This window comes from Nicotiana tomentosiformis, chromosome 6 (genome assembly GCF_000390325.3).
Source record: "Nicotiana tomentosiformis chromosome 6, ASM39032v3, whole genome shotgun sequence".
NCBI lineage: Eukaryota > Viridiplantae > Streptophyta > Magnoliopsida > Solanales > Solanaceae > Nicotiana > Nicotiana tomentosiformis.
Window position 1 is genome coordinate 141,021,816 of NC_090817.1, and position 70,676 is coordinate 141,092,491.

At 35.4% G+C, this 70,676-nt stretch overlaps 6 protein-coding genes, 1 long non-coding RNA gene and 1 other non-coding gene across 15 annotated transcripts; 4 read left to right on the top strand and 4 right to left on the bottom strand.

Annotated features, from left to right (window-relative positions):
* Window positions 1-12,687: 12,687 nt before the first annotated feature.
* LOC104098768 (protein LATERAL BRANCHING OXIDOREDUCTASE 1-like) lies at window positions 12,688-15,036 on the top strand. Its single transcript, XM_009605584.3, has 4 exons — window positions 12,688-13,111; window positions 13,909-14,156; window positions 14,232-14,559; window positions 14,643-15,036. The coding sequence occupies exons 1-4, from the start codon at window positions 12,866-12,868 to the stop codon at window positions 14,895-14,897; spliced, it is 1,077 nt and encodes a 358-aa protein (XP_009603879.1). The 5' UTR covers window positions 12,688-12,865; the 3' UTR covers window positions 14,898-15,036.
* Window positions 15,037-16,558: 1,522 nt separating this feature from the next.
* LOC138893425 (uncharacterized) lies at window positions 16,559-17,947 on the top strand. Its single transcript, XR_011408910.1, has 2 exons — window positions 16,559-16,672; window positions 17,680-17,947. It is a non-coding gene; the product is annotated as an uncharacterized lncRNA (long non-coding RNA).
* A 552-nt stretch (window positions 17,948-18,499) lies between these two features.
* LOC104098766 (probable serine/threonine-protein kinase WNK4) lies at window positions 18,500-23,434 on the bottom strand. Of its 4 annotated transcripts, none has more exons than XM_009605582.4 (7): window positions 23,158-23,432; window positions 22,339-22,486; window positions 21,307-21,530; window positions 20,871-21,028; window positions 20,466-20,778; window positions 19,967-20,305; window positions 18,500-19,183 (listed from the first exon to the last, which is right to left on the bottom strand). In XM_009605582.4, exons 2-7 carry the CDS (start codon window positions 22,479-22,481, stop codon window positions 18,669-18,671), a joined length of 1,692 nt encoding a protein of 563 aa, XP_009603877.1. In that variant the 5' UTR covers window positions 22,482-22,486; window positions 23,158-23,432; the 3' UTR covers window positions 18,500-18,668. The 4 variants fall into 4 exon arrangements, with proteins under 4 accessions (XP_009603877.1, XP_009603875.1, XP_009603876.1 ...); XM_009605580.4 differs by having other exon boundaries at window positions 22,339-22,604; XM_009605581.4 differs by having other exon boundaries at window positions 20,024-20,305; window positions 22,339-22,604; window positions 23,158-23,431.
* Window positions 23,435-34,049: 10,615 nt separating this feature from the next.
* Window positions 34,050-41,594, bottom strand: LOC104098765 (uncharacterized). 3 transcript variants are annotated; one of them, XM_009605577.4, is made up of 9 exons: window positions 40,855-41,594; window positions 38,689-38,874; window positions 38,224-38,316; window positions 37,405-37,587; window positions 37,218-37,317; window positions 36,800-36,985; window positions 35,167-36,284; window positions 34,578-34,969; window positions 34,050-34,476 (listed from the first exon to the last, which is right to left on the bottom strand). In XM_009605577.4, exons 1-9 carry the CDS (start codon window positions 41,071-41,073, stop codon window positions 34,407-34,409), a joined length of 2,547 nt encoding a protein of 848 aa, XP_009603872.1. In that variant the 5' UTR covers window positions 41,074-41,594; the 3' UTR covers window positions 34,050-34,406. The 3 variants fall into 3 exon arrangements, with proteins under 3 accessions (XP_009603872.1, XP_070034012.1, XP_009603874.1); XM_070177911.1 differs by lacking the exon at window positions 40,855-41,594 and having other exon boundaries at window positions 38,617-38,735; XM_009605579.4 differs by lacking the exons at window positions 38,224-38,316; window positions 38,689-38,874; window positions 40,855-41,594 and adding an exon at window positions 38,037-38,157.
* A 9,179-nt stretch (window positions 41,595-50,773) lies between these two features.
* LOC104098764 (small ribosomal subunit protein eS26x-like) lies at window positions 50,774-52,582 on the bottom strand. The gene is made up of 5 exons (XM_009605576.4): window positions 52,439-52,582; window positions 52,260-52,352; window positions 51,420-51,504; window positions 51,148-51,281; window positions 50,774-51,049 (listed from the first exon to the last, which is right to left on the bottom strand). The coding sequence occupies exons 1-5, from the start codon at window positions 52,439-52,441 to the stop codon at window positions 50,981-50,983; spliced, it is 384 nt and encodes a 127-aa protein (XP_009603871.1). The 5' UTR covers window positions 52,442-52,582; the 3' UTR covers window positions 50,774-50,980.
* A 376-nt stretch (window positions 52,583-52,958) lies between these two features.
* TRNAG-GCC (transfer RNA glycine (anticodon GCC)) lies at window positions 52,959-53,029 on the top strand. The gene has a single exon. It is a non-coding gene; the product is annotated as a tRNA-Gly (tRNA).
* Window positions 53,030-53,157: 128 nt separating this feature from the next.
* LOC104098763 (UDP-xylose transporter 3) lies at window positions 53,158-59,205 on the bottom strand. The gene is made up of 9 exons (XM_009605575.4): window positions 59,064-59,205; window positions 58,657-58,693; window positions 58,404-58,556; window positions 57,319-57,503; window positions 56,635-56,702; window positions 54,894-55,026; window positions 54,504-54,665; window positions 54,154-54,426; window positions 53,158-53,647 (listed from the first exon to the last, which is right to left on the bottom strand). The coding sequence occupies exons 3-9, from the start codon at window positions 58,522-58,524 to the stop codon at window positions 53,531-53,533; spliced, it is 1,059 nt and encodes a 352-aa protein (XP_009603870.1). The 5' UTR covers window positions 58,525-58,556; window positions 58,657-58,693; window positions 59,064-59,205; the 3' UTR covers window positions 53,158-53,530.
* Window positions 59,206-60,697: 1,492 nt separating this feature from the next.
* On the top strand, window positions 60,698-64,559 carry LOC104098761 (uncharacterized). 3 transcript variants are annotated; one of them, XR_011408911.1, is made up of 6 exons: window positions 60,698-61,634; window positions 62,021-62,472; window positions 63,073-63,260; window positions 63,342-63,408; window positions 63,488-63,582; window positions 63,990-64,559. XR_011408911.1 is itself a non-coding variant. In XM_009605572.4 (5 exons), the coding sequence occupies exons 1-5, from the start codon at window positions 60,977-60,979 to the stop codon at window positions 63,524-63,526; spliced, it is 1,404 nt and encodes a 467-aa protein (XP_009603867.1). In that variant the 5' UTR covers window positions 60,698-60,976; the 3' UTR covers window positions 63,527-63,728. The 3 variants fall into 3 exon arrangements, 1 of the variants encoding a protein (XP_009603867.1); XR_011408912.1 differs by having other exon boundaries at window positions 64,003-64,559; XM_009605572.4 differs by lacking the exon at window positions 63,990-64,559 and having other exon boundaries at window positions 63,488-63,728.
* The last annotated feature ends 6,117 nt before the right edge of the window (window positions 64,560-70,676 follow it).

The window sequence follows — 70,676 nt, forward strand, 5'->3', positions numbered from 1 at the left end:
CAAGTTCGAAAGCTGAGGTCAGAGAATATTGCTTCCGTAAAGGTTCAGTGGAGGGGTCATCCGGTCGAGGAGGCGACTTGGGAGGTCGAGAATGATTTACGCAGCTGTTATCCACACTTATTCACCAGCTCAAGTACTTTTTCTAACTCCGTTCGAGGACGAACATTTGTTTTAGAAGTGGAGAATGTGATGACCCAAAATATCATCTTTAAATTTAATGATTAATTATGTGATCTAAGCACTATTTACCATTACTCGACTTGCGTGTGCAGTCCGTAAAAAATTTTCGAAAAGTTTTTAGGTGAAAAATGAATTAAAATGTGAATTAGAGCTTTAAAACTCAATTGAGTTGACTTTGGTCAACATTTTGAGCAAACAGACTCGGATTAGTATTTTGATAGTTTTGGTAGGTCTGTATCGTGATTTGGGACTTAGGCGTATGCCCGGAATCAAATTCCGAGGTCCCTAGCCCGAGATATGGAATTTTGATAAAAAATTAAAAGTTTAAGTTCAAATAGTGATCGGATGTCAAATTATGTGCACACGACCCCGGAATAGAATTTTGATGATTCCAACAGCTCCGTATGGTGATTTTGGACTTAAAAGTGTGATCGGAATTTTATTTGGAAGTCCGTAGTAGAATTAGGCTTGAAATGCCAAAAGTTAAATTTTTGGGAAGTTTGACCGGGGAGTTGACTTTTTGATATCGAGGTCGAAATCCAATTCCGAAAATTTTCATAGCTCAGTTATGTCATTTATGATTTGTGTGCAAAATTTGAAGTCATTCCGAATTGATTTGATGTGTTTCGACACAAGATATAGAATTTAAAAGTTCAAAGTTCATTGATTTTGATTTGAGGTGCGATTCGTCGTTTTGATGTTGATTGATGTAGTTTGAAGCCTCTACTAAGTTCGTATAGTATTTTGGGATATGTTGGAATAATTGGTTAAGGTCCCGAGGGTCTCGGGTGGATTTCGGAAGGTAAACAGAATGGATTTCGGACAAAGAGTGCTGGAAATTTCTGTTGCAGAAATTTTGTGCGTGGAGCCAACTTTGGAAACTTATATCTCCCAATTCATAAGGAATCAGAACATTTTAAAAACATGAAAGTTGTAGTCGTTTGATTATAGTTTCCAGAAAGTTAAACCATTCATTATTTGGACATTTGTACAGAAAATTATGATGGATTGAATGAAAGCTGGTAGAGCAGTTTCGCCAGAAATTTTGCCAGAAATTTCTGATGCGTGGAGCCAAATTTAAAAGCTTATATCTCGCAATTCATAAGGAATAAGAACATTTTCAAAACATGAAAGTTGTAGTCGTTTGATTATAATTTCCAGAAAGTTAAACTATTCATTATTTGGACATTTGTACAAAAAGTTATGACGGATTGAATGAAGGCTAGTAGAGCAGTTTTGCCAGAAATTTCTGATGCGTGGAGCCGACTTTGGAAGCTTATATCTCGTAATTCATAAGGAATCAGAACATTTTCAAAACATTAAAGTTGTAGTCGTTGGATTATAGTTTCCAGAAAGTTAAACCATTTATCATTTTGACATTTGTACATGAAGTTATGATCAATTGAAGGAAGGCTGGTAGAGCAATTTCTGGTGGACTTTTAGTGACGAAAAATGGACTTTTAGTGACGGAAAATGGACTTTTAGTTACGGATTGGCAGAAACTTAAGGACCAAAAATGGTTATTTCATTCATTTCGTTTTGGATTTTTGGAGCACGGTTCTTGGGCGATTTTCACGGGAATACATTGGGGTGAGTGTTCCTTATCCTATATTGATTATATTTCATGATTCCATACTCATTTACATCATGAATCCATGAATTTATGGAAGAAAAATTAAGATTTTTGCAAAACCTTCCAAAAACGAAAATTTAAGATTTGGAGGTCGAGTTGTTATCGGATTTTGGTAAAATTGGTATGGGTGGACTCGTAATTGAATGGGTTGTCGGATTTTATAAAGTTTCGCTGGATTCCGAGATGTGGGCCCCACGGACAAATTTTGAGCTAATTTCGGATTTTAATAAAAATGTAATATTTTCTTATGAAATTGATAACTATAATTTTTGTTGACTGTATCGAATTAATTATGACTAGATACGAGTCGATCGGAGCCGAAAAATCGAGGAAAAAGTATAATACTTGATTAAATTGGAGCAAGTCGAGGTAAGTGACTTGTCTAACCTTGTGTGGGAGAAATTTCCCATAGGATTAGTATTGATGTAATTATTGAAATATGTTGAAAGTCGTGTGCACGAGGTGACGAGTGTGTACACGGTCTAAATTGCGAAAGATTATATTTTTAAATTGTGTAGATCACTGTTGCGCATTTATTAAATTATTTTATCTTGTTATATTCTTCACCGTTGATCTGAGATATATACTTCAAATTTGTTTGATCTTTTCTTACTAATTGTTTTACCTATTTAGTTGAAACTTGGTTTCTTTTATTCTGTGCATTATTTGAAGGTTGATTTTCTTTAAATTAAATATTATTAATATGAAGTATTTGACATTTTTAAACTTGATATTGAAGCAACGTAGTAAAGATTTTGAAATATTATTTTCCTAAATTATTTACTCCTGAATATTTTTATACTCATTGTGAGGGAGCCGTGAGCTCTTTGTTGTGGAAAAATATTATTGTTGAATTATTTTGACATGAGCTGTGAGCTCTTTATTGTGAAAAAATATTATTGATGAATTATTTTGACATGAGCAGTGAGCTCTTTATTGTGGTAAACTATTATTGATGATTTATTTTGGCATGAGCCGTGAGCTCTTTATTGTGGAAAAATATTATTTTTGAATTATTTTGGCAAGTTAAATTATTTGAGCACTTGAGGTGTAAATTGTGATATATTGTGAAATTGATACGCATGCGGTGGTATAAGGTCTGAGTGTTGAAACGCATGCGGTGAGATAAGGGTGGCTTGATACGCGTGGCTAGTAGGGGTGACTACTAGAAGTCATGCGGTGTGATAAGGGTGGCTAAAACGCGGGATGCTATTTTGGAAAAAAAAAAGGTTTTTTTTAAATAAATTGTGAAGGCTCCCGCGGTGATATAAGGAAATGAGATATTGTGAAATTATTTATCACTTGGGACTACGAGGCGGTACCTCGGTAGTGACCTTGTTGATATTGATTTATGGCCATAGTTGCTTTCGATTAATTGTTGTGATTTTCATAAAGTTGAAGGAAATTCTATTTTGATTGCACGAGATATTATTTGCAATTATTTGGTGTCATTAAATGTGACATACTATTTGATTCATTTCCAATGTCATTATTATATTCCAATAGGGTCTCACCTGACCTCGTCACTACTCTACCGAGGTTAGGTTTGGCACTTACTGGGTACCGCTGTAGTGTATTCATACTACATTTCTGCACATCTTTTTGTGCAGATCCAGGTATATTTTTACCAGCCTAGACGTCAGTGAGTTACCTGCGCACGGAGACTTCGAGGTATATCTGCCAGCGTCCGCAGACTCCGGAGTCCCCTTCTATCATTTTATATTGCTTCCTTATATTTTATTTAGACCTTGACATATAGAGATATTGAGAATAAATTCTTAGAAGCTTGTGACTTATTTCTACCGGGTTTTGGGAGTTGAAATTGTTTGAATTGTAGTTTATTTATTTCAGATATTTATTATTATTCTGCATTGATAGGCTTACCTAGTCTTAGAGACTAGGTGCCATCACGACATCCTACGGAGGGAATTTGGGGTCGTGACAGTATTGAAACGAATGCGGTGTGATAAGGGTGGCTTGATACGCGTGGCTAGTAGGGGAAACTACTAGAAGTCATGTGGTGTGATAAGGGTAGCTAAAATACGGGATGTTATTTCAGGAATAATGATTTATTTAAAATTAATTATGAAGGCTCCCGCAGTGGTATAAGAAAAATGAGAGATTGTGAATTTATTTATGATTTGGGACTACGAGGAGGTACCTCGGAAGTGCCCTTGTTGATATTGATTTATGGCCGCAGTTGCCTTTGATTATTGTTGTAATTTTCTTAAAGTTGAAAAGAATTCTGTTTTGTTTCCACGAGGTATTAATTGCCATTATTTGGTGTAATTAAATGGTGACAGACTACTTGACTCATTTCCATTGTCATTTTATCTTATTATATTGTTAAACATTTTACCATGCCATTATTTATTTTTCAGTAGGGCCTGGCCAAACCTCGTCACTACTCTACCGAGGTTAGGCTTGGCACTTATTGGTACCATTGTGGTGTACTCATACTCCGCTTCTGCACATCTTTTTGTGCAGATTCAGGTACATCTTACCAGCCTAGACATCAGTGAGTTACCTGTGTACGGAGACTTCGAGGTATATATGCCAGCGTCCGCAGACTCCGCAGTCCCCTTCTATCATTATCATGTTGCTTCTTTATTTTCTTAAAACCTTAATATATAGAGACATTGAGGATAAATTCTTAGAAGCTTGTGACTTATTTTTATCGGATTTTGGGAGTTGTAATTATTTGAATTGTAGTTTATTTATTTCAAATATCTATTATTATTCCGGATTGATAGGCTTACCTAGTCTTAGAGACTAGGTGCCATCACGATCTCCTACGGAGGAAATTTGGGGTCATGACATTTTTCTTCAATATTAAATAATAATTTAAAATTTTTAGGATCGGCAACATCGTTTATGAAAGAGAAATTGGGTTAGATTCAAAATATACTAACATATTATTATCTCATAAAATAAAATATCTATAATTAAAATAATATATAACTAACTTAACTGATCTGTTTATCTTTGCAAGCTCTGAAAATATTCAATTACTACGTCTATGTACTCACATTTATTTTTGTCACTTAAATGGCTGTTATTTTAACGTTATTTTCTATTTTGCATAATTAATTTTTTCTTATATATAAGTTTTAGTTTACTGACGTTATATACACGTGCAACGCACGTACCCTAAGACTAGTTCCTTAAATTGTGGATTATGTTTAAAAATTTGAAGACTACTAAACGTATATGATCTATAAAAAAATGTTGTAATTGTAAATGAATGTGCTCTTTTTGGAATAAAGAAAAAGTAATGATCTTTACTTAAATATTATTTAATAAGTAACTGACAACGTAAAAACCTCAATAGGATATGGGGCAAGATACACATTTGCCCTGACGGCCAAATTAATTACATCCACTAACCAAATATACATATGTATATTATATATTAATATATAAAATATCTATTTTACTGGCCATTATTTTTTGGAGCGGCTACACTATGTAGTTTTCTTTGACATGATATTTCACAAGCTAAAAATTACGATAGATAGACTTTTTTCAAAGGGAAAATGACCAAATTTACCCCCTAAAGTATCGAAATAGAGTAAATTTACCCTTCGTTTGCAAAGTAACCTATTGTTACCCCTAGTATTACTCAAATGGCCAAATTTTCAGCCACAATACTGAAAAATTTTTGGTAATCCGCCAGAATTTGTGATAAAATCATGACGATCCCCATAACTGCTGCGTACTTTAAAATTCTGGCGAGCGAATTTTAAAATTCTAGCAGGTCTTTTCCCCCAAACTTCTATTGAGGTTAAAAAAATCAATAGTGACACCAAAGTTTCTTATTTCTTTCATTCTCCCTTTCACAAGAAGCACATGCCAAATGAATATACATCAACTAATTGTATTTTTTAACCAAAAAAAATAACTAATTGTATTTTCAAAAATAACTAACCCTAATACATTTGTTGCACTTCAGACCTCTTTGTCATTAAGTGCAATTTTTGTACTTTATATTTAGTTGGCCGTAAGTGTATTGCACCCGATAAGTCTGAAATTGATCCTAAATTGGGTAGACTTGTAAATAAATTTTTATGCAAAGTGAGTATAACTTTAATGGTGACCCCAAAACTGAGTATAGATGCAAATGCCCATTTGAATAGTCGGTCAAGTTTGTGATGATCACGATTCATACAAGAGGGTGTGCACCTTCAATTTCTTTTTTCTGAAGTTTAGACCTAGAATAAATTATCATAAAATTGACTATGATTCTAAATTTTATTGCTTAAAACCAAGTCTTACCATAATTCTATTATTCAAGCATCACCAACAATAAGTGGAGAGGTTTTTTTTTTTGTGTGGGCCGGGGAGGGGGGGGGGGGGGGGGGGCATTAGTTCAAATTGCCATTGTTTGAGTTGTGTACATTCTACCAAGTCATATCTGTGGTGTACATACATCTGTATATGGAAGTTTTAAAATTTTAGTCAAACCTATAATTAAGTTAGTATATATACCTTCTTAACGTGTAGGATTAATTAACATGTATTTTTTTTGTTTACTACTTGGTATATATTCCCACAACATTTATTTATTTACTAGTCAATTTATCCGCGCTTCGCGCGGTCATGAAAAATCGTATCAAATTTATGAACTAATCTTTTTTCTAATATTCAAATCCAAATAGATTAGACTTCAAAGATAATTTATCCTTTTCTTTATACTCAGTTCTATATCTTTCTTTAATTTTGCATCACATGACAAAATTGAAGAAACAATGACTCGGACAATTGTAAAGTTTCTTAGCCTAATCGTATGAAAAGTTTCAAATTGAAGCAAGCAATGACTCTGAAAATTGTAAGTAAAAATTATATTTTCACGTGGCTTAGCCTCTCATATAATAAAATCATATGTCAAAAATTATAGCATTGATGATCCCATACAATTCTGGAGTCACAATCTTCAAACTGATAGAAATAATTTTCAATTAGAGTATATTAAAATATTCAAATCACATAATATTAAATTTGAAATATTTTTCAATATTGTCATAATATTATCAAATAGGAATCTAGGCATTAAGAGAGTGTCAAGTCACCTTAACTATAATCAACTAATTTATATAATACATAGATATAGATATAGAATACTAAATGAAAATTAGGAAAGTATTGCTTTCAAAATATTGAACAAAAATATTCAACACAATATTTTAATTCTCTATGTATTTTAATAAAACATGTTAATTTTTATGATATTATAATAGTTTCAAGAATACCAAATATTGAAAATCCAACACAAATTTTAGTTTTAGTTTTATTTTATGATGTCTTCTTCGTGCTCTACTTCCTTTGTTTTTTAGAAAAATGTAAAACATCTTTGTCTGCTAGTTGGTAGTCAAAAACTTGTGTTTGGAATTTTTGTTTTTGGTATATAATACTTGTGTATTTTTCTAATATTATACTAATTCAAATTTACTGAGAAATCATCACAAGGTATCTCTATGTGAAACATTTGAAGTCTCAAGAATATTGATACTCCGTATTTTTCTTGGCCAATTTAACTTATAACATTAACAATATAATAATGGCACTTAATTTGAAGATAAACGGTGCTAAATAAATTTAACAAAATCTTCTCATAGATTGTTTTCTGAATTTAGAAATTTAATGCCACATATAACAACAATATATCAACATTTCATACAACTGAATAAAAGAAAGAACCAATTACGTTCTAAAATAGAACTATAGTAACGTGAAAATAGATTATTGTACCATGGTAACTAAGAAAAGAAAGCAACAAATACTTCATCTAAAATGAAATACATGAGCACAATTGTGAACGTAAATGATCTAACACAAATTAAAGTAATCTTGAGCAAGCGAATTGCTAAAGTCCACAACGTCTAAACGTAGGAGTCCACAATGATTGCTGCATTCTTTGGGGAGATAATAGAATTGGTCAAATATGAGGCTGCATAACTACCTTCTCATGTCCTGATCCTTACTCCACTACTTCATGACTGAGTCCCTCCCTCACGATAATGTTTCATGTGCATCGCCGCAAGTTATAGCAGCCTAAACTCCCAATGCAACAATGACACACACAAACATACAGTGAGATTATATTCCTTTGTGTTAATGTGTTAATTGCTTTTGCCGTTTCCGATTCTTCTAATTATAAAAGCTAATTACTCCCTTACCATTAATTAGGAAGTTATATGGAGGAGTGGGGATTTGTTTGGTCACCAAGTATTAAGAAGCCGTTTCTGATTGCTCATTATTTAATCCTTAATACAAACTTTTGGGCTTTCTAATATAATTTGAATTTGAAAGAAAATAATGAGAGGAAAGAAGCAAAAAAAGGAAAAAAAAGATAAATATGATTCTTGGCCCAAGAAAGGTGTGCCAAATCATCTCTATATATATATATATATATATATATATATATATATATATATCACTCGTAATTTCTCAAGATTGAAGTCCCCCATCTCCTACAGTATTCTTTCTCAATTTTGTTTTCTCTACCAAAAAATCATCAAATAAAGCTAAGGGTGGCAAGTGGGCCGGGCCCGGCCCTAAGTGGGCCGGTCCTAAACGATCCCGGGTTTCACGGGCTTATTGCTGGAACCGGCTCGGGACCGGGACCACGAACTAACGGTCCCGGATTAAGTGGGCCGGTCCCGGGCCCAAACGGGCCCAACAGAAACTTTCTAATTTTAATTTTATTTTTATAGAAGTTAGAGAAAAAAAAATAATAAAGATATATAAGCTATATTCGATTTATATACTATATATACATCTTAAAATATACTATATATACATCTTAAGATATATATATATATATATATATATATATATATATATATACACACACTATACTATATATACATAGTATATAAGTCATATTCGATAGTATACATCTTAAGATATACTATATATACATCTTAAGATATATATATATATATATACACACACTATACTATATATACATCTTATATATACACACACTATACTATATATACATAGTATATAAGTCATATTCGATAGTATACATCTTAAGATATATATAATATATATATATAGTAAGATGTATATATATTATAGTATAGTATAGTATATTATATATAGTATATCTTAAGATGTATATATAGTATAGTATATATAGTATATCTTAAGATGTATATATAGTATATCGAATATAGTTTATATATCTTAAGTTGTATATATATATATACTATACTATACTATACTAATATATACTATACTATACTATACTATGCTATACTATACTATATATACATAGTATATAAGTCATATTCGATAGTATACATCTTAAGATATACTATATATACATGTATATCTACTATACTATACTATATATATATATCTAGTATATCTAGTATACTTAGTATATCTTAAGTTGTATATATAGTATATTATATACTATACTATATATATATAATATACTATACTATATTTTACTATATGTATAGCTTAAGATATATAAAAAGACAAAAATATTGTAAAGAGATATTCAAATCAATGCGTTATATTTTTATTATAGCATTAAAAATCATGGCAATATCTTTCTTAGTCTTCCTCCCCCTATGGAATGAGCACAACAAGGTGCTAATACCACCATTGAGAAGAAAAAGAAACTAATCAAGATGTGCCAAAATACAAGTTACATATTAATTTACATGGTATCTCTTATAAATTTCATAAATCCTTCAAGGTCCGGAGGAATTTCTGTTGGTGGTAGCGAAAATGAAGCTTGGTCATCACCGCTTCCAGGCGAAGCATCATCCTCCGCAAGTTCAGCTAGCATTTCTTCGTAAGTTTCGTCTACCTCTGGTTGTGATTCACCAAGTCCAAAATTTCTTCTTTCCGAACGGATCCAATCTCTGAAAAGTACTGATTTTTCCAAGCTCTCCCTCATAGACGCTCTATAATCACCGAGTTGAAGTCTTGCTTGACTGAAAGCGCTCTCTGATGCCACTGTTGAAGCTTGAATAGTTAAAATATCTCGGGTCATCCTTGAAAGAATCGGAAAGTGTTTTTCTTTGTCCTTCCACCATTCCAAAATATTAAAGGAGCCGTCGGGATTCACTTCCTCAATTCCCTGTGACAAATAAACTTCAAGCTCATTTAGTTGTGAAAAATCACTAGTACTAGAACCTTGAGAACCCCTGAACCCTGCCCAAGCACTAAGTGCTCTTACTCCCGCAGTTCTTTTAGATGATTGAGAACTAGAAGAAGAAGGAGTTGGAACATTTGGTCTAGCATGATCTAATGCAACTTGATAAGCATTATAAATAGTTTGAACATTTATTTTAATTGAGGCTATTGCGTTCGGAAGTTTAGACAACTCCTCATCTTCAAGTGCTAAACCATTATAAACAGTTTCATACCAAAATTGAGGACCTCCTAATTTCATAGTAGGATTTAACAATGCAGCAATACCATAAATAGGGGGAATAGGGAAAAAATATTTTTTAAATTTTTTTCTCATGGAATCAATAACAAGTTGATAAATTTCCCCACCCTCTGAAAAATGATCAAACAAATTTGTAAGTTCTGCAATATAAACTAAACAGTTAGAAATAGTAGGATAATATTGCCCAGAAAATTCATTTGTAGCAATATGGAATTTTTCTAAAAAATCTACAAACATTTTAACATTAGCCCAATCCGCATTTGTAAGGTGCTCATCATCATCACTTACATGAGCATTAAACGTTGAGTTTATGGGGTTTCTATTTTCATGTGCAACAACTAAACTTTCATACATGTAATTCCATCTAGTTGGACAAGGTTTAGGAACCTTTCTTTCTCTTAGGCCAAATTCATCGCATCTTTTAAAATATTCTCTAAGTCTACTTCTACGGTTTGAATAAAAAAGTCAATTAAGAGCCATTTTAACCTTTTCAATTTCAATATTTAAAATTCGCATACCATCACCCACAATTAAATGGTAAATATGACAAATACATCTAACATGAAAAATATTACTAAATACAGGACTTAGTATAGTGGTAAGCAAAGCTACATCATTTGTGTTACTAGTAGCATTATCCATTGAAACTGACATTATTTTATCACTAATGCAAAAATATCTACAAATATCCGCAATCGTGCTAGAAATAAACTGCCCTGTGTGACGTGAATTAATTATTCTATAAGCAATAATGCGCTTTTGTATTATCCAATGCTCATCAATCCAATGACTGGTAACAGTAAGGTAATCACAGTCATTACCACTTCTACCAATATCAGTTGTAATAGCAAGACGACAATTTATATGAGTAAATAAATAGCGCAAATATTGTTCATATTCATGTTTATATTTATAAATATCACTCTTTACAGTTGTGCGAGGAAAACCTTTATAAGTAGGATTATAAATTTTTTTAATATAATGCACAAAGTGGGGGTTAGAAGGAAAACTATAGGGTAAGCACATAACAGTGACCATTTTTGCCAATTCTTCCCGATCTTTTTTTGGATCATAATATAAAATACCACCGGTAACAGTGTTAATTCCCGTTGAAATTGATTTGACCCGGTACTAAGGTCAGCCTGACTAGGTGCACTTGTCCCCTCAGCCAAAGCTTTCATACGAAAATATCTAGCTTTATCTTGAGGGTGTAGCAATATGTGTCTAGTCAAACTCTCCCCCCACCCCTGACTTCCAACAACTTCCAACATATTGAAAAACTAACTCTTTGCCACAAGTTTTATACTTAGCCCTATTTTTTTCTTAGTTGAGTAAAAAATTGCCAAACAAGAGATGTTTCTGCCCGTTTAGAAGGTTGTCTAGAAAAAGTAGGGGCACTAATAGGATAGTCAGACGGGGCATCATCTAGATTATTATTAGTAAGGTTAACTTCAGGAGCAGGACTAGTGGGTGTATCATCATCTGTTTGTGTTTCATCAAAATCTATTTCTTCATCATCATTTTCATCAATAGTTGGATTACCATAAAGAGCATTCATATATTCATGGTTTAATTGTTCACCGGGTGCAATATTATGGCAAAATTGACTCTCGATAAATTGTAATAAACTATTATCGCTATCAAGAATAGGAGGTGTAGGACGGGTAACATGTTTGGGTCGGGGAGCCGGGGGAAGTGGAGGAGGAACATATTGGCCACTAGATTCACCACTCTTCGATTTTCCCTTATTTTTACTAAACATATTTTTTAAGGAATAAGCCATCTTAATTAATCAAGCAAAGTAAATAAAACAAACAAAATTATAATATTAAAACTTAAGAGTTGGAACGAGTTTACCGAATTGACGAACAACTTGTTGGAAATTGGTTATGGTTGAAAACTTCAATTCACCAACTTCACAATTGTAACAATAAAGTAAGCAATAGTAGCAATTATAGAAGTAAATTAGAGAGAGATTTGATGATTTTGTAAGAAAAATGAAATAATGATGGGGTATTTATAGTTGAAAATAGGGAAAAAGTGTAATTATAAAAAGTTTGGGATTAAAACAAAATTGGGGGGGTTAAATGGCTATTTCATAAATAGCCAACGACTATTTTTTTTTTTTTTTTTTTTAAAAAAAAAAAATTTAAAAATAGCTGTTGGGACCGTTTGACCCGCTAAGGGACCGGGACGGTCCCGAGCCCTGGCGGGCCAACGGGCCCAAATCATAAAACCGGCCTACGAGATCGGACCAAACGATCCTGACACGTTTGGCCCGCAGTCCCGAGCCTAGACCGGCCCACTTGCCGGCCTTAGTTTCAGATGTACGAATAATAATTAGAGTATACCAAAAGAAGGCCGCAAATCTTGCCAGCACTGCTCTTCTCTTTCTTTATCAGAAGAATCACTGTCAATTTCACTTGTTCCAATTAAAGTAAGGAAACCGAGAAAATAGTGCAGTATTAAACTATCCATTTTATGACTAACTGTATTTTCCAGCTACTAAAAAAAGTCCACCTCTAGTTTATGTGTTTTTTTCTTGGGAATTACATCAACTGTTAAAACAAAACAAAAAAAGCAAAGCAAACAACAAGATCTGCAACTAGCCTAGATTTTTGCTTCTTACAGAAACCATGGCTGAAACTCTCCCTCCTGCTGCAAAGGTAGAAACAGTTTTCAAGTCAGTTCAAGAACTGGCAAACAGCAAACAAATTCCAGAAAAGTATATTCATACACAAGGCTCAATCAATACATTTCCTCCACTGCTGGATTTACCAGAAGTTGATCTTAGTCTTATCATTTCATCACCCCATTCCCCCGCCCGAGAAAAAGAGCTCAACAAACTTCAATCCGGTCTCAAGTCTTGTGGCTGCTTTCAGGTCTGACTTTGACTACTTAAGTATTTATTATTTGATCTATATTTTTGACATAGGAAGTCCAACGCGAGCATTACTTAGATATGACAATCCATTAAAAAAAACACCAATACTAAGATTGGCTAGAACAAGGTGATTATCATGACGTAGGTTTGTCTCTGGTCTAGATCAACTGAGGCTAGAACAAGGTGATTATCTTGGCGTAGATCTGTCTCTAGCCTAGATCAACCTAAGTTAAATGAAGTATTTATTGTTCTGCTTAAGAAATCATTATTTAGGAGCATTACCAAAGTGTTCCAAAGGTGAAATTATCTTGACGTAGGTCTGTCTCTGGCCTGAAATGTGGAACCATATATCAAAATCGAGTGTCTTTTGGATTTTTGATTTTATTTCATTAAGTTCAACTAATTGCAGTGTTAGCAATGTTGTCACAGTTGACCACAATAATTTTTTGTTCAAAAGCATTTTGTAATCTTGGAAATGGTTTTTTTTCATTGGCTTGTGATTGACAGAAAGGAAAGTAGAACTCAAACTTCAGAGGATCCCAAAAGAAAAGTGAATGAAAATGTGGAAAACCAAATTATGGTAAAAGTCACTGCATCTAAGAATAGGAAAATAACAAGAGTGTCGCAAGAGGATGATATCAAAGTAGTAAAAGAAGAAGAAGAAGATATGAATGTCAATGAAAAGAGGGGGTACTTAACTCATTCTATTTGTAAGCTATCTATATGCTCTCTGCACTCTTGGTTGTACTATCCGTTTAAGAGTAACATATACATGGGGTAATATTTGAAATTCAGGTCATAAATCATGGAATAGCAGATTCATTTCTTGACAAAGTGCGCGATATTAGCAAACAGTTCTTTGCACTTCCAACTGAAGAGAAGCTTAAATATGCCAGAACAATGGATGACATTGAAGGATACGGAAATGATTCAGTTCTTTCAGAAAAGCAAACACTTGATTGGACCGACAGATTGTATCTAAATGTGATGCCGCAAGACATAAGGAAACTCCAATATTGGCCCCAAAAACCTGAATGTTTTAGGTATATGTTCTCTCCTTTTTACTCCGAAATGAAGAAATTAGAAGCATAGGGCTAAAAAGATTACCTTACTTGCAGGGAAGTTTTTGAAGAATATATCAAGAATATGAAGTTGTTGAGTGAGTCCCTCCTAAAGGCCATAGCGACGTCATTGCACTTGGAGGAGAACTGCTTTTTGGACCAGTGTGGAGAACGAGGAATGATGGTTGCACGATTCAACTTCTATCCTCCATGCCCGAGGCCTGATATTGTACTCGGAGTCAAACCACATGCCGATGGATCAGCCATTACTCTCCTGTTGCAAGACAAAGATGTTGAAGGGCTTCAGGTTCTAAAAGATGATCAATGGTGTAGAGTGCCCGTTGTCCCAGATGGTATCCTCATTAATGTTGGAGATCAAGTTGAGGTATATCCATCTTTAGGACAGAGTTGTCAAATCTCAAATATTGTACGTCATGTAAAATTCTCAGAATTGTTGTTTCCTTGCAGATTATGAGCAATGGAATCTTTAAGAGCCCCGTGCACAGGGTGGTGACGAACACAGAAAGAGAAAGAAACACTCTTGCTGTTTTCATTATGCCAGATGTAAATGTTGAGATTGGACCAGTGGAAAAGCTTATCAATGAGGAAAGGCCAAGACTGTACAAGAACATTAAGAATTATGGTGAACTCTTCTTCCAAAACTATCAGCGCGGGAGAAGACCTATAGAAGCAGCAATGATATGCCAAGAACTCGATAGTTGATAACAAAAGCTAAGAGAGCATCAATTTCAGTTCCTTCTTTCTCGATTTGTATTTTAATTCGTAATTTTTTCAAGATTGTCTCATGTAACTTCTGTTTAGTACCACTTTCTTTCAATAATAGAAGTATGAGTTTAAGTTATATACACCAGAAGTATAGGAACCTTTTACACTATCAGGTCACCCAAAAGATATTTGCATGTAAGACTCCTTAAAATATGAGATTTGTAATCTTTAAAACAAGATAGGTTATTTGCTATAGCATGTAAGGCGACCTGATGGTGTAAAATGTTCTTACACTGACGGTATGTAACGACCCGGCTGGTTGTTTTGAGAGTAATAGCCTCGATCCCCTATTTATTGCTTCTCCCATATCTTTTTCTGCTATTGTGACTTGCTGAGAGGTTTCGTTTTGATTTTTGGAGTGATTTGGGACACTTAGTCCCTAAACGAAAGCTTAAGTCTTATGATTTTGACCGTAGTCGGAACTGTGTAAAGACGACTCCGGAATGGAATTTCGTCGGTTCCGTTAGCTCCGTTGGGTGATTTTGGACTTAGGAGCGTGTTTGGATTGTGTTTTGGAGGTCCGTAGCATATTTAGGCTTGAAATGGCGAAAGTCGAATTTTTGGAGATTTAGACCGGTAGTGGAAATTTTGATATCGGGGTCGGATTCCGATTCCGAAAGTTGAAGTAGGTTCGTAATGTCGAATAAAACTTGTGTGCAAAATTTGGGGTCAATCGGACGTGGTTTGATTGGTTTCGGCATTGGTTGTCGAATTTGGAAGTTTCAAATTCTTTAAGATTGAATCGGAGGATAATTCGTGATTTTAGCGTTGTTTGATACGGTTTGAGAGCTCGACTAAGTTCGTATAGTGTTTTAGGATTGGTTGGTATGTTTGGTCGAGGTCCTAGGGGCCTCGGGTGAGTTTCGGGTGAGTTTCGGATTGAGTTTGGAACTTATGCAATTGCTGGAGCTGTTGCACCTAGTGTAATCGCACCTGCGCACTTTGGGCCGCAGGTGCGGCACCGCAGAAGCGGCCATGGAGCCGCAGAAGCGGTTTTGACCCTGTCCAGCTGGGACCGCAGGTGCGGCCATAGATCCGCAGAAGCGGACGCGCAGAAGCGGAAGAGAAGCGCAGATGCAGGCTCGCAGAAGCAGCCCTTGTTCGCAGATGCGGACTCAGTCCCCCTTAAGTGATTTTCGCACCTGGGATGGAATTTCCGCAGGTGCGGTTGAAGGCTCGCAGGTGCGAGATGTCTGCACAGAACACTTAGATGTAAGTGTTCGCGATTTTTGCTTATTTTCGACATTTTGAGCTCGGGTTTGGCGATTTCTTGAGAGCATGTTTTAGGGGTCTCTTGAGGTAAGTCCCTTGTTCTTATTTTTGATCAATAATCTTGCTTCCCCATGTATTTTTCCACCTAGTTAGTGTGTATTTAAGGTGGAAATTTGAAATTTGAGGCTAGGGATTTGGAAGTTTGATTTGTGGATTTGGAGGACCATTTGTTGTCGGATTTTAGTAAATTTGATATGGTTAGACTCGTGAGTGAACGGATTTTCGTATTTTATGACTTTTACCCGATTCCGAGAAGTGGGCCTCACGGGCGATTTTTGAGTTAATTTCGAAATTTTCGTTAAAGTGTTGATTTCGTTAATTAGATGAGTCTATTATTGTTGTATTTATGATATGTAATTGTGTTTTGCTAGATTTGGGTCATTCAGAGTCGGATAATCGAGGAAAGGGCATTCTTACGGATTGATTGAGCTTGACTCGAGGTAAGTGGCTTGCCTAACTTTGTGTAGGGGAAATCCCCTTAAGATTTGGAACTATTGTGATATGTGAGCGCCGTGTACGTGAGGTGACGAGTACGTACACGTGCTAGTTGTGGAAAAACCCGATATTCTTACTGAGCATCAATCTTGTTTTCCTTTTATTTTGAGTTATACCATTTTTATGAGTATTAATCTATTTTCATTCTTAATTGAGTTATTCCCATTTGCGTAGCTATGTTGTTTAGTCTAATACAACATGTCTACGTGTCTTAATTGCCTATGTGAACTCTGTGCAGCATGCTTAGTGAATTTCCTGCTTCTTCCTTGACTGGTACTTAGTCTAAATCGTAAGATTTCGTGATGTAGTTGCATTTCTATTGTTTGCGCTGTGTATTTACTTTGGGACTACGGAACGGTATTCCGGGAGATCCCCATGTACTGCATATTTACTTTGGGACTACGGAACGGTATTCCGGGAGATCCCCTGCACATTTACTTTGGGAGTACGGAACGGTATTCCGGGAGATCCCCTGCACATTTACTTTGGGACTACGGAACGGTATTCCGGGAGATCCCCATGTACTGCATATTTACTTTGGGACTACGGAACGGTATTCCGGGAGATCCCCTGTACTGCATATTTACTTTGGGACTACGGAACGGTATCCCCTGCACATTATTCCCCTGCACATTTACTTTGGGACTACGGAACGGTATTCCGGGAGATCCCCCTACACATTTACGTTTGGGACTACGAGACAGTATCTCGGGAGATCTCCTGTTGTGTTTCTGTGTACTGAGCTGTTACCTTCTACGATTTCATTTTTGCTAAATTTCAGCCTTTATTTTATTGCGGCATTACACTCTATATTATTTTATTATATATTTACCAGTAGGGCTCTGACCTGATCTCGTCACTACTCGACCGAGGTTAGGCTTGGCACTTACTGGGTACCGATTGTGGTGTACTCATGCTACTCTCTGCACATGTTTTTCGTGTGCAAATCCAGGTGCACCTTATCAGCCGCACTATCAGTGAGCCGGGACAGCTTTGGAGACTTCAAGGTATATCTGCCGCGTCCGCAGACCTCGGAGTCCCCTTCTACTCTTTCTCATGTCCATTATCTTCTGTATTTTTCCTTGTTAGACTCTGATGTATAGAGACACTAGATTTTTCCTTCTGTAGTTTGTGATTCATGATGTTTCGGATTTTGGGATTTGTTGTGTATTTTTGAACAGTTGGTTAAATTTATATATTTATTTCATTATTCCGCAAAATGTTAGGCTTACCTAGTTGTAGAGACTATGTGCAGTCACGACGTGACACGGAAGGGAAATTGGATCGTGACACGGTGTATATAACTTAAACTCTAGAAGTATATATTTCTCTCTAAGTCCAACCTGTAGTAGCTCGTTAAAGTAGTTGAATCTTTTTCACCCTGGAAAATGGAGACACTGCAACTTCCTTTGCCTGAATAGAAGTATCTATTTCTCTCCAACTTCAACCTGCACTGAAATGAAAATAAGAGGAGTTAGAGTAGTTGAATCTTGTTCACCATGGAAATTGGAGAAAGTATGAGTATTTTTCCCTGAATTGAGATACATTACAGACCAAAAGTTTCTGTCCACTTGCTCCTGCAATTTACCCAGAAATTGTGGAATAACCGAAAGAATCTTGCATAAGGACTAAGGTAAAGGTGATGACATCGTACCATGCTACCAATAATACTAGTTATATAGTACGTTTCACAGCCTCTGGGTTTTGGTCAGATAAGCAATTAGATGTAGCACTTCGCTAGGTACCTTTGGAATTCTATTGATGAGAGCATATAAGCGCAAGGGATGTTTATTCTTACATTGCTATAAGGTACAAATGTACAAAATTTGAACAAACACTTTTATTGCCATTTACACCTGCCTAATTCAAATCTCGGACCTGCTTAAAACTAGCATATGCATATATCCTCGTACATTTAAGATATATATTCAGGAAAAGAAATCAATGTCTTCTTGGTTTGTGACCTTGTCCCTTCCCATCATTCCACAATCTCATGGAATAAGTAGAATTCATTGATTGAGGACTCCTTCTTGAATCCTCATAAGGTTGTTGAAACCCAATATTTTCCACAGCGCCAACCGTCTTGAACAATCGTCTCTTGTGCACTTCCTCCACCAATGTCTTGTGCAGCAACTGGCTGCGCATATCCACCAAGGACTTGTTCCTTGTTAGTCTACGCGTATCAACTTTGCCCTTCTCTTTAGAAGTGGAAGAAGTTCTTTTTAATTCTAGCATATCTTTGCACTGCTTGTAGCACATTCTTGCTAAAGACTGCCCAGTGCTTGAGTTTTCCCCGGGACAAAACCGGGAAGTATGGTGGTTAATTGCAGTAGCTGGCTGACTTTGTTTTGTAGAGGTCGTCACAGGATCATTCTCATCATCAGAGAAGTAATTGAAGTTGGAATAATTTGCTGAGTGTGATGAGCTTTGGGAGCTGGTGTCGTCAAACATATCACCTACAAGAGTAGTTGATGACTTGATCAGATGTAATCAAAAAGTTAAACTTCAAGCAAAGAAGCAGTTAAATGGTCGATCAAATAAGGCCAAGTAAAATGTAGTGACAAACATATAAACAATCGCCTCATGGTATTTATTTCAGGTCCAAAAATGTAGAAATGATGCTACTACTTTATTATAACTCCACTAATATATGTAGTTTATTCTCATCAATCCAAACTAATATTCAAGTTAATTAAACAATATCTGCCGACAATAAAGCAAAGACAACGTACGTCTAAGTTGCTCAAGACACCGGTGCGGATCTAGAGGTTAAATCCTTCGAGATATAAATTCTAAGATTCGGGGATATGGATCCTAGTATGCATACCGGTGCGGGGATCTGGCTAAAAATAATTTAAAAATATAAAAATATCTCTAAATTATGAGAAATTTAGTAGAATACTTAGGTATAGCTTGTAAAATGTGGATTCCTTTTTTATTCTCAAGTTGTAGATAAGTAAATGATTGATTTCCTAGATATGGTATGTTATTTTATTCAAACTACCCTAGTTTTAATTCTGATTTCAGGAATCAAATTGTATCTGTATCTCGTCTCGAATTTTTCCGTCCGCCGTGGTCAAAGTACCCAAAATTATTTGACTCGATCCGGTACAAATCTCATACCCACACCCATACTAGTGTCGTGCCGACACGGGTACGGAACCTAAACTGTTGTGTCAGAACAACTTAGACGTATGTGGAATTGGTAATATAACACTAGATTAGATAAATCATAGTACCATGAAGCCAATGAGGACCATTGGTGTTTGTGTCAATCACTTGAGAGGAGAGCAGACCTGACAATGACACTTGGGAAGATGAGCAAGATGAGAAACCTCGGAAAGGGTTATGGTGATCATTATCGTCATCTTTATAGCTTAGCACATGGTAATCGGCGGATTCAAACTGATTCCATTTCTTCCACTGAGGTACCAAACCAGATATCTCTCCGTCAATCATATTAGCTATTTCATATGGTTTCCAGTCTGTAATTTCTAATTCCTTCACCATTTCATTTGCGACCTCCGTTGGGGTGTCAGTTACAATGTCGAACGGGAAATACACATTCCTAACATCACCTGCATGGACAGATTGTTTTAACTTTAGCCTCATTTATAGCATTAATACTTCAGCTTCATGCATTTGTGTAGAAACTGGACTAATAATATTCGTTTCTCTTAGAAAAAAACTGAGGTCATAAGAAACAGAAATTTGTTTAAGATGAAGAGCAGCAAATACCTTCTTTATCCGCAATCTGCACTTTAATTAAAATGGTATCATCTTCAGGATTCAATTTCCCGGTGATGGTCATATTAGTCCTTGGAGCGTCCTCGTTCAAGTGGAGGTCCTCGATAGCAATTTTATCATTCAAGAAAGGCTTTTGAAGTTGCATCATTGTTACCGACTTACCATCAACATTATCAAATACAAGGAAGGGATCAACCATTAGTTCTTTAGCTGATAATCTTTTTGATGCTGGCTCCAAGCATTTCCTAATAAATCTTTGTGCATCCAAATCTTGAACTTTATAAAATGCCCGAGGCCTCTTACCCTGAGTGAGGAGAAAAAGATAATCATGTAAATTTCTGACTGACTGACAAAAACTTTCGAAAGATATTATTAAGAGACAGAGACACATCTTACAGAGGTCACTTTTTTGTATATTTGTGCAGGGTTAACACATTCACTGTATGGATATTCACCCGTAAGCATCTCTAACATGCACATGCCAAATGAATATACATCGACTAGCTCATTGTAGTTCTCCTCGTATAGTTCCGGTGCCATGAACTCAGGTGTCCCTATTGCAAATGAACAGAAATAATACACAATCAGTAGTAAATGTAGAATGATTTACAAATCACTAATGCATCTCAGATTTGATTGGATTTTATATGGAGAAAAGTCTCAAAATCTAGGCCAGTCTAGATAAAAATTGACTTTGGAAGACCACATAGCTTGATTCACCAAAATTCATTTCCGGCTACATATTTAGATTTCATGAGCTACTACTCAGGAAATATAAAACAAATTTGACAAATGTTCCAGCCCGGAAAAGCGGAAGTGGGAGATGAAGTACCTATAACACTGTGCGCTCTCTGTGATCCACGAAGAATTGCTGCCAAGCCCAAGTCCCCAATTTTCACTTGTCCAAGATGACCGTTAACAAATATGTTGTCACACTTCAGGTCTCGATGGATAACTGGCGGATCATGTTCGTGTAAATAAACAAGACCTTCCAGTATTTGGCGCGCCCAATTCTTTATAGCTCGAATGTCTACTCGCTGATACTTCTTTCTGTATCTGCATGCAATTAAATGATCAGTGATATTCTTATCTTGTAATAGTTTTACCAATAAATCAAAATCAACCAGCGGAAATGGGACATCCATGTATCCCGTCAGCAAATCCGCCACAGATATTTATGTCAAGTGTAGACTGATCCTCCTGATATCCTTTTAATTACTTACAATGCTCACCAGAAACTCAAATTTTAAATTCTTTGTTTTTTCCCATAAGACATTACAGAAGCAAGGTGTCAGATCCTTTCTAGGATTCCCTTAATTCTTTTATTTTCTCTATCCCTAGCATCTATGCTATAACCTAAAGTGAAAAAAATTCAATTAATATTTCAAAAAATGACACGACCGTACTTGAAATTGGGACCTTTAAGTCCAAGGCCCTCACATGAGGCCTCAAGCCCCCGATGCACTAAGCTCCCGCTATGCGCGGGATCCGGGGAAGGGCCGGAACACAAGGGTCTATTATACGCAGTCTTATCCTGCATTTATGCAAAAGGCTATTTTCACGACTCGAATCCGTGACCTCCTGGCCTCAAGCCCGCTTTAACAAAATCCCGCTAGGTTGCAAATTAGGTGCAACACTAACCAGTAATGGATCTAGACTAGACGCAGCGCATTGGACAGAAATCACTGTGTCTAACTCGGACTATATATATGTGTGTTAGTGAAAACTGGCATATGTATAAAGAGTAGAATCCATTGACTCTAAATTCCGGATCCATCGTTGCATTTAACTTAGCCAGATAGGGAGCTGCACAATATTAAACCATTCCAGTTCGGAAAAAATAGACAAAAGAACAGAGGATTACCCTCGGAGAGTACCGGAGGTGAACATCTCGGTAATGAAATTAAAGGTCCTGTGTTCAACATCAATCCAAGAAGTATAGAATCTCATGATAGAATGATGATTGAGAGTGCTAAGCAGATGAACTTCAGAGTAAAGCCTCTCCATATCCTCTGGTGAATGAAGCAAATCATTTAGTTTAATTTGGTTCCATGCCACTTCCATACCTAGCAACTCATCAATTGCTCTATACACTGTTTTCATTGCCCCTTTTCCCAAAACTTCCTCGAACTGTCCGCCCATCCATTAAAACCCAAACATCAAACATAATCAAGAATCACACATAATTGACTCTACTCACACAAATTTACTACAAAATTAGTAACTTTCTCTGTTCCCGTTTATGGAACTCAACAATTCAAGAATTGTAAATGCATAATTGATCAACCAAATTACAACAACAACAATAACAACAAACTCAGTAAGTTCCCACAAGTGGGGTCTGAGGAGGCTAATGTGTACGCAGATATTACCCTTGCTCGGGAGGTCAGAGAGGCGGAGAGGCGGTTTCTGATAAACTCTCGACTAGAGAGTAGATGAAAACCAAATTACTATCATCAAAAGCATTTTAAGGATTATAAACATGCAACTAAAAAGCAAAAAGATTGAAGCTTTAAAAGAAATACTAATGGACTCAACTTACAATAATTTACAACAAGATTTGTACATGCATAATTGATCAACAAAATACTGTCACAAAACCATTTTAAATCTCATAACATGCAATAATAAAGTAAAAAGATTGAAGCTTTAAAAAGAAAAACTAAGGCTAAAAGGTACTTACACGTCCATAACGAGCAGTAGGATCAATTTCAACATATCTAAGATCATCCTCTGATTCTTTACAGTGTTCTGAAAATCGTCCCTTGTACATATTGAATTGATTCTTACAAGAGTTTCAGTTAATCAAGAAAGTTGGTATAAGTTGAAACTTGAAAAGAGAAGTTAATTACTCATCTTTTTTATGATCTACTTAAAAAAGAGTTACGTGGGTAGCTAAAAGTTTTGTAGTTTATGACTAAGTAAAAGAGGTGCTTTGTATTCTGTATCTAATAATTAAAAGCATTGTTGGCAAACATTTGATTGAGAAATGAGACAAATGTGTGATGAATGAGTGTATTCTGATTTGACAGCAAGAATAGCACAAGTGAAAATGCTGGCACATAAGTTAGAACCAGTAGGGTCAGATTATTTTCTTATTTTTTGTTGGAAAATGATAAAAAGGTGAGATGTTTTTTGCCAAGAATTGGATTTTCTTAAGGGAAAATAGGAAGAAAAAGCATAAATTTAGTTAGAGGACAAATTTGGTGACTCTAGGGACCTGGTGAGAGAGAAAAGGAGTGACAAAAAGGAATATAGGAAAGGCCAAATCTTTAGGTTAGATTTTTTTTAATTTATGAAGTGATAAAATGACTAAGTTGATATTTTAAAAAGATGAAATGACTAAGGTGGTGGACTCAAGCCTAAGATAGGTACATTTAAGGATGAGAAGATTAGAAGCAATTATGAATATGGGAGAAAAAAATACAATATTTTAAAATTTATGCGTACCAAGTATTATAAAGAACTTAGAATTGTCCATCTCTACTGATATGAGTTATTGCCTTTTGCGTCTTAGAATGGAGAGGAAGCCTCAACCAAGCAAAAGTGCGATATCTCTGGACACTCGAAATTATAAATTGATTCAAGTATCATTCTAATTACTTTTTCATAATCTTTTCTTTAAGTAAAATTACTGCGAGCGATATAAACTTAAACTTCATATTTTTAAATGGAGTTGGGGCCGGGGAAGTTGGCACTTGACAACTTGACTTCACTAATTTATAGTTGTATGCATAGGTTGAATAGACTATTTTTGAAAACAATACTACAATTTGTAGTAATTAAGAAGACAATTATGATATTATCAATAAAATGAGATGCAGAAGTAGGTGAGATTGAGGCACACATTCATTTATTTAATACTCGTGTGGCATCATAGACCAATTAATTGTCAAACTAGATACACTCCGTTACTAAATTGCAAAAGGCACACCTATAAGAGTTGCGGTGTAGCAATAAATACTTCTTCATTCTTAACCAGATATCTCGCATTCGAACTCTGGGTATGGAGTCACCTTTGTTAGGAGATGTTTTACCCCTCAATGTGAAACTTTTCTCCGCGAATCCGAATTTAGTTGGGCCTCAATACACGTATCGGATGTTGGTATTATTCCTCTTTAGGCGTTACTCTAATTTGATAATGCAAAGAACAAAGAACACTTCTAATCTACAATTAATTTGTGATTAATTGTCATACCTCTCCACCATTAATTTGTTGTAACATTTCTAGATTTTATGTATATGCAGAGTGGGAGAATGAAGTTACTACTTCATAAATAGTTCACATTCATTCATATGACAGTTTCTTAACTTTTGTGACTTCGTTTGTGAAAAGATACAATTTTTCATAAGGTTTGAAGTTACTATCTTTATGACAATGTTGTCATTAAACCAAAAATAAATGTTACATAACATTAACTCACATTTGGCCTCTTACGATTTTCTGATGGAAGAAAACGTAAATGATTTGCCTATATAAATACACCAACCAAAAATATTATTCTCTCATCCTCTCAAAAGACTATTCTTCTTCCTATTTTTTTTGGGCAATTCTTTTTTGCAAACTCCAAACTTCCAGCCATGAGTGCACGTGTTTGGAAGTACTGTGAAAACCTTGGGGAGCGACCGGTCTTAACGATTTGCACCAAATCGGACCAAAATCGCTTTCAAGGCAGTGGCTTGCCACGACATATTTATTCGATAAGTTATTTCTATTCTTGGTCAATATTATCTACTATTTTTCTTACAATTTGAAAGCGATTTTGTATATAATATTGACTAATGGCTACTACTTTGAACAAAACACTTTCTGATCTGTCAAAGCTTGAGCCTTTATGGTAACAATTATAAGCGTTGGTCCCGAAAACTTCTAATTTTCTTTGAACAATTAGAAGTGAATTACGTTTTGTTTAACGAACCTCCTGCTACTGTTGTTGCTGATGATGATGCTAAAAAGAAATTTGAAAAGGATAATAAAACTGTTCGAGGGCATGTGGTTAACCATATGACTAATACTCTCTTAGATTTGTTTATAAATTATAAATCTGCTAAAGTCATATGGGACAGTTTGGAGAAGAAATATGGTGTGGATGATGCGGGGAAAAGAAGTATTTAGATGGAAAGTGGATCAAGTTTCAGATGGTTGATGATAAGTCAATCATGGAGCAGGTTCACAAGTATGAGAATTTGACTGCTGATATTCTGAATTAAGGCATGGAGATGTGTGAGATTCTTCAAGCTAATGTTCTACTTAAAAAAATTTCACCTTCCTGGAATGATTACAGGAATCAACTGAAACTCAAGAAGAAAAACTTAACTCTTCAAGAATTGATCAGTCACATAAGGACTGAGGAAGCAAAATGTCTCAAAGATGAGGAGGCAGAACGACTTAAGGATAAGATGAAATTTCTCTCTCTTAATTCTTCTAAAGCTAACCTTGTGGAATCTGCTAGTACTTTTGTGAAAGACATGTTTAAAGGTAAACAGAAGAAAGGCCAGAAGAAAGAATATGTAAAGAAGCAGAATTACTTCAATAAATCGGAGGGCCAAATCCAAAAGTCGAAAGGACCTTGCTATGTCTGTGAAAAAATTGGTCACAATACTTTCCAGTGCAACCAAAGACAAGGACAAAACTCGAAGCAGGGAGGAAAAACTCCACCCCAAGCTAACCTTACTGAAAGTGGTGATGTGATTGTTGATGTGGTCATATAGGCAAATATGGTGGCTAACAAGACTGATTGGATATTGGACACAGGCTCTTCAAGGCACCTCTGTGCCAACAAGGAATTGTTCCATAACTTTGAGGAGTCTACTGATGGCGAGTGTGTTTACATGGGTAACTCCACTACCGCAGGAGTTATGGGTAAAGGAAAAATTTTTCTTAAGTTAACTTCTAGAAAAATCTCAGCCTTGAACAATGTTCTGTACGTTCCCTCCATTCGTAGAAACTTAATTTTTGGTGCACTTCTCAACAAAGCAGGCCTTAAACTTATTTTGAATCTAATAAAATTATTATTTCTCGTGGAGGAGACTTTGTTGGGAAGGGTTATCTCAATGGAGGTTTTTTTGTACTAAACATTATTCAAGAGATTACTAGTAATGCAAGTACTTCTAATTCTGCTTATATTGCTGAGTCTATTGATTTATGGCATGGTAGGTTAGGTCATATTAATATTGCTTCTATAAAAATACATAGAAAAATGGAATTAATTTTTGCGATTAATGTTGATAATTTTTCTAAGTGTTCTATTTGTATAGAAGCAAAATATACCAAAAAGCCTTTTAAAAATGTAACTAGTAGAAAGACAGAATTACTTGAACTAGTGTATTCAAACTTAGCTGATTTTAAGAATACTGTTAGTAAGGGTGGGAAGAAATACTATATGTAGATGACTTTTCGAGATACACTAAGGTATATCTTCTTAAGTCTAAGGATGAGGCTGAAAGCATATTTTTAAAATATAAAGCAGAAGTAGAAAATTAATTAAACAGGAAAATCAAGAGACTTAGGTCTGATAGGGGTGGTGAATATAGTACTAATACTCTAGAAACTTTTTGTGAGAAAAAATAGTAATATACATGAGGTTAGTGCTCCCTATACTCCCCAACAAAATGGTCTAGCTGAACGAAAAAATCGAACCCTTAAAGAAATGATGAATTCTATGCTTTTGAGTTCAAGTTTATCTGACAACAAGATGTGGGGGGAAGCTGTCTTATCTGCATGTTATGTTCTTAATAGAGTTCCTCATAAGAAGTTAGATAAAACTCAGTTATGGAAAGTATTTGCCCCTAACTTGAAATTTTTAAAAGTGTGGGGGTGTTTGGCTAAAGTTGGTCTACATGAATTTAAACAAGTAACTGTAGGACCTAAGACTTTTGATGCCGCTTTTATTGGTTATGCTCAAAACAGTGCTGCATATAGATTTCTATCTTTGAATGATCATTCTATTTGCCAATCTGGAGATGCGGAATTTTTTGAGCATGTTTTTCCATTGAAATATAATATTCCCACTGATGTGCCTAATAATACTTCTGCATCTATATCTGTTAATTCTCATATTGTGCCTTCTTCTAGTATTACTACTAATGATCATGAAAATGAATTTAGAAGGAGTAAGAGACGTAGAATTGATCTAACTTTGGTCTTGACTTTATCACTACTTTCTTGACCGAAAATATTGAGCTTGATCTTTTGAATTATGAATTAGTGTCTACCTATTTAATAGAAGAAGACCCTAAGACTTATGATGAAGCAATGAGGTCAATAGATGCTAATTTTTGGAAAGAGGCCATTAAAAGTGAATTAGACTCTATAGTTTCTAATCACACTTGGAACTTATCTGATTTGCCTAAAGGTTGTAAACCCATAAGTAGCAAGTGGATATTTAAGAAGAAATTGAGACCTGATGGTACAATTGAGAAATATAAGGCTAGACTTGTTAATAGGGGTTTAAACCAAAAGAAAGGCGTTGACTACTTTGATACTTATTCTCCCGTAACTAAAATAGCAACTATTAGAACTCTTGTTGCCTTAGCCGCTATTCATAATTTAGTGATACATCAAATGGATGTTAAAACGACTTTTCTAAATGGTGATTTAGAGGAAGAGATCTATATGACTCAACCTGAGGGTTTTGTGATCCAAGGACAGGAGAATAAAGTATGAAAATTGAGAAAGTCTATATATGGTCTTAAACAGGTACCTAAGCAATAGTATGAAAAGTTTAATAACACACTAGTAGATAATGGGTTTGTTGTTAATGCATCTGATACTTGTGTTTATTCCAATATGGTAGGATCAGATTGTGTGATTATATGTTTGTATGTAGATGACATGTTAATCTTTGGCCCTAATGTGGATATTGTAAATGAGACTAAGAATTCGTTGTCTTCTAAATTTAAAATGAAAGATCTTGGAGAAGTAGATGTAATTATAGGGATTAAAATCAAAAGAACTGCTAATGGTTTTTCATTGTCTCGGTCTCATTATATTGAGAAAATATTGAAAAGGTTTGATTGTTTTGATGTAGCTCCTGTGAGAACTCCTTATGATCCTAGCATACACTTGAGAAAGAATAAAGAATCTAGTGTTTCTCAAACTGAATATTCTAAGATAATTGGTAGTATAATGTTTCTCATGAATTATACACGGCCTGATATTGCTTATGTTATTAGTAGATTAAGTAGATATACTCACAACCCTAGTAGTGAATACTGGAATGCTCTTCATCGCTTGCTAAGGTATTTGAGAGGTACTATGGATTGGTGTTTGCATTTTAATAATTTTTCTGCTGTTTTAGAAGTATTTTGTGATGCAAATTGGGTTACTGACAATGATGAAGTTAGCTCCACTAGTGGTTATGTGTTTACTTTGGGTGCATGTGCTATTTCGTGGAAGTCTTCAAAACAGACTTGTATAGCACGTTCGACTATGGAATCTGAATTTATTGCTCTTGAGTTAGCAGGGCAAGAAGCTGAATGGTTGAGAAACTTATTGGCAGACGTGTCTTTATGGAGAAGACAAACTTCACCAGTGTCTTTACATTGTGACTCACAAGCGGCAATTGAAATTTCCAAAAATAGTGTGTACAATGAAAAAAGAAGACATATTCGCATTAGAGATGGTGAGGTGAAATAATTATTAAAACATAGTATTATTTTCTTGGAATATGTAAGGTCCGAAAGAAATTTGGCGGATCCTTTAATCAAGGGTTTGGCAAGGAGAGTTATCCTTGAAACGTCGATGGGGATGGGGCTAAAGCCCATGGATGGAGAAAGTATGGTGGATACCCGTTCGTGATCAAACGAAGCCATATGAGACTTCAATATGCACTATATTTCCTATCCCTATGACGTGTGGTAGTGCTTTATAAGGTTGAGCTTATTTTGGTCTTAATGATTCCATAGCCTTAAGATGGTCTATGTGTTGATAGACTTGATGGAATCACCTACGTGAGTGTAAAGGTGCGGTCTCCTTTTATGAAAAACTTGAGATATCTTTCTAGAGCACTCATGAGACCAAAGGTGTGCGCATGACCATAAAAGCACTTTATTAGTATCGCAGAGTTTGCATAAAATTAAGGATATAGTATGTGTATTGAGGGTCTCAACTCATGTCCATTCAGTTCAAGAGTACTTCACTTTGTGGATATTAGTCATTGCCTCATTTCACTATGTGTCAATTCAAATCAAAAGATATTGACACTTAAGTACATGTTCCTTCCTTTTGCCCGGGAATTATTCTTATTCTTTATCTTTGCATTAGTGGGGGATTGTTAGTATTATTCCTCTTTAGACGTTACTCTAATTTGATAATGCAAAGAACAAAGAACACTTCTAATCTACAATTAATCCGTAGTTAATTGTCATACCTCTCCACCATTAATTTGTTGTAATATTTTTAGATTTTATGTATACTCAGAGTGGGAGAATGAAGTTACTACTTCATAAATGGTTCACATTCATTCATATGACAGTTTCTTAACTTTTGTGACTTCGTTTGTGAAAAGATACAACTTTTCATAAGGTTTGAAGTTACTGTCTTTATGACAATTTTGTCATTAAACCAAAAATAAATATTACATAACATTAACTCACATTTGGCCTCTTACGATTTTCTGATGGAAGAAAACGTAAATGATTTGCCTATATAAACATCATCATTTGTGAGCTAAAACACCAATCAAAAATATTATTTTCTCCTCTCAAAAGACTATTCTTCTTCCTATTTTTCCTAGGCAATTCTTTTTTGCAAACTCCAAACTTCCAGCCACGAGTGCACGTATTTGGAAGTACTGTGGAACCTTGGGGAGCGACCGGTCTTAACGATTTGCACCCAGTCGGACCAAAATCGCTTTCAAGGTAGTGGCTTGCCACGGCACAGTATTTATTCGATAAATTATTTCTATTCTTGGTCAATATTATCTACTATTTTTCTTACATCGGACATCAAATCAAAAACAAAAGGCAAAAGGCACGACAAACTACGTGGGAAGGACTCTAGAGGTTTGGCTATTGAGTGGATAACTCTCATACAATTTTGAGTAGGTGTCATTACTTGTAAAACTTTATTGTATTTATTACTCGTGTTTGATGAAAAAGCTAAAATCTTTGCTATTACAGTTACATTGAAAACAGAATTCACTACTAAAGTAAAAGGTCAAATGAAATATTTGGAAGTTTTCATTAATTTAAGCGATCAATATTTTTTCAACAATTCGAATATGTAAACATAAATACCTAAACAAGTTTCTAGTAGTAGTAATAACCAGTAGAAATAATATATAGTTTCGATGCGATATTATCAGTCTTTTAAGATTTTTGGATATCCTTATAAAAATGCATTTAATTAATGGTTTAATCCTACAAGTTTGACTTTGACAGATAAAAAAACAAAGGAAGGTCACTTCTGTTGGGTGTATTATCACGTAATCAAATAATTTGCAGTGCACGACTGCACAATTAACAATCTAAGTATCTAACTATTAAACAACAGTTGACCATATCAATAAATAAATTCAATTGATTAACTTAATATATTTATATATAAAAAATAGTTTACTAAAGGTAGTACAATTTATCTCTGTCCCTTTTGTTTCTTGAAAAAGTGTAAAGGTTCTTATTTTTTCCTAGTGTCAAGGTTAAGTATCCTACTTCTTTCTTTGTTTCCCAACATTATTTTTCGACACTATTTTCAGAAATTATTTTCCGTATCTTTTTATTCTAATCCACTGGTTGGTTCAAGCGGAGGAAAATACGTATGTTTACGATTTTTTGTCTTCTTCCAAAAATTAAAGAAAGCTTTTATAATTCAATCTAAGTTCAGTTAGAGAGTACATCGATTTTCACACCTCTAATTTAGAAAATAAAATGAAATTACAAATTCGAAGTTCTTGCAACTCAAATAACTAGATTGAAATCATCCATATTCCTAAGACCAAGTAAAATAGCGATTAGTTCAATTCTTATATTATTACTTGAAGCGTTAAATAGTTTTTTTTAAAAAAAATTTAATATTGAGTCTTTTCGAATGTTTTATTTACTTTTTCTTTACGTAGTTCTTAAAAACGTAATATTGAGAAGTTGATGTATGAATTTATGCTGTAATTTGAACAGCATTGTTTTTTGTTGTACGTTATATTCGTGAGTTGTTTCATTTGTACATTGAATAATGACTAGAGGGAGCAACTCCAGACCCACCACGTTGATATGGATGAAACGTACATTGAATATAACTAGCTAAGAAGGGTCCTGTCTATTTCAAATGAAAAATAAATAAAACAAGAAAGAAGAAAATAAAAGGAAAAAATAGCACACCAAGAATATCAGAATATGGTCTACGTCCCGATCAATAAAGATGGATGAAAATAGAGATCAGAATTTTAATCTGATAAAGACAAAAATAACGTTTAGTGATTTCTTCAAATCTTCTTAAGCTTCACATAAAATTAGTCTGGCACTTATGTTAGTTAAAGGTGGCCACTAAAATAATAATAATTTCGTGGTTAATATATCGCTAAATCGCTCGCTCGTAGCTAACAAATTTTTTTGATAATTAACCTATCGCTAATTCGCTGCTAAATAGGATTAGCGATTCTGTTATTTAGCTATAGAATTTGTCTGTCGCTAATTTTTATTTTTTATTTTTTTAGTAGTAGGCAAATACTCAAATTAATAATAAAGTGCGCACAAACTAACTAGGAAAAAAAAAAGGAAAATCAAATAAAGATAAAAGATGAGAAGTCTTGTCTAAATTCTCTATGGAGTGAGTTGACTAAAAACATTTTGAGTAGCAAATATCATATGGAGCTAAAAGCATTAAGAAATGTGGAGGCAATACTTAGTTTTATTCTTATCCACATAACTTTATATGGAGGCAAACGGCATCTTTTTGTGGGCAACCAAATTCTTCTCTAAATCAAATCCCATATGATTGTATACACGATATTCGTCTCATCTCATCTCATCTAATAATTGAGAGAGAGCCTATATTTTACAATTAAATATATACAAAAACTTACAATTTGCACGTGTTCATTCCACCTTGAAACAAAATAATAACACTATACTTTTGTTGATTTTTTGAGTTCTCAAGTTGTTTGAGTTTATTAGGTTTAAGCTATGATAGATATCCCATGTTCACAAGCATCAGAGAATGGTTGTTAGGATAATACTTTGTAAATATTAAAACATATTACTCCAAGGTTATATTTTAAATAGATGATTCATAGCAATACTAATTGATGTTTGTTGGAATATTAGGTGTAAGATATAAGATAATTAAGCAATTTAAGGTTTTAAGTCGAACCTCTTCCTGAAAAAGATCTCCCTTCATGTAAGTACAATTTATCCATAACAGTTAAAGTATCAACATGATGTAATATAAGGTAAAAAAAAAATTAACATTCTTTTAACATAGAAGACGAAGAGTCATATTGTACCGAAATCACTTTATCTGATAATCGAGATTAAAAATGCTTAATTAGATGAGAATCAAGATTAAAAAATGTCAAAACTAAGGAGCAAAGCTCTTTTATCTGCATATATATATTCACAAAATATGATTTTATGCTACTGTTTAATGGAGCAAATGATCTCTTATATCCACTTATGATATAAATAGAAGAAAATGACCAATCAAAACCAATAGAGACGTGAAAGCTCAAATCCAAGACCTCTTAGCTTTATGAGTTAAAAGAGGTCCGAATAGACGATAGGCCATCTTTTAAAATACCAATACCAAACAGCAGATTCAGCAGAAAATGAAATTAGGGCAATTTTCAGTGACGCCCCTTAAAGTTTTTACTTATACACTTACATCCCTTTGGGAAAATTAACTTTTCAAACTTTCAGTTTTAACTCATCAAAATATTTCTCGAGCTAACAGTCCTCCCCCCTTGCTTAGCCGCTAATGGCATAAATATTTGTCCAATATTACAACTTGTTAATGAATGCGCATTAGTACTAAGAACAAATATAATATCATGGGATAAAAATAAGACTTAAAACCCAATGTGCACCATACTTAGGGCTAGTTTGGTACGGGGATAAGGGATAATTAATCTCAGAATTAAATCTAAGATGAGTTTATCCCACATTTAGTTGGGAGAAAATCGCGGTATAACTAATACCGAAATTAGTTATCCCGTGAATGTAGTGTTATTTTTATCCCTATGGGAGGGTGAGATAATAATTCTGGGATAATTAATCGTAGGATAACTTGTTTCCAACCAAATGATATAGTTGGTATTAGACTAACGAAGGAAACGACTTCCTGTGGGCGCAAGGGTCTATTGTTGTTGGTTTTTGATAGAGAAAGAAAGAGTGTGCAGTTATACGCAATGAAGCAGTCACATTAACATGATCCTCAAATAAAAAGCTTAGCTTACCTCCGCTTGTGGTTGTCTCTGACATGCAATGCTACAATATTTAACAGCTATTCAGTAAAACGGCAACAGGCTGAGATACGTAGTATTAAAACCAAGTATACTAGATATTCTGATCAGACATAAATATATGCAGCCAAATCTACAGAAGGGAACAAAGAGTACAGTCAATCAGAGAGCAAAGATGAAGTAAAACAGATGAAAACAAAAGTCAGTGAATTGAACCAAAGTTGTTAGAAGCTATCAGAACTAAGTCTAGAATGCTGGTACCGCTAATGCAGCAACAATATGCTGCCAAAGGTACTATACAATGTGCATGTCTATTTTACACTAGCCAACCCGAACTAGATTGGAATTGAGCTGTAGTTGTTGTATTCTCTCACTACCAAAAAGATACTAATAATGCAAATAAAGGTTAAAAAACATACTCTGTTTTAGTTTCTATAATTCTCTCTTTTTTATCTGATATCTGCCTAAAAGTATCTGCTTTTGTTAGCTTTTACTGTAAAAATTCCCTTGCAGTCTTCATACAAGTAGAAAGTCAATCCTAACCCTTCGACAAGGACAGAGGAGGGAACTCATCTTCATTCTTAAGGCGCAATGGATGTTCTGCAGCCCTGAAAGCAAAATTAGACTGACTTAGTTATCGTCTGATAACAAACAAAGACTACACTGCTACTCCACAGTCCGAAAATAGTAAAACAGGAACTTCTCTTACCTTTCTTGTTTACTACATACAGATTCTGGAAGCTGCACCTTTTGCGGGACACTAATCAGGAGCACGTCATGAGAAGTGCATGAAAGCGCATCTTCAGAAAGATTCCCCAGAGATCCAAACTCAATTATACATGATGAATGCGAGAAATCATTGGCATGAAAATCTTTGAGGAGCTTATCAGATTGGCTAGCTACAGCAAACTTTCCACGACCTTGAGCAGAAGATTGCACAGCTGAAATCTCTACTGTACACTTTTCTGAACGATTTGCATCGGAAAGAGCAGGAACCCACTTATTACTATGAGTGCCACTATGCATATGCAACTGACAATGATTTCTTGGTGCCTTAATCCTAGTCCTTCCTTTACACCGTATCTCCTGGAAAGAATAATTCTGCAAGACACCAAAATATGAGTCTTCGTAAGGGGGTTGCTTTTCAAATCTTAATGACATGGTCAGATATTCCTGAAAGGAAAAAGGAGGGTGATACAAAAAAGGTATCTAGCTTACGAAAAGGGAGACTTATCTGAACAAACTGAGATATAATAAAGATGGGAAATAAGGAACTACAGACTGTAAGAGCAAACTACCGAATTCGGGAAGTAGGTGCCAATTCCTTGTGCCGTTTCTTCCTTCTCAGAACCTAAAGGAGCAGTAGATGGTAGAGAATTATCAGGACGGTGAACAGCTGGTCCTACAAGCATACCATTCACATTTGTTTGCCAAAATGAGTTCTGTCTAAGTGGCATCGATTGCCGCACAGTATCCCAAAAGTGCTTGTTCTGACATTGAGATGGTGATGATGGACTATTGAGTACTGGTGCTGACAGAGAAAAACCATAGCAACACTGGCCATAGAGCAAACTCCGTATATGGCTGTCATAGTCCCCACTTAAGTCCACCAAAGGATTCAAAGCTTCAACATCTCCGGCTGTGCTCGCCAAGTCCCTTTCCCCTATATCGAGAAATAAACTTTCTAGAATACTGGTCTTTGGACTTGAGATTACTGAACCACCAGACCAGACGCTCTCGCTATAATCTGTACCTGATTGGTATATGCTGCTGCACTCCAGAGCGAACTCTCTGGTTTCTACCCACAAACCATAATCAGATAGGTCACTTTGGCACAGATTCTCAGGCCCAGAGTTTCCATTTTCAACATATGATTTATTGAAATGAAACGGAGGATCATGGTAATGCTTCCTAGAAAGAAAATTCATGGAGTTTCCATTAAAACAACAGTCATATGTTCCATTTGCAACATCAAGATTTAGAGGATCAGAAGCTGAATGATCACTTGCATCCGTAGATAGACAGAATCCTGACAAGGCTGCATCATCTGGAAAGGAGCCACTTTCTGACACCATATCTGAAGAAACTCCATTCATTAAGTTACTCGACAACTCATTTGATATTGATTTAAATACCTTTTTCAGACTATCATTCTCAAAATCACCATCGGATGATTTCAGAAGCATTCTATTGTCAGAATAAGATTCAGCAGGGGATAATGAAGAACATGTGTCTTCGTCACCAAATATTAGGCAGGAATCTTGTAAATCAGCCAAAAGATTGTGTCTACACCTCTCAATAGTGTTTGCGAAGAACTTCTTGATCTCATCGGCAACTCTATCAGATGGTAACGAAAGAATGTTCCCAAGCTTGCGGGCCCCATACCTAAAAGCTCTTTGTATTCGACAGAAACTCCCTGGAGGGAATCAAAGCATAACTTACGCATGAGATAAAGTAACACACACCACCTAAACACCAACCCGAAGCACCAAAAACATGCTCTTTCCGGGAATAACATGACAACACATTTTCTTTTTCCAAAACTTCTCTTGTACAGTCATAATAACTCTTAAATGACTTTATCTACTCTTCTGTAGGCAATCATAGAACATATCGCTCATATCTAACTAGAGGTGGTACTAGTTGTTAAGCCAATAGAACTGCATGGTCACTTAGCAACATTTTAGTACTTTTGGTTGCTCTGGGAAAAACAGAATGCAAAGATAAAAATATAAAGACCTGGCTGAAAGCATCCAAAACAAATTTGGTAATAATCTCTTTTGTGGCCAAAACAACAGAATCAGATCATTAGGCTCCTATTCCTCATATACTCTTTGAGTCACCAAAGTACCAGAGAAGGGAAACAAAAGGACGCTGCATTTCCTATGTGATATTCTAGTAAACCACATAAAGAAATCATTTAAGTTGTACCTCTGTTGACACTACGGCCAAGGTTGTTATTTTCCTTCAAGGGGTCAACTATATTTAGATACTTTTGTTGAAATACTCGTGTGTCCACCTCAAGACCCCTGGATGGAACTGAGAACATTTCCATACAGTTCCTTAGAAACCCTTCACTAAGCAACAGATTGTTGCTTATATGATCTGGCATCTCAACTGCAGACAGAAAAGGGGCGACCGTGAGCAAAAATTCGAAATGAAGAAAGATCAAATCTTCACTCATCTGAATCATCCCCCCCCCCCCCCCCCAAAAAAAAAAGGGAGAGAGAGAGAGACCAATCTCTTTGAAAGCTCACGCATGAGTACAAAAAAGTAATCTATACAAGGACGTAGACATCGAAAAGAGATTGCAGGCAACACCAAAGATGAAAGGAAGGGCATTGCCTACCTAATATGTCAGGAGATGATTTGCATACTGGACCATTCAAACTGATACAATAGTTGTCCCAATCAAATTTGCTGTAGTAATCCAAAAATCTATAGAGAACCTAAAAGCAAGCATAAACAGGATATCCAATAAACTTATGCACAAAGCATAATGCACAAAGTCAAAATGCACCAAAACAAGTAATTACCGCTAGAGGACCATTTAACGAAGAATGGAACAGATGGAATATAAATAAGACCAGTGTTTCCAAAGCATATGTGGAAATCAGACCATGATGTGCACCAAGAATACGACTTTCATAATAGCACCAAGCCTTTATCAAAATAATGCTACGTTTGAAGAGATGATTTTTCCCAACAAGGCGATCTACCTGCGCTCAAGAAACAAAGAAGCCAACAAGAAGAAAAATCAGCTGCTCATTGCCTCGATCAACATGAAAACAGAAGAATAAAAAATATCAACAACAACAACAACAACCCAGTGAGTTCCCACAAGTGGGGTCTGGGGAGGGTAGAGGGTACGCAGACCTTACCCCTACCCCGGAGAGTAGAGAGGCTGTTTCCGAAAGACCCTCAGCAAGAATAAAAAATATCAACTAAAATAAAACAGAAGATATTTGGTTCTCCAAGTTTTTGAAGGGAATAGAAGGATAATGAAGCAAAAAATCCAGACAGTTTAAAAAGACATTAAGCTGACAGAGACAAATAAACAACTAAAGGCTATCAGATATTTTTGTTTAGAAAGCTAAAATATAGTTCATTTTAAGCACAAATTGGATAATACTGCAGAAAGGAGGGATATATGGATGTCAACACCCACCATTTTCCAGGTACAGCTGCTTCAGCTTAACCAAGACATGCTAAAATTTTGCACGTAATAGTCTACGTAACAAAAAGTAAAGCACAATGGCACTATTACATTGACACGCTGTCATTGACACCTGCAACCAAGCACCTATAATATAATGATAAGAATTTAATTGTTAACAGTCAACTTTGTAAATTACCTGCTCAAGGAAACAAAGTGTGCAAAGTCCACCTAACTGATTAAAGGATATATCTATCACAGTATTTTGTACAAGACATTTCACCAGCTTAACCTGCCATGAGAAATTCCAAACTTCTCAATACTAAACAGATAAAAAATTAGCAGTTAAGCATAAAAATAGTGAACTACTATTGATAGCCAAACCAATAGACAGTATTACAGACTCTACAAAACAACCTTCAAATACAATAAACATTCTTCAAGCAACTAAAAGCACAAGCCTCCCCTCACCCCCAAAAATTACTAGGCATGGAAAAAACCCCCTTTGCTTATGCTCAACTATCCTTAGGTTGCAGGATATCGAAATAAAAACTCTTCGAACTATTTGAAACAGCAAAGAACAGTGAAATACTTCATCCAATTCAGTTAGTTTTACAGATTCTGAAGGTTTGAATACACTTGTCATTATTAGTCAGGAAAGAACCTCTGCATCAATAAATTGGGGATCCTTGACATCATACTCAGCAACTTCTTTTTGCTCTTCTTCCTGCAGAACAGCAAGAACATCACGGCCGAATGTTTCTTCTGTAATAGAACTGCTAAAAACAGTCAAATCAATGTCACCATCAGGAAGGTAGGTCTTCAGTGGCACTGATCCATATGGGAAGACCTGTACGACAAACAAGTACCATCAGTAAAACTCAATTAAGATAATGAAACGCAAGATATAACTTACAAACTATTTCAGTTTAAGGTCTGAAACAACATCATTCAAGCTTCATCAGTTAGTAAACTTGAACACAAATCACATAGTTCAAGCACAACATGTAATCTTATATAAGCTTAGCTTTCAAGTTCAAGCACACCAGACTAGGCAATATTGAAGCTGATGCAGCTAAGGTAGCAGGACGTAATTTCAAGAGAAAAAGATGTTCAACCATTCTATGAACAAATAAAGCAAGAGAAGACTTGAATACTTCAAATGTATAGACTTACTCAATTTAGCGGCTGGAACGATCAGATTCATTATTGACTAAGTTATGCATCTAATAGCATTTGGCTTATAAAAATGTAGAATTCCTAAGAACTTAGAAAAGAAAAGAATAAAAAATGAGTCATGCATTTCAGTTTAACTCATATGTGTTTGATTAAAAGCAGAAATTAGCTTCCTGAAGTTGAATTGATTGAAAGGTGTACAAAGAATGCTTAAAGGAACAAAAATCACTTGACATGAAATGAAAGAAAAGTAGTTACAAAAGTGAATATAACCAGCCCCTCCAATAAAGAAACAGCTTAGTGCTATTTATTACTATTAGCTCTCTAGATCGACTACTAAAACATCACTTCTAACGCAGTGCGATAGGTCAAGACCCGATGCTCTTAGCCAAAAAAGTGTTTATACTTTTATAAGTGAAAATTATTACAATGCAATTCAAAGTAGTTACACTTTTTGTAGTAATCATGACAATAAAATCTTTAACTACCATTCTTCTTCTTCTTCTAACTTGGTTTACCGAAAGTACATGAACTTAAGATAGGAGTAAAGCTGCCAGAACCAAATTTTGGGCTAAACACTACAATCGACAATAGTACTTGTAATAATTCTAGAACTGAGGAGATTCCCTCGAGGTTGAAGAGCTGGAGAAAACCTTGGGAACCAAGGTTCCAATCCTAGCAAAGTGAACACTAAGTAAATTCTTCTCATCTGCCTAAACATGGTGACTCGGTACCTGTGCTGGTGAGAGACAGCAGATACCTGGTGGATTAGTCAAGGTCGGCACAAGTTTACACAAACACCAACACCAACACCACCTCACGATTAGTCAAGGTCAGCACAAGTTTACACAAACACCAACACCACCTCAGTCCCAAACAGGTTGGGATCGACTACATGAATCTTCACTTCTTTCTTTAAGCTCAACATATATCATCATCATATCAAATAAAAAAAAAGTGGCAAATAAGTAGACGCAAACACCATTGTTATTAAAAGAAAAAAGCTTTTAATACTTAGGTAAAACTGTAGCAGTAATGCTAAAAAGAAGAAAAAGAAAATCTACGTCTCTTTTACTTCCCCTTTGCATTCATACCATCTTAAGATTGGTAGAATATAATCTGAGATTGTAAACAACATTAAATCGACCCTTATATGTTCAGCCGATATGAAGAAAACATCAAATAAAAGGTAAAACGTCATTTTCTGACCTCCTGCAGGTTGACCAAGCCCCTACCCCACCCCCACAAGCACACCCACGTTATTTTCAAAAAGAAGGTATCAATAGAAAGTTAAAACGATTGAACCCAAGGGTGTTGCGAGTGGTCAATGGAGTGGGAGGAAAACCATGAAGTCTCAGATTCAAACCTTGCAGAGGGAAAAAAGACACTTAGGTGATTTCGTCACATTTGCCTAAGTCTTGGTAGGTAGAGTTACTCTAACTCGATAGAACAGTAGGGGTGCGTGCAAGCTGGTATGTATACCATCATCATAAAATAGAAAGCATAAAAAATCGTGATACATCATTGAGATAGCAATGGAACATATAACCTATAGATACGCAAAAGGCCTCGCGACGAAAAATTATGAGATATCACTTAAAATTAGCTGCAAAACATTTAAGTTGTACAGATAACCTAGACAATCAAAATTCACCTCGCATCCAAGAGAGAATTTGATGAGTCTCTGGACGTAATCAATAACGGCTTTCCTCTTTTCCTCAGTGTCAAGTGTTGGATGAACACAATTCACCACTTCTTCTGTAGCTTCTTCAGCAACAGCCAAACAATCCTCAGTAACTGTTAAAGGATCAGGACTCAAAAAACTCCAACCGTTCTCCATTTCAACTCGGTTTCCGTTTCCACAAGAACCCATACCAAAAAAAAATCTGATTATAGCCAAGCAAAACGTAGGGTTTTAGAGGCCATTGACAACAAGGGAATGTTCTAGACAAAGGGATGGGAATAGAGAGACAAAGTGAGAAATAAGGGGTAATGTGGAAAAGGTGCTATATATAGAATTTTTGTATGTTTTGAATATCTGTAATCTGCTTTGTATTGTATTAATATCAACCTAATATCAAAGAAGAAGAAGAAGAAAATGGAACGTAAAATTCGGGAGAAGGAGACAATTCTCAATTGCCCCCACCTCCCCCTTTTGTATCCCTCTGTTGTTGTTTTCTTCGTCAAAATCAAAAACTTCCTTCTACTTGCAACTACGTGTATATTTCGTATATATGTACGTATATTTTTTGGGCTTTTTTCGTTGGGAAATTCTGTTATTGTTGTCAGACAATCACGTCTGCCGAGGGGGTAAAGGTTGCGGCGCAACGCGACGCCGCGAAAGAGGGTGGCGCTATTGTTCAAATGCCGTTTTTGAAAAAAGCATATCATAACTTATGTAATTTTGTCACTTTTAATTTTGGACTCGAAGTCAATATATATTTATGTGTCAAAAATAATTATAAATTATAATACTCACACTTTTTAATTTAATATCCATTGACTAGCATCAATTATTTAAAGTTTGAGAATAGATTAACGATATTACTCATTCCGATCCGTAATAAGTCACTTTTAAGTCTTCGATATAGCCTTTAAGAAAATACGAACTTGAAAAATATATGTATTCACTAAATTATCCTTAATTAATTGTTACCTTGACACATTGAAATATGTAAATAATGACAAATATTAAATAAAATAAAATTAATTTCTTTTTGAATATGTAAAAGGACACTTATTTTGGACCAAAATAAAATTAGTATTTACTAATTTTTGGTTCCAATAATATAAAAATACAGAATTTAAAAACTTATTTAAACTAATTTGTAAGAGTCATTTCAGTTATCTTTCGTCCATATATCTAAGTTCTACGAAATCCATAGTAATATTTACTTACTAATTTTGGTTCAAATGATATAGTAACAATTAAACAATAAAAATATTATGTGAAATAATTTTAAATTTTGAAATTTGCCTCCATCTTACCCACTCACCCTCTCAAAAGAATCCCACACTCTTGTTTTGGTAAATTTCTAAAACAAAAGAAAGAGAATCCGGAACTCGTCTTCGTGGATTTTATTCCAATGACAAATTAGCTAAGAGAATTATGAATTTATCTTTTTGGGGTAGGATAAAGAAGAAAATAAAATAAATGTATCTAATTTAGTTTTCTTAATTAATATTTTCACATTTGTGAAAACAAGACAATACGAGGTTATATTATACGTAACTATTTTATTTTTTTTATTTTTTTCTAATACGACAAATTCTATCATCTAATGAATGATAATTTATTTATATACGTACTTTATGTCATTTTATTCAGTTGAGTCAACTATAGTTGAACAATTGGTCCTTTTAATATTTTTGGTCCTAACTAGAGGATTTGCTATGATGGTAAGCAACTTCCACTTCCAACCAAGAGGTTGTAAGTTCGAGTCACCCCAAGAGCAAGGCGGGGAGTTCTCGGAGGGAAGTACTGGGTTGTTGCTGAGCAAATTTTACCTCGCTTATTTCGTAGCATATGACAAAACAAATAATATAAGATTCAAAATTCGTACTTTCTGGTGGACCACTTGGGGGTGGACCATCTTGATATTTAGAACTTGAAACGTTTTTTGAATGCATCACATTTTAATAAAAGGACGAAAATGAGACAATTATTTCCTTGCAAGATTTAACAATTTGTGAGAGTAAAAAGTGGAATAAAACAAGCATAATACAAAGGTTTCCAAGTTTAGGGGAAAAAATTTATCCTTACCCACATTTTTGTCAAGCTAAAAAATTTAACATTAAAAGTTATCCCTTCTGTTCACTTTTAGTTGTCTACTTTTGATTTTACACTCCTTTTAAGAAAAAATAAACGAAGTATTATTTTATAATTTTATTCATAATAATGATAAGATTAATTTGGGGTATAAGTAGTTAATGATAAAGGTAAAACAGAAAAAAAAAAAAAAAAAACTGTCTTTCTCTTAGTTCGGTATAGTGGACAAGTAAAAATAAACGGAGGGAGTACAAATTAAAGTATCAACATATATCACTTAACCGCATGGTTCATGGTTAAGCGAATAATGTCATTTATATAATATACAAATATTTTATATTCATTGAATGATTGTAAATAAATAATATTTTTACATTATTATAGTAATGAAAAAATATGTATTTATTACCTTAGTTCAATATCAAGATAACATGTCAAGTGCGACCATGTGAAGACCAACTTGCTTGTCGAAAGAGGAGTTTCGATCTCTCTCTCTATGTTGAACAAAGAAAAGAAATATTGGAGAAATACATTATAGAGTGAGCATAAATTACTAAATTAGAGTAAATTAATCTTTCCCATTGCACATATAACCTAAAACTTGTTATCTCAATGTGTTATTAATTTGTCGCTTAAACATATTTTCAACAATTATTGTCCTATGAAGTGACACTGAATAGAGATATTTGGAGTTAAAACTATTCGTCTTGACTTTAGCATAGGAGGAAAATCCAAACTTCTTTATCCATCTCGTATTTTCAGAATTCTGTTGCTCGGCGGGCCACACAAGTCTAAGGATTATGTCACATCCTCCTCTCTCCGTCTCTACACTTATACGAGAGACCATAATTCTTGTTTTTTCTTTGTTTGTTGTACATTATGTAAGCTAGTTACTAAAAGGTTTTAAATTAGAGGAATTTTCATAAATCACTATTATTTAGTGGCTATTAACTTTCTATAGTTATCATATACATAATTACTTACCATAGCTACTATTTAGTTGTTACAGTAATGTATTCGCTGTATTCGCGTTGCTGTATTCATGAATACAACAGCAAAAAGCGTCTAAAATCAGGGCAGTCCAGCTGTACGCGCATGTATTCGCGCCATGTATTCATGAATACAGTAACGGCAATCACCTTAAAAATAGGTATGTCCAGCTGTCTAATAACGGAAATAATATCAATTAACGTGATACACTCCAAATATAACTCAACAAAATCAATTCTAACATGCCTCATTATCAACCCAATTAATTAGAATAATTTTTCAGTTGTATATAACTGTTGTATTTAGTGTGTTTTAATATATTTTTTATTGTTGCATTCATTAGATTCAATATTTGTATTTATTGTATTCGCTATTTTATATTCAGTGTATTCAAATGTATTTGTATTAATAGTATTTTAGTTATTCCTAATATATGTTATTATTACTGTATTCAGTATATTTCATTGGTTGTATTCACTGTATTTCCATTTGTATTTAGTGTATTTTACTGTATTTCATTATATTTTAAAATTAAATGTATTCGTTGTTTATATTTTGTTCTATTTTAATATTTGTATTCAGTGTATTTCAATGTTTATATCATGTATTCATGCATATTGTATGTGTAACGACCCGACCGGTCATTTTGAGAGTATTAGCCCCGATCCTCTATTTACTGCCTCCCCTGTATCATTTTATGCTTATGTGACTTGCCGAGGGGATTTGTCTTTGATTTTGGAGTGAAATGGACACTTAGTCCCTAAAACGAAAGCTTAAGTTCTAGGAATTTGACCGTAGTTGGAACTGTGTGAAGATGGCTCCGGAATGGGGTTTCGTCGGTTCCGTTAGTTTCGTTGGGTGATTTTGAACTTATGAGCATGTCCGGATTATGAATTGGAGGTCTATAGCTGAATTAGACTTGAAATGGCGAAAGTTGGATTTTTGGAAAGATTGGCCGGGAGTGAATTTTTTGATAGCAGGGTCGGATTCCTATTTCGGAAGTTGGAGTAGATCCGTAATATCAATTATGACTTGTATACAAAATTTGAGGTCAATCGGACTTGATTTGATATGTTTCGGCATCGAATGTGGAAGTTGAAAATTCTCAAGTTCATTAAACTTGAATTGGGGGTATAATTCGTGATTTTAGCATTGTTTGATGTGATTTGAGGTTTTGACTAAGTTCGTATGATATTTTAGGACTTGTTGGTATATTTGGTTGAGGTCTCGGGGGCCTCGGGTAGATTCCGGGTGGTTAATGGACTAGATTTGGACTTGTTGGAATTGCAGAAAAATCTGGCGCATCAGTTGGTGATTTCCTTCATCGCGTTCGCGAGAGAGGTCTCGCGTTCGCGTAAGGCATCTTGGAGTCCAACTGGGTTTTGTTCTTAGCGTTCACGATATGGTTCCCACGTTCACAAAGCTGGAGCATTGAGCCTACGCGTTCGCGATAGGGACCTCGCTTTCGCGTAGAGGAACGGGCAGGGGGTCCCATGCATTTAGCCTACGCGTTCGCGAAGGAGGTTTTGGACTGAATGAATTTTTATGCTTCGCGAACGCGAGAGTGAGGCCGCGTTCGCAAAGAAGGATTTCACTGGGCAGATATAAACATTTCAAATCAAGGTTTTTGCCATTTTTATCAAAATTTGAGATAGAGAGCTCAGATTTGGAAAAGATTTTGAGGGATTTTCAGAGGCATCGATTGGGTAATGATTCTTCACTTATTTTTGGTTATATCTCACTAATCTATCATTAATTTCACCTTCTAATTTAAGATTTGAGTTGGGAATTTTGGGGGAAATGGAAGTAGTTCTTTAACCAAACTTTTGGATTTTGATTGAGATTTTGGTATCGGATTTGAGTAAATTTGGTACGAGTGAACTCGTGGTTGAATGGGGCGTTCATATTTTATAACTTTTATCGGGTTCCGAAATGTGGGCCCCACGGGCGATTTTAGAGTTAAATTTCCGATTTTTATTAGAAAATTTGTATTTTCATATATAATTTATTCCTATAATTTGTATTGACTGAATCGAATTAATTATGACTAGATTCGAGGCGATCGGAGTTAAAAAATTGAGGGAAAGGCATACTACTTGACTGATTGAGCGTGGTTCGAAGTAAGTGGCTTGTTTAACCCTGTGGGGGGAAAATCCCCTTAGAATTTGATATTGTTATAATATTTTGTGATACGTGAGCGCCGTGTACGCGAGGTTACGAGTGCGTACACGGGCTAAATTTGGAAATATCGGTTCTTAATGAGTAGTCTTCTTTTAAATTCTTTAACTGAGTTGCTTTAGTATATGTAGTGATCATGTTTAGCCTAGTATCACATGTCTATGTGCCTTAACTCTTACTTGTAATATGTGTAACATGCTTAGCTGAATTACTTGCTTCCTTGATTTGATTTAAATCTTTAACTGTAAGGTTCTTGCTGTAAATTTATTGTTTTCCTTCGGTTATCCGTTTCATATTTACTTTGGGACTACAAGGCGGTTCCTCGTGAGATCCCCTTGTACTGCATATTTATATTTTGGACTACGAAGTAGTTCCTCGGGAGATTCCCACGTACTGCATATTTACTTTGGGACTACGAGGTGTTTCCTCGGGAGATCCCTTGCACTGCATATTTACTTTTGGGACTACGAGCCGATACCTCGGGAGCGCCTCCTGTTGTTTACCTCTATTTGTTGTTTTGTTCACTCCTCAGTCATCTCATTATATTATTATATACTCTGTCTTATTTTTCTCTTATTTTCAGTAGGGCTCGACCTGACCTCATCACTACTCTACCGATGTTAGGTTTGGCATTTACTAGGTACCGTTGTGGTGTACTCATACTACTCTTTTGCACATCTTTTTGTGCAGATCCAAGTACCGCTTACCAGCCCAGATATCAGTGAGCTACTTGTATACAGAGACTTCAAGGTACATCTGCCAGCGTCCACAGACCTCGGAGTCCCCCTCTATCTTGATCATGTTGTTTCCTTATTTTGGTTGACTCTGATGTATAGAGACACTTAGTATTCCTCTTAGAAGCTTGTGACTTATTTCTACCGAGTTTTGGGAGTTGAAATTATTGAATTGCAGTTTATATTTATTTCATATGTTGAGAATTGAGCTTCAGTTTTATTTTATGTATTTCCGTAAATTGTTAGGCTTACCTAGTTTTAGAGACTAGGTGTCATCACAACAACCTACGGAGGGTGACAATTGGGGTCGTGACAGTATGTACAGTATGCATGAATACATGTGTATTCAGCTATATTAAAAAAATACAGATCTTCGAACTACATAAATACAGGCAAAAAAATATATTTATATAAAAAATATAATGTATTTGAGTGAATTTGTACATAATACAATATATTTGTATCATTGTATGTGACTAAATTGCAAAGAAGAGAAGAAAGCTCGTCGGAGATGGCATTTTCCGGCCAAGAAGAGAAGAAAATTTGTCGGATCCGTACAACAAATTTATGATAAGAGTTCATCACATTGCTCCTTTCTCTTCTAAAATTTCACTCTTTTCTATTTTTCGATTGCCTTTTACTCTATTCTAATGTCTCGTCGGTCATCAATAATAGGGCATATATCTTGAGTTGGTCGAAGAGAGAGAGAGATTCTTCTTTCTCGTCTGCCATCAATACTAGGGCTTGAGTTGCTCGAAGAGAGAGAGAATGAAGAGAGAGAAAGAAGAAAAAATCTGAGAGAGAATCTTGTGTTAATTCAAAGAAAGAGAGAGGAAAAACATAAATAGCGTATTGCATGCCTCAATGGTAGTATATATCATAAATTTCTATTTTGCTATAAAATATAAAAGGTAGTTATAGAAAATAATATTTTAAAATAATTTTGGTTTATAATAAATAAGGTATATACCTTTCATATATGAAGTAAAATTTTCTTTAAATTATGTAGAAGACAATGCTAATATATTGGGCTAAACTAGCCCAAATACACCCTTAACATGGTGTGATATTGTTCGCTTTGGGCCAAGCCAGCACGATTTTTTCCAAAAGGCCTTACACCATTAAGGATCCCTACACGGCTACACCTTATATGTAGGCTCTTAATCTTTTCAACTACCAACGTGAGACTTTGTTCGCACACCCACCAATTCACGGGTCTTTTTCTTTCTGAGATTCACTGTGTGCCACCTACATTGTTAGAGTGTTTATGACAATTGAAGCCCGCAACTAGCTTCTTTTTATGTGCGCGTCTCCAAACCGAGTGTCGCACCATCACTCTGCCATCGACATACTCATCCCGCAGAACCTGGGCTCTGATACCAGTTGTTGGGCTAAAACAGTTCAAATACACTCTTAACATGGCGTGATATTGTCCGTTTTGGGCCAATCCCGCACGGTTTTCCCAAAAGGCCTCACACTATTAAGAGATCCTCACACCTTATGTGTAGGCTCACAATCTTTTCAGCTACCGATATAGGACTTTGTTCTCATACCCAACATAATATTTTTACATTGTCGGCGTAGTTCTACCCGCTATTATAATTCATTTATCATGTTATATATGTGAGCTATCCATGCTAGAAATAGAATAGAAAATTATCTTAAAAAATGTTAGTGTCTCTTCCTAAAAAAAGTCATTTTCTTAAGTTTAGTGCCGTAGAGCCACCAAACTTATTGGGTCACAGTTTAAGCGTGCAACTTCCCAGTGACATAACTGTATACAAAAGGAAAAAAGAAAGCTACCACTGATCAGACAAATGATTCTGTTTGTTTGGATAAGCCCCTTTACGTAATAATTGTTGGCAGTAGCAAAGCAAACTCTATGGGCTGTTTGGAAAGTCATCCTGTAATTAGATTTGGATGTAATTGGGTATAATTATACTGTTTTGGCATGTTTGTCTGATCAAGTAATTACTTGATTAGCATGTAATTGAATATAATTGAAGGGGTGTAATTATACTCTCCAATTCTCGGGGGAGCTGAGAATTGCTGGTAATTTACATGGTGTAATTACCATGTTATTTTTTGAATCTCTTTTATTTCTTTAATTTACTTTTTATTTCTATTCTTTTTTTCTTTTTAATTTTTTAAACTTTTTAAATTCTTTTTTTTTCAAATATTATTTTTTTATGTTATTTATTTTTTATTTCCTTATTTCTCATTTTTCAACCTTTACTTCACGTGTTTCTACAAAATTTCTCATAATTTTGTTTCTTTCTTAATTATTTTTCTTTATTTTCTTATTACATTTAGCTATGTTATTATTCTAATTTTTCTAAAAATTATACCCGTAATGTTAGAAAGAATAAGTCATCCGCAAACTTGACTTATAATGAATGAAGTCATTAAAGTTGAACTTTGTTATTTGATGAGATTATATGCAAACTTAACTATATTAAAATGATAGATTACTTTTTAATATTCAAATAATATTCTTATTTTTCAACCTTTGATTCCATGTAGTTGCTCATTTTTTTTTTTCTCCATTAAGCATAATTGTGCTATTATTCTAGTTTGAAACTCCTCCTCCTAATATTAAAAATAATGAATCATTAATAAACTTAGCATATAATGAGTGATGTCATTAAAGTGGAATCTCGTTGTTGAATGAGGTTAAAGACTTATGTTTTCCTTTTCTTTTAAATTATATTTACTTAAATTATGTTGAAACTTATTTTATGTTATGTTGTAATTTTACATAAGAGTATTATGTTTATTTATTTATTTTGGATTTTTAATTTATGTTATATTTTTGCTTCCATTTTATTTTGTTTAGTACTATTCACTTATTAATTTGGATTGCATGACATTCATTTTTCAGTTAAAATTGATAGATTATTTTTTCGTAAAATATTTGAGTAATGTTATGACATTACTAATCATTTTATCAAGCATGCAGTCCATGATATTCTTACAAAATATGTATTTTTAGTTTTTATAATTGATTAAAGTAAAATATTATATAGTTTTTATAATTGATTAAATTAAAATATTATTAATTTGAAAAATATATATATCAATTATTTTTATAATATTAGTTACAAATATATGATTAGTAATTAATATATTTTCAAAACACAATATCTATCTTAGATATCAAATATAATATTATTTATAAAGGCATATATTTGTTAAATCTTAACTTTTTAATTTTTGATAATTAAATTTATATTTATAATTTAATCTAACTGTATAATTACACTTGTGCAACCAAATAGTATACTTGTAATTACATTGTAATTACATTATGACAAACAAATAGTTCGTTGTAATTACAATACTGTGTAATTACTACCTATTCCAATTACCTGATGGCTTTCCAAACAGACCCTAAATGGAAAAGTATGTGAACCTTGACAAATAAGACTAAAAATTCACAATTATCTCTTGAAGTTATCTCGATTTCTCGCTATGGATGTTAGGAAATTTCACGAGGAAAGGGAAATGACAATCCAACAAACCTGAACGCTTTATTATGGCTAGACAAACCATTAAGGCAAACCGGCTATATACAATTCTCTAACTTCATTCTAGAAAGTAAAATATATTGTATACTGCAGGATGGATATTAGTTGGAGTTGAATACAAGAAACAATATTATACTCAAACGACCACAATGATGAAGAAAGTTGAACTTGCAATCACTGGCTAATTCATCTCGATTTAGAAACAACGACCAGGTATTCCGATATTCTCAGTAGAAAAATAACTCATAAAATTCAATATGTAAGGGCTGTCTGTTTAGCCTTACATCAGCGGCATTGCTTCCAACAAGGTTTGTATTTGGTATTCAGATTTAGAAAAAACTAACTGATTATTTGACAAATCAGGCAGATGTGATATCTCAAAGCAAAGAGTAAATGCATAAATTCATAGAACTTAAATCTCTCTATTCTCCAGCCAGAATCTCATGCCATAAAATAGTACTTGGTCCCATTAAACTGAACCCCCAAAAAAGTACTCAAAACCACCATATATAACAAAACTTCATAGTAACTTTCACATTATCTAGAATCCAAGTCAAACAACATGATCAAAACACCAGGCACTCAAGTACGAGCTGCCGTAGGAGCAGCTCCAGGAACCCGTGGAGCTTGACCAGGCTTTGGAGCATCATCCTGAAATAACCACAAAGAAGCTCTAGTTAAGCAAAAGACCAAGATTGGTTCACTAAAGCTCATAACATATGTTGCACAAAGCATCGAAATTAGAATACCCTTGGGCGCCTGAATCGCTGTGGAGGCTCACGGACCCTCCTATCAGTTCGAGAGCGGACCCTAACCACCTTTGAGTGGATGGCACATGATACACAATATTGCATCTTCAGATACAGCTTAGGCAGAGTGTACGCTGCAGAGAACATATTTCATGTTAGCTGCTGTATGAGCATAAACTAGTGCTCCACGAGGATCACTAAGAAACAAAGAAAGACCCACTCTATAGTCTCTTCCACAACATATTCACAGGAAAAGAAAAAAAGAGGCTCACTTTCAAAAGCACAAGCTTCCTGCACATCCCTAACAGCTGCTTGCTCAACAATATTCCTCACAAGAAACCTCTTGATGGCTTTGTCCTGTCATAATAGGAGTACTAAACATCAAATTAAGTAGCAAACTCTTGTTAAAAAACTTGTCTTATATCAACATCATAGCATGATAACAATGCCAAAAGAAAGTTGAGCCACACACCTCTCTTGTTACCGTGTTGGTCATAAGATACAAAACAGAGACTCTACTGTAGATCTCGGCTATAACTCAGAGAACAGACTTCCACAATATGAACTATACTAAATAACATAAATCATCAAACTGATGAAGTTCCCGAACTACTACTGAACATGCACAGCACTTTCATCAAACCCAATCAACAAGGTGACAAGCACTAACCAGCAGGCATCTACAACTCTGCGTGTCAATCAACAAACTACACCTCAAACTAGATGAGGTTAGTTATATTACAGACGCATCCAGTATTTGAAGTTTATGAGTTACTCCAATGACCTCGAGTTAATATACAATAATAATAACTGGGTTCACATTCAAATATTTATAAATACTTAAGTGAATTTGGGTCTGAACAAGTGCTACAGGGTTCATTCAAGTACAAATCATTCATCTCACAGGGCAATTTGTTCATTATCTTACACTAAAGGCTCACAACTCTATGTATAAAAGCTCAACAGATAACGTGGATCTCGGAAAGCAAATAAAATCGTACAATGCACCTAAAATAAAAAAGGATCAACAATAGTTTCAGAGGAACAAAAAAAACCGATAATATTTATGATCCAAAACCATCGTGTGCTTATCTCAGTATTTAAAGTGGTACCTTAGGGCAGCATTTGCCGCAGTTGGAGCAACGCACGAATTTGACGTGGCCACGTCCATGCTTGTTGCGACCTCCGTTCCTTCTCTTGAACGTCTGCAAATTTGACAAATAAAAAGCTTAGGGAGCGATAGTTTGCTGAGATTTAACTGACATTGTAGAAAAGTTAAACTTTCTCTTACCATTTTCGGAGCTGGCTTGAACTCGACGGCTGCTTACAGAACCTAGGGTTTTCGTTTTTTTTTTTTTTCAGAGAAAGGGAGCAATGTAAATCGATGGTAATATTGGAGTACCCCTAATTTTCGCGGCTGATCATTCTGCCCCTTAAAGTTTCTTTAATGTTACTGATAGTAGTATATTACCTCAAGTCTCAAGATTATGCGACAGAGAGTCAATGATACGAAATTTAAGAAAAAAAATAATATTCTTGGAAACTTATGCTTCTTAATATTTATATTATTATAATATTTTTAAAATTTATGGTCTTAAACATACTATAATATTTATAAGACTATAAAAGTTTCTCATTAGATAAAATAGAGGCTATAAATTTAATTATTTTCAAATAAAAAATATGTCATTATTTTTAAAATTGATGAATAAGAAAATAGTTTGAACGGAATGAGTAAATAATAAAATCATTTTGCCAAATGAAATTATAGTGAAAGTAGAATATATTGTAGAACCAATTACAAGTGCTAAGCACCAGTGGTCTAGTGGTAGAATAGTACCCTGCCACGGTACAGACCCGGGTTCGATTCCCGGCTGGTGCAAACGTTTTTCCACTTTTTTGCGTTTTTCCGTCGACCTTAGGAGTAGTTCTAGTTTTGATTGGACTGTCCCTCCATACAAAGTTACAAACCCATATTACTTCGTCTAAAAAAGAATGGCAAAGCTGCTATTTTACAAGTCAATCAAAATTTTATTACCTTTTATGAATTGAAATCTGATTGCAACATCTTCGTTGTCTTCATAAGAACAAACTAATCCGAGAAAAACTAATCTGAGAGTTTCTGAAGAACATAATACTTAACTAGGAAAAACTGTAAGCTATATATATGTCTAACTCGTACAAGAAGAAACTGCTACGTTAGGACAGCTATCCTTTCCTTCAAATCTACCAACTGCAAATTAGAAAGCTATATTCTTTTCAAATCCTGTAAGTTGTAACACATTCTGCGACGTATGGGAAACTTCGCAGCGACATCTTCATCGCTGAAAACTTATATCTATACTCTGATCAACCGCTAGTCAATAGCCAACCGTCAGAAATTTTATACATGCTGATCCTTGCTAGAATTCCAGCCAGGAGCCTTTGCAACAACACTATCTGCTAAATTGCCAGTGCCTTTTTCAACATTTATTAGAGGATCAGATTCACTTTCCTTGACCTTCAACCACAGAAACAGCAGGTAGGATTAGTACATCTATGTGTCTAACATAGAGGAAAATTTAATACTTAATAAAAAACAAGTTCCCAGAAGATCAGCGATTTAAAGTGAAGGGAGCATAAGGTTTAAATATTAACTTTCTTCTAGATCTGCCCTTCCTATGGGGGTGCAACTAACTAAACAGTTTTGTTAGCAAATCATAACACAAATGCAGTAGTAGTAGTAGTAGTAGTAGTAGTAGTAGTAGTGTAATGAGGTAACACAATAGGAGGTAGTAAATGGAGCCGTGTCACTAACTGATCCATTTGTAAGCATATTGCAGATTTAGCAGTAGTGTAATCAGGTGAAATGAGAGGAGGTAATATTGGGCCTACCGGCCTCCATTACTGGCAATCTTGCAAATCATTGGCCCTTAGTATGAAAAATAGGAGTACCTTTTTGTCTGTCTATGTTCCGGAAAGACACGACATAATGTAGAATACTAAAAAACAAAGGTGTAATAATACCTGAGAGAGATGGGATGCAGCCTCTATGGACTTCTGCTGGCTCTCAATGGTGCAACAATAGGAATAGAGTATCATTCCAAGCATAGCAATGACAATGCCCAGAATGTTTCGCCAGCTGAAGGGGTCATGAAGAAGAACATACCCAAAGGCCAAAACAAGACATGTTTTTAGATGTCCAAGGACCTGATAGGTGACTGGAGAAGTCTTGCCAATTACCAAAAAAGTACTGAAATTCACGGACACAGATATAAGGCAAGAGAGAACAATAAAGGCCTGCCATCAACACGTTGAAGTTAATGAATAATGCTAATATCTAACTTACAATTGAAAAAAAAAAAATTCTAACTTACCAGAACTTTTGGTGTGTAGTTGAAAGCAAACACATTCTGACTTGTCAAAAGCCCATCCAAAAATGGTCCTACTATAAACAAAGTAAGTGATTGATAAGGACAAGACTGATACAGGAGCTGGGTTGAAGAAACTTTGAACTTCTTCTGGATGGTATTCGTCATCTGAGAAGATGGGTTAAGATATCCAAGCAAGAGAAAGATATGATACAATCGTTGTAAATTATAGGTCCTACAGAATTTGCTAATACATATAAATAACTTCCAAAAAAAATTTAAATCTTATTTGCCACAAATAAGGTTGCTAAACTGAAGATCTATGAAGTGGATGGAGGCATGGAGCCACTGAGGCAAAGAACAGAAAGAATTGATTGGCAATACAGCAAAGGATACAATCTGTGCAATACAAGTGGTGACAATTGCAAACATAGATAAAACAGAACCCAAGAGATTGAGCTGCAAATCAGTTACTGTAGCAATTCCAACCCCAAAGAGAAGAACGGTAAGTGCAAGCTGGATATTCCTACTGCAAATCATAGTTGAGAGAAAAATAAACTCGTTAGTAAATATGTACAACTAAAAGAGTAATTTCATAAATGCATAAAGCGAAACAGTAGATGAAAGCAGAACTTGTAGAGCTAAAAGTATCACTTCATAGAGCACTAACATCACTGAGGACCAACAGATACATAGAGGTTAATTAGATCACAATAGCGGAGCCAAAATAGTTTCCAGGGCTTTGGTCTAGTAGTAAGAGTGCGGTGCGTGACGTGTGGATTAGGCGCATGTCATGAATTGGACTCTCTCATAGGCAAAAGCCTAGTATTTAAGTGGAGAAGGTTAGAACATTGGGCTCATTATCCATGAGTTTCGAACCGTGCCTCACTGACCCTCAGGGTTTCTCAGTTATCAAAATAATAATAGTAATAATAATAATATTGGAGCGAAAAATAAACTCTATTTGTGCACACTGATACTCAGAGTAAAAACCACCCATTATCTCCTCTCACCTTTTCAAATAGTTCCATGACTTACCGCCCCATGACTATTATTTTTATATGATAATTTACCAGTCACTTGCAACCTCAATATTGCATCTAACTCAGGCTTAAATAATCGTCAATATTTGAATCAAACAAGAAAGAATTTCCTTGAAAGAGATTCCATCCATGTTGACAAGGATGCTTCTGAACATCACATAAAAATAGGAGAAACAATCTTGAGAGTGGTCAAACCTAACAGGAAAACTAATGAAATTGACCGAGAATGTTCCAAATGGATCTCTGAATTGTTAAGGACCCTAAAAAAAAATTGATATGGTTGGCTCTAACAATCTTAATGATTAACAGCATTTCACAGGCATATATGCATTTCAAAAGCACAATTTGTCAAGAACTTAATCTTCTGCTTTACCTTTAACCCTGTTAATGGCACTTAACATCTTTGTCTAGTACCAGTAGACTTTCAGTCATAATCTTAAAGTAGTAGAATTTCTAACACAAAAATCAATTAGCTAAGATGATGAAAGCGCTTTTGCTAGCATTCCCTGATAGAAGCTAACCAACTTTTTTTTGGGTCCAAAATCTAGCAAATGTTTGAATTACTTTCAGCCTGCATAATGCACCTGATCACCCCTATTTGAAAGAAAAAAAAACACCTTCAGGATCTACAAAAGTAAAATAGACATGCAAGGGGCGCATACTCAATCAAAGGTGCCTGAGTATTTTCCTCTAGACACTACTTGCCGTTTTATATAGATTTTGATGCAGATAGTTGTCTTAAACACCTTTCTTTTGCCATATTTTTTGTCTAAGTTGATCTTTATCAAATCAAGAAGAAATGAATGTATATGTGACTATTCAGGCTCAAATTCTAATTATTCAAAGAAATTAATTCTGGATTGAGCCAAACACATGGTGGTGAAAAAGCTTCCTCAATGTAATGTTCCAAGCTTAACAAAACGAGAATAGATCACTATTTGGAAGAGAAAAATGCTCCAAAAGAGAAATAACAATGGCTGTGAAGGTAATGTACTGTGATACTCCATCTACCTAGTGTAAACATAGACTCACTTTTGAAGAACTTTTCGGAAATAGTAAAGAAAATTGAGTAAGTCAACATTAGCAAATTTTACCTGAACTTTTTCCTGTAGAAAAGAGTCTCCAAAAGAACTGTACAGGGGATGATAGCTAATTTTGTCATCTATAATGCAAAAGCAGTAAAAAGATCAGAACAAATAACTGCATTTAAGTTTCGAAATTAACCATAAGCTAAAGATCTCCTCTGCAGAGACAAAATAGAATTAAGCTATAATGAGAGTTTGAGAGCAGCAGGAAACAAGAGGATCACATCACATCAAGTAAATTCGTGTCTAACCACAAAAAGGAAGAAGCTTGCTGCCCTTTCCAAAGAATGAAAATGGAAAAGACCTTAGAATTCAGCTAGCTATGTTGATTGTTAATGTCGTAATGACCATTAAACATTTCATGATAAGATTTTGGCAGCACATCTTCATCGTGAGTAACTTAAGGTCATAGAGGAACAATCTATTTCCAGTTGTAAAATCATGCCGTTCAGCTTCTAGATCTTATAAACACTTTACTATATCAAACTAATTTCCAGCGGATACATTGTTATACCTTGAAACATAGGTACAGAAATAAGGGGACAAGAAATGAGAAAAAGGATAACTTAAAGAAAAGAGAGTTAAAAACAACAAGAAAAAGATCTTAACCTGATATATCACTAGTAAAGGCAGACAGGTTTAAAATTTATTTTGCCAGATAGTCATTAATAGCAGAAAGGAAAAAGAATGAACCTGATAAAAACCGACAGAATTAAACCCCAGGCTTAGATTAAGAAGTCCAATGGAGGACCCATTCAGTATTCCGAAGCCCATAACAGCTTTCGGATCAAAAGGCTTGTGCTCAAACAATCTCATCCATATAGCCACATGGAGAGAACAAAATGTAACTAGAAGATGCCAGCTTGTCAAAGTCGTAGCTGAGAAAGTAACATAAAAAGTTAGAACTGAAAGCTGAACAAAATAAAATTGACAATTTCTTTTATTAGGTTTTTCAAGAACCAAACTGGAAGTGCCAACTGACAGCCTAATAAATTGTTTCTGGGATGTCTAAGAGGTGTTTAACATATTTTAGATGTAAATGCACAAGAGTGATTTGCATTATGTTATACTTTTTGTTTAACTACTATGCATACACTTGGACCTGATTTTATGTTCTCTCCTCCTACCAGTATGACATAAGCCAAGTTGATCAACTGTCAAATTAAGTTGTTATACATTAGAGGAACAGAGGAAATAATTGCAAGTTGATCAACTGAAGGTTTCACTTTTTCTTGAGCCGAGGGTCTAGCGGAAACAGCCTCTTTATCCCACTTGTGTGATTATACTGAGTATGTTGTTGTTGTTGTATGTAAAGAAGAACATAAACAAAAGAAATAACCAAGCCAAAATATTTTAGCTGTTTCTGCTACCGACTAATTACAAACAGTCGAACCCATTTTTTTGGCATAAAATATTGAGGTTTACTGAATGACATTCGTCCAAACAACAACAATCTTAGAAATCTTTTCCCCCACAAACTCTGGTGATTCACCATGTGAAAGTAATCAACGAATCAATCAATTATGCCTCAATCTGAATAGTTCCTGTTGGCTATATGAAAATGTCCATTCCCCCTCTAAATGCATTAAATAATTTATCTTTTCAAGGTAAATTAAATGTTAATTGTAAAGCAAGTACCTAATTTCACGAAGCAAGTTCTACAACATAAGCAACTCACTCGTAAAATTAGTCATTATACTAATGGAAGAAAACACACACGCACACACACAGAAATACACAAAAAAGAAATGCCTTTTGAGAGAAGTTATGAAACTAACCAAATGTAAAACCTAGGGTGCTAATAAGCGCCTTATTGCAAATAACAATGGACACAGAAGACACCACCGACAAACTCAGTGCCCCTATGGTCCCCAGCTGAAACCTCTGCCCTTCGCTCATTTTCGCTTTTTCTCCAATCCCAACCTCAAAATCTGCACATCAAATGTAATTTTTCCACCTCTTATATCATTAAAAAAAAAGAAGAAGAAGCTAAATGCAAATCATTTTGCAATTTCACATCCAAATTCTTACCTCATCGCAATCGTGCATCCATACAAAACCAGCTCAGCTGAAAATAAACGTCCAATTCCGATATAAATGTGATTTACTCAACGAGATATAACAATCCATTAAAAACCATACACGAATCCATCATATATGCGGTGGATCAACATGCACGTGTGTGTGAATAAATTTTAAAAATGCAGTATACATATGTACAGAGAATTTTTTAAAGCAAAAACTAAGAATATGTTAAGCAGTGCACCAAATGATTCAAAATTTTCGATTCGCCTCCGCAGGGAGATGCAAATTGCAATAATACGCTTTGTGAAATTATAGATCTGCTACTTAGATATAGATACAAATTGGATATTATAATATTCATACAAATATACGTACAGGTAATATGGAGAAAGAATGGAAGAAAATGGAAGAACCTGAAAAACTTCGGATCACGGAAATGGAGGTAAGTGATGTGCGCTAAGTGTTTGATAGAACGTTAAAAGCATTAGAAGCAGAATTCGGAAAATTTCACCACCATATTTATAGCTTTTTGTTGTTTAATAATTTAATTTTGACTTTTTAACTGAATTCCAGCGAGCTTTTCGCAGGGCGGATCACGTGAGTCTTTTTATTTAGTAAGAAATATTCAGATGGGTGTGTTTGCTACTAAGGAAAATGTTTTCCGCCAAAAATGTTTTTATGAAATATTCAGATGGATCACGTGAATGAAATTTTTTTTACCAAAAGTATTTTTTATTGTTTGATTAGAGAGTAAAAAATATTTTTTTTATTGAAATGAAAAAAAATACTTTTTCTACATGAAAAGAAAGTATTCCTTTTGTTAAAATGAAAACAAATACTTTTTTATATCATGAAAAAAATACTCATTTGTTGAAATGAAAAAAAAACTATCTATAAGATGAAAAGAAAGTATTATTAATAATATTTTTATTTAGGGTGGAGTGAGTGGGTGGGGTGGGGCGGGATTTTTATTGAAACATTATTTGGAAAACACCCTCACCACAATTTCATAATGTAGTTTTCCTTTTTAAGAAATAACAAAAACTAAAAAGAACTTGAGAAAACTTTTTAATAAACACCAACTTGAATTTTTTGTAAGTTATAAAAATAATTTCGTGGACAAAGATTTTTCATTCCATGAGAGTTAGAATGACAATTCTCACCTCTAAAAAATAAGTTTGTGGAAAATCATTTGTTTATTTTATCAACAACAACAATAAATTCAGTGAAATCTCACACGTGGGGTCGGGAGGGTAATGTGTATGCAGATCTACCCTACCTTATGAAGGAAGAATTTGTATATTTTTATTAAAATACAAAATTATCCTTGAGACTTAATTTTCATGCATTAGTTAAATGTATACAGAAAATACAAAGACAAAAGAAATTAGAAGTTTATACTTCAAGAAAAAAGATGTGTTCAATTGTTGCAGTAGCAGTAAACAAGTTCACCAAATTCTTTATAGAAACGAATTTTATGTATAAATACTCCTTGTGTTTCATTTTATATGCCATTGTTATTATTTAGAAAATTAAATATAATTTTCTTTGATTATATTTTTTTTATAAATTGTTTCAAGTAATTTTAGTATAAGAGTATTATGAGAACATTTGAGTAATTGCTTTTCCATATCCAAGGTATATTGCATTAAACACATACCTTATATATAAAAAAGTTTTCAATATTTGTTTTTCACCTATTTTGTATTTTTAGTCCAAATTTACATCATTATGGTTCTGGACTCACATTCTTACAAGGCGCACACAAAAAAAACTAAGAGGATATCTATACTTCAATTAAGAGTTGAATAGAGTTAAAATAATTAGATTTTAAATTTTTATTTAAAATGATTAAAAAATCAATTTTTGAATTGGCACAAAAAACTAAGTGAAGGATTTGATATCGTACTTGGGAAGTCACCATTCTAGATTTTAAATTTTATTTAAAATGATTAAAAAATCAATTTTTGAATTGGCACAAAAAACTAAGTGAAGGATTTGATATCGTACTTGGGAAGTCACCATTCTATTTTAAACAAAGGAAATACTTAATTATTACTCCTGAAATGAATGAAATTTTTAATCATTTGGTACTCATACACCATTTAAGAAGAGTAAGATCATTTCCAATTAGTGAGTATATTTCATCGGAGCTCGCCGGAGTATTTTGGCCGGAGCTTTTAGGAAACCGGGAAGAAAGACAATAGAAGTATAGAACTGAGAAGCACCCGACCCGACCCGACAAAATCCCCTTTCTCAACACCCCGTAGAATAGTCATTCGAAATTCAATTTTAGGGTTCTTAAGGCTCATTTCACGCTTAACAAATGGATGTTGATATATCCCGTTGGATTCTCGAATTCATCCTCCGACAACCGCTCGATGACAGCATACTCAACGCTCTAATTCACACTATTCCACTTCCAAACGACAATTTGAACCTCAAAAAAGCCCTAATCCTCAGAAAACTTGAATCCGAGATTTCTAACGGTTCAGTTACTGAGAAAATCCTCGAACTTCTCGAACTATTCGAGGAACTAGATCATCAAGAAGGAACTGAAACTTTAAAGGAACTGAAATCCGCGTACTGTGCGGTGGCAGTGGAATGCACGGTGAAATTTTTGAATGAAAAAGGGGCGGAAAGTGATAAAGGAAAGTATTTTGAAGCAGTAAAGAGGATATGGAAAAAGAGAATTAATTTAATGGAAAAAATGGAGAATGTAGGGTTCGTATGTGAAGAGTTATGGGATTGGAGGGATGAAATAGAAGCAGCGTTATGGGAAGATAAGTGTTGTGACAATGTGATAAGGAGAAGTAAAGGCATATTTCCTGTTGAGGCGGTTATGGTTTTCGTTAGAGAAGCTAAAGAGAGAATTGGGCCTCCTTTTCTTGATGTTGTGGCGGAGACTTACAGGAGTGATGATACGGTGAGGGCATTTTTTGGAGGGGTGAACGAACAAGGGACTTGCAGGAATAATGTCAGAGGTAGAGCTGTAATATGTAACATTACATCTGCAAAATGTGTCTGAAGATGTTAAATCTTTGTGTGAATGTGTTGTTAAAATCTATGATATGATCTAACTTGAGATATGTATTTGTATGAATACTTTCTATAAGTACCTATGATCTGATTATTGGTTTATGTAAGTGAATATATGACCAATTCTGGATGTTGGTGTTAAAGGCTGAACTTTTTGCTTTTTCTGGTATATATGGGCTATCCTTTGATAAGAGATAAAAGATTACTTTTTGACATTTCCTTGTTGGACCCATAGCAATTTTGTTGTTATTTCTTTTTTGATATATTAATTGTTTAACTCGTATCAGTTTTATGGGTTTCATGTTGAGATGATTGTTTTTTGTGCTTGCAGAAGTGCGCAAAGGAAATGCATTGCCCAGGCAGAAGCATGTTGCTTTCAGACGCACCAGAGGAGCATTAGCTCGGACATGTGGAGGTGTTAGGATCAGTGACTCTATTGAGTTAGGACTTGATGCATCTGGTAGACAGGACTTCCTGCCTACGCCTGAAATCGAGAAAGCACAGGAAGCACTTAAATTGAGTTCGATGGAGCTGCGTGCTATGGTGAAGGATCCTCTACCTGATGTACTACAGTTTGCTGAGACTCTGTCTTCTTTGGTGAGGGATCATATGGGTCATCAGCCTGCCGAAAATAACAGTGACAGAGCCCCTTATCCAGTGGTTGCCAGTAGCAGAATGGATCAAGTTAATGGAGAGAATTGTGAGGCACAGCGTAATTGTCATCCTAGTGCTGCATCCAAGCCAGACCTAATGAACCGAAAGAGTGCTGCCCATACATCTGAGGTATGTACATTGAAAAATTTTCTTGCCTCCACCCGCATAAAAATAACTGGTCAAATGGCTCTGATGGTCACGTTTTAATGCACCAATGCTCTCCAGTAGGCTATTGAATGTATATGGGCGATTTTAACCCGAAGTCTTTATTACAAGATAGTCTTGTTTATTTTCAAAGCTTTACTAGCCTAGTGACTAAATGTGCCAAACTTTTTGCCACTGTCAAGTAACTAAGTGATATTTTGTAAAATAGTGAGGTTAGTATAGTGGTGAGTGTTCCCGCCTGTCACATGGGTCACCCGCATTCACCCTCCCCCCCCCCCCCCCCCAAAAAAAAAAAAAAAGCGTACAAATGCATGCCTTTTCCTATCCAACTTGTTTGGGACTGAGGCATAGTTGTTATTGTTGTTGTTTTAGTGAGTTTAGATCAGATATTAGCTTTTGGTTTTGCCAGAGGTATATTAGAGCTTAAACATTAAGCATATTCTTTGTTCGAAAAAATTTGTCCTAAGCACAAAAACTGTATTTGGGACAATTATCCAAATGGTGAAAGGAAAAAAATAGCAGTTTTGTGCTTGCTAATGGTAACAAACACTGATTTCTATACAGTGGGACGATTCAGCAGACGAGTTGATTGAAGGATCACCAAGTGGCGCGAGGAGGTTTACATTACCTAGCCCGAAGAGGACGAAAATCTCTCCCTTGAAGAAATATGAATTTAAAAAATTCACCACGAGGAGAAAGCCCACGAAATGGAGTGCGTTGGAAGAAGACACTTTGAGAACTGGTGTAAAGAAGTATGGAGAATCCCATACTTCCTTTTAACTTTAAAGAAGTATCAACACAAGGTTTAGCGCTCTAAATGTTTTTTTTTGTAGGTATGGTTCCGGAAATTGGACGCACATCTTAAATACTTATCGTGACATATTTGTAGTGAGGACTGCGGTAAGTGCATTCTCATGCTGCTAGTAATAGATATGTCTTTTAATACTCCAACTTATGAAGTCCGGACAATTTTGTTCAGGGTGACTTGAAGGACAAGTGGAGAAACATGATGTCGTAGAGATTTATTTTGAAGAAATTTGCTAATGTATGTGCCTTTTGTTTTGTTTACCAGAGGTATGGCCTTGTATATTTTTTGTATCATGTAAATGTCATGCTGTTCCTATGTATCTTGTTCGATACATCACATTTCAGATGACTATTGTTGTATATCATTTCTGGAAAGTGACAAAAAAAAAAGAACTATCAAGGGTCTCCCCAAATTTTGTTGCAGAATTATTTTTTTGTCTGCCTTTATTTTTGTATGAAAAACTTATGGTCCCAACCTCTCCTAATTCCTCATCACACCCAGAAGATAAGAGGAGCAGCAGCCTTGTTTTACTGACAGTTTGAAGTAGATGTGCCACTTGTTTTAAAAAGAAGACGACAACAAGACTGAAATATGTTTTCTTTCATTCATTTCTTACCATCAGCTTTCAGTGTCCTTTAGCTTCACAATTTAATACAACATGCTACCTTCACAGAGTATCTCAGCAGATGCAAAGCCTAGATTGTTAATATGAGAGATGAGTACCGTCTGCCTCGATTTCTTCTGGGTTGCAGTGTGGTGGTTCCGTCGAATCCGGAAAGCAGCTCAAGTGACTCGATTTTAAACAGCTATCTGCTAATAGTTCTTGCAGCTCTGCTACTTGCGCTGCTATGTGCCCTTGACCTGAGGGCAATCGTACGTTGTGTTTTACGATACAACACGAGATTTCCCTTCGAGTCCTCAGAAGCTGCTACTTCACGTTTGGCATCCAATGGAATGGACAAGGATGAGTTGGAAAAGATACCAGTGATGGTTTACGAGCCAGGACTGAGGATGTTTTCTGCTACAGATTGTCCAATATGTCTCGGAGAATTTGAACAAGGAGAAAAGTTGAGAATGTTGCCAAGATGCAATCATGCCTTTCATGTCAAGTGCATTGATGAATGGTTTTCATCGCATTCATCGTGCCCAACTTGCAGGCAACCATTGGTTCTACACGATGGCGAATCCAAAATTTAGACGTTGTGGAGTTTGAATTGAGCTAGAGAATGAGTTTTTAAATATATATCTAACCCTGTCTATATTTGTTAATTGCGCGCGCGCATATATATATATATATATATATGTATTCGACCGTGAAGTATCGAGTTCCAACACCTCAATTATCAATCTTAGTTGAGATCAATTATATGAATCAACGCAGTCGGTGTTGGTGATCAATTTAAGCCCGTCAATTATTATCTAAAATATTTAAAATTTATAGTTCACATAAAAAATAATAATTTCTATCACGTTTGAATCATTGCACGAATTATATAAAGCTTACTTCTACACGTCTCATGGCGTTTAAAACTAATTCTGGTCCAGGTGGATGTCAGGAAAAAAAAACTATTATGTTGTCTGGCTATCGTTTTTCATTTTTAAATGAAAATACTATGGTCCCAAATGACTCATATTATCTCGTCAAATCACAATCAGTATTATAGCCTGTTTGGCAAAGTTTATTTTTGGGCCAAAAGTATTTTTTTTCAAAAATTTAGTTGTTTTGCCAAGTTTTTAGAAGGAAAAAAGTGCTTTTGAGGAGAAACAAAAGTAGTTTTTGAGTAACAGAAAAAAGTAGTTTCTCTCCAAAAGCACTTTTGAGAAAAATACACTTAGAAACAGTTTTTGAAAGTTTGGCCAAACATTAATTAATGCTCAAAAGTGCTTTTCAAATTAATTAGCCAAACACAATTTTGAAATGTACTTTTGAGAAAAACACTTCTGAAGTTTGGCCAAACATGCTATTATTCTTCTTCCTTATCCTAACTACCGGATAACGAATTAATTGTAGAGCAGCAGGATCCACACAGCCTATAAGGGGCCGTTTGGTACATGGGATAATGATAATAATCTCGGGATAAAGTTTGAGATTAACTTTATTCCATGTTTGATTGGTGCTATTAGCTAATCTCGGAATAACTTTTACACTTAGGGCTCGTTTGGTACGAGGGATAAGAGATAATTAATTTAGGGATTAAATCTGAGATGAGTTTATCCCATATTTTGTTGGGATAAAATCGCGGTATAACTAATCCCGGGAGTGTAGTGTTATTTTTATCGGAGGGTGGGATAACAATTTCAATTCTGACAGCTGGCACTTATTGTGATAGAAAAAAATACTCTATAATATTTCAATAGTACTGAAAGACTTTGAACTTACTGCTAAAACAGGAAATGTTTTCTTGCATTCAATTCTTACCGGCTTCTATCAGCAGAAAAAGAAAAGTCTTACCAGCTTTCTACATCATACTCTGCATTTATATTAAAGCTTCATCATGTGATATTCCACACTTTACGTTTCCAGATTTTCTCTCAAGAAATGCAATGCCAAGATTTCTAGTATGAGAGATGAGTACGGTATGTTAAATTTTTTGATCGCTTCATCTAAAAGTTTAAACCGTTAGAAAGAGTATATTATTTTTAAATTATTTAATTATATTATGTCTCAACATTATCTACTTTGTTTTCTTCAGGGTTACAGTGTGGCGGTTTCAAATAGATGTCTGCTAATACTTCTTGCAGCTCTGCTACTCGCACTGTTAATTGCGCTTGTGCTAAGGGCAATTATACGTTGTGTCGTACGACACAACGGGAGATTTCCCTTTGAATCTGCAGAAGCTGTAATTGCACGTTTGTCGTTGAATGGATTGGATAAAAGCGAGTTAAAAAAAATACCAGTGATAGTTTACGAGCAAGAATTGAAGATGATTTCTGTCATTGATGATTGTCCAATATGCCTCGGAGAATTTCAACAAGGAGAAAAATTGAGGATTTTGCCAAGATGTAATCATGGTTTTCATGTTAAATGTATAGACAAATGGTTTTTATCGCATTCATCATGTCCAACTTGCAGGCAAATATTATTTCTAGCTTAAATAAGTACAAAAGAAATTTTTACATTGCCACTGAAATGTTCCTGTTGTACGTAGTAAGAGATTACCTGCTTTATTATTCAGGTATTATTTTTTTCAAGTCTTGGACAGTGATTTGTAATTATCTTTTAGGTGATATAATATTGTTGTAAAAATATATATAGTACTATTTTAAGTTTCCGTATAAAGAAGTTAAATCCTTGATATAAGCCTTGTTCTACGACAGAGGAAACTTTCCAGGCTCCTTTCTTCTCATTATTCTTGTGGCATCAAGAGATTACACTGATAAGTGACGGAAATAGGATTTTCATCGAGGCGATTCAAAAAATTTAAAAAGAAAACACATAAAGAAATATATATATATTGTATAATTTTCAAGCAAAATGGATTCATCCAAACTCCTTCTTGTTTGACCAAAAAGTATAACTTTCGGTTAAACCTTTATATTTATGTAATAATGGATTAAACCTAGTTAATAATAATATTCCTAAACGTAGATCTTGAAATACGGATAATATGGGGCTGATCTAGTGGGGGATTAATGATATCATGCATTAAATATTCCAAAAGTATGAGCAATAATGGAGAAGTAACTAGCAATAAATAACAATAAATGACATTTAAGTAAATAGAAGGAATGATTCACCCAATAATGAATGAGTTAGATGATTGTTCCTCCTGACAATGATGCGTGACAGATAAATCCTAGAATGTTCGAACTATTCTCGGATCTGATGGAAAAGTATCAAATAACATGAACAAGAATGTTGATAAAAAGGTAATGTATGTATCTTTGCTTTAGAGAGAGAATCTTCTTCTGAAAAGTGTTCTTATCAAGTTAATATTACATGTCTATCTTCCTTATCTTTTTTCCCTTATTTATTAGAGACATATCTCTAACAAACCCTAATAGTACAAGTGCAGAGAATATTCACTAGAATATTCTCTTTAATATCCTATTTCAAAAACTAGCCGCTATTGTTCTGTCAACGGTGCTCAACCTCGGTCATTGTTGATATCTCGATCACGAATCTCGCTGCTCCCTGGCCGACCTCAACTGACTCTTTCCTTATTACTATATTACCTTAAATATTCTAGGGCAGATTTTGACCTATACAGTTAGTCCCTCCGCTTATTGAGGCCGTCCTCAAGTGGGCTCGATGAGCGGATATTGTGTAACGTGGTCGAAGCATTTGGACGACCTGAATGAGTCGTGATGGTTGGGGCGAGTTGGCAGCATGTCCCTTTGTGAACCATATCTTCTGGGGTTGTATGTCCCACGTATCAGGATGATGTCATGGCGACAGGGGTCATTATGACGCGATTTCCTGATACATTGCTTCGTTTCGCGCGCGTCTTCTGATCGAATATGCCGCTTCGGTTATAGTTCCATGTAATGATAGATTAATTCCTTGGTTTCGATGCTTGAATTTTTATAAATAGGGGTGTGTGGGTAACGTTTCAATATTTATGACACTGTTGCATAAAACAACTATGTTTATTCTTCTTCCCCCATTGTTGTATCTCTTCTTATCAAAATCCTTTCCCTCATTCTTCTTCCTCCATTGTCGCGTATCTTCTTACTGGTTTTAGTGATTCTCGCTGCTTCTAACACTTCCTTTCTTGAATATCCTCCCTTAATCAACATGGCTAGTGTACCTTCTATTCCCGGTATGTCAACTGACCTTGTCCCCATGGCGGTGCTTATACCCCCTCGCGCTGATGGTGTCTCTATCGCCGTTGAAGATGAGAATTTTTCCACAGTGGAGAAAATAATTCCTTGTAGCGAGAAAGTAAGGTCCGACTTTTCGAAGGCATCTGAGGGTGAGCCTGAAGTCTCGGAGTCAGCGATGAAAGAGGTCGATCTATATGAACTTAGGGCAAAGTTCAGCTTTCCTGCCCAAATCGATCTGGTCCCAGCAGGGCGCGATATGATACAAATCCACCGCCCCAGGTATTGCGCGTTCTATGCATACCCTTTCCAAGTTTCCTATACTCTTCCCCTTCTCCCGTTGGCGGAGGAATTTTGTTGCTACTATGGCGTTTGCGTGGCCTAACTTTCTCCATACATCTACAAGCTTATTAGAATGCTTACAAAGTTTGCGGAATTGGTCGGGGTCGAGGTCACACTCCACCATCTGATGCATCTCTTTGCCCCTAGCTTCTACATGGGGACGATGTTGCACCTTCGTCATCGAGGAAGTAAATGCCTGGTGGTGAAGGACAAGGCAAATCGTCAGTTCTGGCTCAATTACATTTTTGTCAGAACTGAAGATGCGGTGACCAATGCGAACGACCTCCCTAAGACTTGGAATTACACTCGTAAGTATCCATATATATATTTCTTATTTTTTTGTTGCTAAAGCACTTGATTTGTTTTGGTCGCCAATTCTGACATTTTATCCCTTCTATGTACAACCAAGACTACGCCCCTCCTTTGGTTGGGGATATTTCGAACTGGATTGGCCGGGTTCTGCCTCACATTGTGGGAATTCGTGAATGGCCGGGCTATCTCAAGAAGTTCGGGCTTGCTTCTTCCCTGGTCAGTGAGTTCATCTGTACAAATATTTGCTACCTCGACCTCATGGTCACTTGTTGCAGTTTATTCTTGGTAGTGATAACCTTCATTCTTTTTCGAAGTCTATTGCGATCATGACTGCAGCTAGGCCTGCCCGGTCATCTACTCATGTTCCATCTTCCAGCGCGGCCAGGTCTGCTCGGTCGTCGACCTCACCTTCTACTGCCTCAGCATCAGTTTCTTCTCTGCCTACGGACATATCGGCAGCAAAGCTTCTGACTTCCCCTTTGTATGGTTTAGTGGATGAGGAAGAGTCATCGCCGAGTGGTGGGACTTTAGTTCCCTGTAAGAGAAGATCGGTGGATGTCGGTGATGGGATCACTCGTGCTGTGGATTCAGTGAGGGGCAATTTCGTCATCTGTGAGACGGCGACAATAGTGCTCGAAGATGACATCGAGTCGTCATCTGAGATTTCGCCATCGGCTGAGGCAGTAGAGGGCGTGTCCCTTCCCGATGTCACGATGGAAGCTGAAGGGCCGTCTGTGAGAGTCTCTGATATTTTGCAGCAAGATGAACCATCGGCCTCGCAACCAGTTGGCGGTCCTTCTTCGCTGGTCGACAGGAAAGGAAAAAACATTGCCAAGGATGTCTACGAGACGGGCTCTGATATTGATGTCGATGAGGTGATGATGATGAGGGAGAGTTTTACCCGACTTGAAGTAAGACTAGAGGGGTCCACGCGGACCATTGCGATCCCCATGGATAGAGATTTTTTGGTTAATACGGAGAATGTGGTTCCTTCCCTTGGTCCTCTCTGTTCTGACGTGGAGGGTAAAACCTTTGAAAAGCTAGATGACGCTACCTTATCAAGGAGCATAGCCGGCCTCGCTCCCAGGGTAAGCTTCTCGACTTCTTCCGTTTTTTGTTTGTCAAGTTCAACATTTAGGCTTCGTCCTTATTCCCCATTTTCTTTGTCTTTATTTTTCAAACCGTAATTTTGGAGATTGAAAGAGCCCGAAGAGAGGAGAGGCGTAAGACTATTTTTCTGAAAATGTAGCGAAAATACCGCGAATACCGCGGCAAGCACCGCGAGATTTGTAGGCGGTCTGGTGAGAGCGGAAATTTCCAAACTCTCTGAGACGAACTAAAGGAAAAGGATGTCAAGATGGTAAGGGTCATCGAAAAATGTAGCGTTCTTGAGGGGGCGCTAAGAGATAAAGAAGAGGAGCTTGAGGTTAATAGGGGGGTCGAAGCCTAATGCGGCGATCTCCAAGCCCAGGTGGTCTTGTTACGCGCCGAGCTCGAGGATTGTGAATTCATAACGGACGCTTTAAGTGGCGAGGTCGCCGAGAAGGTAGCAAATCTCGAGAAGGCGGAGTTAGCTCGGTCGGGGGCTATGAGGAAGGCAGAGGCTTTGGAGATCATAATCCGTGTTCTTCGTTCAGAGCGAGAGAGTTCCTTGGAGACGGCCAGGCTCAAAGAAGAGCGACTTGATGAACAGATTGGAGAATTAGAGAAAGAGGCTTCTAGCCTTTGTGATCGAGTCACCACTCTCTAGGCCGAGAAGACACAATTATTGACTCGGCCTTCCTCTTCCCGTGCTTTTAGTTTCCTTGATGTTACTCGAGATTTGTACGAGGAGTGGATTCACGCCGAGGCCCAGTTGGATATATTTAGAGACCCGATGAGGGTAGGAACCATTTTAGAAGCCTTCTTCGAGGTTGCTCATGTTAAGGCACATATAGCTCGG

Coding starts and splice junctions, on each gene's coding strand:
- LOC104098766 (XM_009605580.4), bottom strand. CDS start 23,247: ATGTACAAGGGACGATTTTCAGAACACTGTAAAGAATCAGAGGATGAT. Junction 21,029..21,306: donor GAGAGCGCACAGTGTTATAG/GTACTTCATCTC, acceptor CATTTGCAATAG/GGACACCTGAGTTCATGGCA. Junction 19,184..19,966: donor TGGTCCTCATTGGCTTCATG/GTACTATGATTT, acceptor CTACTCTTGTAG/GTGATATGTTTGACGACACC.
- LOC104098763 (XM_009605575.4), bottom strand. CDS start 58,524: ATGAGCGAAGGGCAGAGGTTTCAGCTGGGGACCATAGGGGCACTGAGT. Junction 54,666..54,893: donor CCACTTGTATTGCACAGATT/GTATCCTTTGCT, acceptor CCATCTTCTCAG/ATGACGAATACCATCCAGAA. Junction 53,648..54,153: donor CTGCATCCCATCTCTCTCAG/GTATTATTACAC, acceptor CTGTGGTTGAAG/GTCAAGGAAAGTGAATCTGA.
- LOC104098764 (XM_009605576.4), bottom strand. Junction 51,282..51,419: donor GGAAGCTTGTGCTTTTGAAA/GTGAGCCTCTTT, acceptor TGTTCTCTGCAG/CGTACACTCTGCCTAAGCTG. Junction 51,050..51,147: donor AGCGATTCAGGCGCCCAAGG/GTATTCTAATTT, acceptor TGGTTATTTCAG/GATGATGCTCCAAAGCCTGG.
- LOC104098765 (XM_009605577.4), bottom strand. CDS start 41,073: ATGGGTTCTTGTGGAAACGGAAACCGAGTTGAAATGGAGAACGGTTGG. Junction 37,588..38,223: donor CACTTTGTTTCCTTGAGCAG/GTAATTTACAAA, acceptor TCTTGAGCGCAG/GTAGATCGCCTTGTTGGGAA. Junction 34,970..35,166: donor GCACCTACTTCCCGAATTCG/GTAGTTTGCTCT, acceptor GGTGTCTTGCAG/AATTATTCTTTCCAGGAGAT.
- LOC104098768 (XM_009605584.3), top strand. CDS start 12,866: ATGGCTGAAACTCTCCCTCCTGCTGCAAAGGTAGAAACAGTTTTCAAG. Junction 13,112..13,908: donor AGTCTTGTGGCTGCTTTCAG/GTCTGACTTTGA, acceptor TTTGAAATTCAG/GTCATAAATCATGGAATAGC. Junction 14,560..14,642: donor ATGTTGGAGATCAAGTTGAG/GTATATCCATCT, acceptor GTTTCCTTGCAG/ATTATGAGCAATGGAATCTT.
- LOC104098761 (XM_009605572.4), top strand. CDS start 60,977: ATGGATGTTGATATATCCCGTTGGATTCTCGAATTCATCCTCCGACAA. Junction 61,635..62,020: donor TTGCAGGAATAATGTCAGAG/GTAGAGCTGTAA, acceptor TTGTGCTTGCAG/AAGTGCGCAAAGGAAATGCA. Junction 62,473..63,072: donor GTGCTGCCCATACATCTGAG/GTATGTACATTG, acceptor ATTTCTATACAG/TGGGACGATTCAGCAGACGA.